The 71,509-nt window shown below is 41.5% G+C and overlaps 19 non-coding genes across 19 annotated transcripts; all 19 read right to left on the reverse strand.

Moving 5' to 3' along the window:
- Positions 1 to 9,512: 9,512 nt before the first annotated feature.
- On the reverse strand, positions 9,513 to 9,585 carry TRNAV-UAC (transfer RNA valine (anticodon UAC)). Its single transcript has one exon. It is a non-coding gene; the product is annotated as a tRNA-Val (tRNA).
- Positions 9,586 to 10,497: 912 nt separating this feature from the next.
- On the reverse strand, positions 10,498 to 10,570 carry TRNAV-UAC (transfer RNA valine (anticodon UAC)). The gene has a single exon. It is a non-coding gene; the product is annotated as a tRNA-Val (tRNA).
- Positions 10,571 to 12,227: 1,657 nt separating this feature from the next.
- On the reverse strand, positions 12,228 to 12,300 carry TRNAV-UAC (transfer RNA valine (anticodon UAC)). Its single transcript has one exon. It is a non-coding gene; the product is annotated as a tRNA-Val (tRNA).
- A 1,397-nt stretch (positions 12,301 to 13,697) lies between these two features.
- Positions 13,698 to 13,770, reverse strand: TRNAV-UAC (transfer RNA valine (anticodon UAC)). Its single transcript has one exon. It is a non-coding gene; the product is annotated as a tRNA-Val (tRNA).
- Positions 13,771 to 14,681: 911 nt separating this feature from the next.
- TRNAV-UAC (transfer RNA valine (anticodon UAC)) lies at positions 14,682 to 14,754 on the reverse strand. The gene has a single exon. It is a non-coding gene; the product is annotated as a tRNA-Val (tRNA).
- A 1,550-nt stretch (positions 14,755 to 16,304) lies between these two features.
- Positions 16,305 to 16,377, reverse strand: TRNAV-UAC (transfer RNA valine (anticodon UAC)). The gene has a single exon. It is a non-coding gene; the product is annotated as a tRNA-Val (tRNA).
- Positions 16,378 to 19,267: 2,890 nt separating this feature from the next.
- Positions 19,268 to 19,340, reverse strand: TRNAV-UAC (transfer RNA valine (anticodon UAC)). Its single transcript has one exon. It is a non-coding gene; the product is annotated as a tRNA-Val (tRNA).
- A 3,634-nt stretch (positions 19,341 to 22,974) lies between these two features.
- On the reverse strand, positions 22,975 to 23,047 carry TRNAV-AAC (transfer RNA valine (anticodon AAC)). The gene has a single exon. It is a non-coding gene; the product is annotated as a tRNA-Val (tRNA).
- A 557-nt stretch (positions 23,048 to 23,604) lies between these two features.
- Positions 23,605 to 23,677, reverse strand: TRNAV-UAC (transfer RNA valine (anticodon UAC)). Its single transcript has one exon. It is a non-coding gene; the product is annotated as a tRNA-Val (tRNA).
- A 2,537-nt stretch (positions 23,678 to 26,214) lies between these two features.
- Positions 26,215 to 26,287, reverse strand: TRNAV-UAC (transfer RNA valine (anticodon UAC)). The gene has a single exon. It is a non-coding gene; the product is annotated as a tRNA-Val (tRNA).
- Positions 26,288 to 28,822: 2,535 nt separating this feature from the next.
- On the reverse strand, positions 28,823 to 28,895 carry TRNAV-UAC (transfer RNA valine (anticodon UAC)). The gene has a single exon. It is a non-coding gene; the product is annotated as a tRNA-Val (tRNA).
- Positions 28,896 to 29,808: 913 nt separating this feature from the next.
- On the reverse strand, positions 29,809 to 29,881 carry TRNAV-UAC (transfer RNA valine (anticodon UAC)). The gene has a single exon. It is a non-coding gene; the product is annotated as a tRNA-Val (tRNA).
- Positions 29,882 to 31,535: 1,654 nt separating this feature from the next.
- Positions 31,536 to 31,608, reverse strand: TRNAV-UAC (transfer RNA valine (anticodon UAC)). The gene has a single exon. It is a non-coding gene; the product is annotated as a tRNA-Val (tRNA).
- A 6,555-nt stretch (positions 31,609 to 38,163) lies between these two features.
- On the reverse strand, positions 38,164 to 38,236 carry TRNAI-UAU (transfer RNA isoleucine (anticodon UAU)). Its single transcript has one exon. It is a non-coding gene; the product is annotated as a tRNA-Ile (tRNA).
- Positions 38,237 to 39,889: 1,653 nt separating this feature from the next.
- On the reverse strand, positions 39,890 to 39,962 carry TRNAV-UAC (transfer RNA valine (anticodon UAC)). Its single transcript has one exon. It is a non-coding gene; the product is annotated as a tRNA-Val (tRNA).
- Positions 39,963 to 40,879: 917 nt separating this feature from the next.
- Positions 40,880 to 40,952, reverse strand: TRNAV-AAC (transfer RNA valine (anticodon AAC)). The gene has a single exon. It is a non-coding gene; the product is annotated as a tRNA-Val (tRNA).
- Positions 40,953 to 46,868: 5,916 nt separating this feature from the next.
- Positions 46,869 to 46,941, reverse strand: TRNAV-CAC (transfer RNA valine (anticodon CAC)). The gene has a single exon. It is a non-coding gene; the product is annotated as a tRNA-Val (tRNA).
- An 8,576-nt stretch (positions 46,942 to 55,517) lies between these two features.
- On the reverse strand, positions 55,518 to 55,590 carry TRNAF-AAA (transfer RNA phenylalanine (anticodon AAA)). The gene has a single exon. It is a non-coding gene; the product is annotated as a tRNA-Phe (tRNA).
- Positions 55,591 to 56,256: 666 nt separating this feature from the next.
- On the reverse strand, positions 56,257 to 56,329 carry TRNAV-UAC (transfer RNA valine (anticodon UAC)). The gene has a single exon. It is a non-coding gene; the product is annotated as a tRNA-Val (tRNA).
- Positions 56,330 to 71,509: the final 15,180 nt, after the last annotated feature.

Consider the following 71,509-nt stretch of genomic DNA (forward strand, 5'->3'; position numbering starts at 1 on the left):
GACCGCCAGGGAAAAAAAAAAAAAATTCGTAGCTCTGTTGGGGATGGAAGCTAAAACATCCCATCATTCGGCAACAAAGCCAAGAACTTCATATATTGTAGTTTAATTGAGTATTATTTCAACACCAAGAACAGATTGGTTTTATTGGGGATTGAACGCAGGACCTTCTGCGTGTTAAGCAGACATGATGACCACTACTCTATGAAACCTGATGGAAAGTTACTGTGTATTGGCTAGCAGAGCAGAATTGTGACTGACGGGGCCTCTTTATTGCTGAAGGAAAGTATTTTTGGTTAATGAAACATTTACAATTATTATTACATATTTTACCAGTTTTATTCCTACAAAGGGATTTTGCTTAAATTGAAGTTTATATTGAATGTGTTACTTTTTTCTCCATAGTTTAGTCTTTTGCTTTTGTATTTATGGGAACTATATATTTTGAAACAAATAGGATTTTTATAATATGGGATTATGTTTTCTGCTAAAATGGTCAATAAAAAAGAAACCCAAAATCGTAGTTCTCTTTGTGATGGAAGCCACAATGTATTGTCATTTGGCAACGAAACCAAGAATTTCACATATTACAAGTCGATAGGAAATTACTTCAACACCAAAAACAGATTGGTTTCACTGGGGATTGAACCCAGGACTTTCTGCGTGTGAGGCAGACATGATGACCACTACACTATGAAACCTTTGAAATCCTGCAAAGTAATGGCAATTAGAGACGAGTTTTGACCGCCAGGGGAAAAAAAACAAATTCGTAGCTCTGTTGGTGATGGAAGCTAAAACATCCTGTTATTCAGCAACAAAGCCAAGAACTTTATATACTGCAGGTTGATAGGGGATAATTTCAACATCAAGAACACATGGGTTTCACTGGGGATTGAACCCAGGACCTTCTGCGTGTTAAGCAGACGTGATTTCCACTACACTATGAAACCTTTGAAACCATGCAAAGTAATGGCAATTAGAGACGAGTTTTGACCGCCAGGGAAAAAAAAAACAAATTCGTAGCTCTGTTGGGGATGGAAGCCAAAACATCCCATCATTCGGCAACAAAGCCAAGAACTTCATATATTGTAGTTTAATTGAGTATTGTTTCAATACCAAGAACAGATTGGTTTTACTGGGGATTGAACGCAGGACCTTCTGCGTGTTAAGCAGACGTGATGACCACTACTCTATGAAATCCGATGGAAAGTTATTGTGTATTGGCTAGCAGAGCAGAATTGTGACTGACGGGGCCTTTTTATTGCTGAAGGAAAGTATTTTTGGTTAATGAAACATTTACAATTTTTATTACATATTTAACCAGTTTTATTCCTACAAAGGGATTTTGCTTAAAAGGAAGCTTACATTGAATGTGTTACTTTTTTCCACATAGTTTAGTTGTTTGCTTTTGTATTTAAAGGAACTATATATTTTGAAACAAACAGGATTTTTATAATATGGGATTATGTTTTTTGCTAAAATGGTCAATAAAAAAGAAACCTAAAATCGTAGTTCTCTTGGTGAGGGAAGCCAAAATATATTATCAGTTGGCAACAAAACCAAGAATTTCATATATTACAGGTTGATAGCAAATTACTTCAACAGCGAAAACGGCTTGTTTTTCCTGGGGATTGAACCCAGAACCTTCTGCATGTGAAGTAGACGTGATGACTAGTGATGAGTGAGTACTAAAAAGCTCGGGTGCTCGAGGCTCGGGCCGAGCATCCCAAGATACTCGTGTACTCGGCCTGAGCAACGAGCCCAATGTTATCCTATGGGAGACCCGAGTATTTTTGTGAAATGACCCCCGGCAGCATGGAGAAACCCTAAAAATGTCACAAAAGTCTCAGAAGAGTGCTCAAATGACATGGCAACAGCATGGGGAAGACCCCTTGAAGCATTTATCACTCAAAAGTCACAGCTGTGAACAATTTTGTCCGCGTTTTACGCCATTTTTACGGACTCACCAGAAAACCTTCCAAAATGACCCCAAAATGATTTTTCATGGCGGAAATGTTCAGGGCACATACCCAATAGTGAGATAGAGCTGGTGTATGTTACTTTTTGAGATTAATACATGAAAGATTTTACGTAAAACATTGTGTGGCACTCCGATGTCCCTGAGAAGAGACGTACATGAAGGCCTCTTGAGTCTAATGTGCCCATTTTGAGGAAGTGAGTCTTTGTAGTATTTTCCTTTGGCAGGGCAGCCAAAAATTGGGAGGTTCACCAATGCCCCTGCATACAGACGTGCATGAGGGCCTGTAAACCTGAAGTGCCCATTGTAAGGAAGTGGGTCTATTGTAGTATAGCCCTTTGGCAGGGCAGCCAAAAATTGGGAGGCGCCACATTGTCCCTAGATAGAGACGTGCATGAGGGCCTGTAAACCTGAAGTGCCCATTGTAAGGAAGTGGGTCTATTGTAGTATAGCCCTTTGGCAGGGCAGCCAAAAATTGGGAGGCGCCACGTTGTCCCTAGATAGAGACGTGCATGAGGGCCTGTAAACCTGAAGTGCCCATTGTAAGGAAGTGGGTCTATTGTAGTATAGCCCTTTGGCAGGGCAGCCAAAAATTGGGAGGCGCCACATTGTCCCTAGATAGAGACGTGCATGAGGGCCTGTAAACCTGAAGTGCCCATTGTAAGGAAGTGGGTCTATTGTAGTATAGCCCTTTGGCAGGGCAGCCAAAAATTGGGAGGCTCCACGTTGTCCCTGGATAGAGACCTGTTAGGTTCTTAGTGCCTCCGTGCTTGCATTTAAAAACCGCACGTGTGTGCCTGTTGGTGGCAGCTTTCCCCTGCACTTGTGTGCGTTTTGCAAAAACTTGGATATAACGCACAAGTCTAGTGAATACACATCAGCACAGCATTGCAAAATGCGCAAGGGCGTTGGCAACGAACAAGGAAGTGGACATGATGGTGGTGCAGGCAGAGACCGAGGTCGTGTGCAAGCTCTAATTTTGCCACAACAAAGGGCCACATCTACTCGCTCGCACGTCCTGTCCCAAATTCTTGGGGACCGCAGCAGTACACCGCTCTTGAACCAAGACCAGTGTCAACAGGTTGTTAGTTGGATAGCGGATAATGCTTCCAGTCAGATTGGCACCACCACAAACACTCTGTCTTCCACACGGTCAAGTGTCAGTAGCCGTGATACTGCACCGCACATTTTCGAACCTGATCCTCCTTCCTACCACCAGGCCGAGTACACGTCCACGGACATTACTGATCCCACACTTGGACACTCGGAAGAGCTGTTCGTTCACGTTTCCATTCACACATTCTGGCCTCTCGCCAGCTCCTGTTGAAGTGGGCCATGACGAGATTGTATGTACAGATGCCCAAATATTTGAGCAGCCATTTTCTCACGAAGTTGGCAACGTGTCTCAACAAGGGGTGGACGATGATGAGACACAATTGTCAGGAAGTCAGGAGGAGCAGGGTGTGGAAGAGGAAGACGACGTGGTGGATGATCCAGTAACTGACCCAACCTGGCAGGAGGATATGCAGAGCGAGGACAGCAGTGCACAGGGGGAGGGAGGCGTAGCATCCCAACAGGCAGTAAGAAGCAGGGTGGTGGCCCCAGGCAGACGTCAGGCAACTGTTCCCCGGAACAACACGACACAAGGTGCCTGTACAAATGTTAGGTCTTCCCGAGTCTGGCAGTTTTTTAAGTTGGCTCCAGATGATTCTAAAAAGGCCATTTGCAACACCTGCCGTGCCAGCATCAGCAGGGGTACCAAAACTAGCAGCCTGACCACCACCAGAATGATCAGGCACATGTCAGCCAAGCACCCGACTTTGTGGGATGTACAACGGAGTCGAGGAGCAGTGCTTGCTGATGTCACTGCTACATCTTCGCTTGTTGCGCATGCGAGCCAATCCCCTGTCCATGCTGCCCGCGAACAAGCCTCCTCCGGCCCTGCACCTGCAGTTGCCCACGCAGAAATAACACCATCATCAAGCACGTCCTTGTCCCAGCGCAGCGTTCAGTTATCCATTCAGCAAACCTTTGAACGCAGGCGCAAATACACTGCCAACGCCCCACATGCCACACTTCTAAATGCTAACATTTCGCGACTGCTTGCGCTGGAAATGTTGCCTTTTAGGCTGGTTGAGACAGAAGCATTCCGCGACCTGATGGTGGCAGCTGTCCCACGTTACTCGGTCCCCAGCCGCCACTATTTCTCCCGGTGTGCCGTCCCCGCATTGCATAACCACGTGTCACAAAACATCACACGTGCCCTGAACAACGCTGTTTCACCCAAAGTCCACCTAACCACAGGCACGTGGACAAGTGCATGTGGGCAAGGCCGCTACATCTCGTTGACGTCACACTGGGTTAATATTGTGGAAGCTGGGACCCAGTCTGAGCGAGGGACTGAACACGTCCTTCACACACCAAGTTTTGCAGGCCCTACCTCAGTCAGGGTTTCACCCACACTCTACAGCTCCGGAATGTCATGCTCCTCAGCCTCCTCCTCCTCCTGCGCATCCTCATCCACTTTACCCTCCACACCAGTCCCAAGCTGTAAGTGTCGCGGGCGGAAGAGGGGACGCTGCGCTCTCCCACTGCTCAGGTCCGGCTGCCGCTGCTCTACGGCTGCTGCTGCTCGGTGGCTCGAGCGATGGCCGGATCCCGGTGGCTCGAGCGGCGCTCCTCGCCCGTGATTGAAAAGGGGTGGTTTGGGTTTTGGGGATATTGTCCGTGACGCCACCCACGGTTGTGGTGATTGTGTGGACACCACCGCTGCTCTGGACGTGGATCCCGGGAGCCTGTGACAGGGAGCAGCTTTGTTGTTATTTCTCCCCTCCGTGGGTAGGGGGGTTGGTTGTCCCGGGGCCCGGTGATGGGGTAGAGATAAATGACAGGCGGGTTGCGGGGCCTGATGAGGTGAAGGGTCGCAGGGGCAGCGCTGTGCCGCACGGCACGGAGGTACTCACTCAGCCCAATGATGATGACACAGTTCACGGTAAAACAAATGGCTGGATGGACGGGTCCCTCGGACGGCTGCGGTTGTTCCTCCCTGCAGGTTAGTGATGACTGTCTCTCCCTGCACCTAAGTTCAGTGTTGGTAGTGATGGTTTCCCACCGGTAACCCGCTCCCCGACCTGGATATGGGCTGGAGGAGCCCCTTTTGCCCACAGGCGCTGGCCCTGGGAGACGGTTGCCCTTGGTGGTGGCGGTGTCTCCCCTTCACGGTTGGACGGTTGCCTTCTATCGTGACTTGGCTGTTTGGAAACCCTGAGGTCCCCTTCACTAACGGATTTGGCAAATTCACGGCGACACCAAGCCTTGCCGGGATCCGAAAGGCCCCTGCCAATGGTGCTGTCTTCTCTTTGTATACCGGTCCGGTACGGCCGGGTCACCACCCATCCACGGTCCTTACGGCAGACTCCAATCGGCCTCCACTGCAGACGGTCACCACATCCTGCCAACCTTGCTGTCCTGTCCGGGCCACACACCCGGACCAACTTCAGGCTCTTTGCTGTCACTTTTCTCCTCTCTACTACTTTCCTCCTTCCACTTCCTTAGCTTAACTCTCACTGCCTGTGTTTTCCCTCCTCCTTGGTGGGTGGAGACCAACCGCTTGGCTCCACCCCCTGGTGTGGACAACAGCCCCTGGGGAAGGCAACAAGGATTTGGTGTTTTGACTATGATATGCCTGCAGGGAGTGTGGGGTGTGTAAGTGTTGTGCTCTGTGGCCCCTGGCTTGTCCAGGGCGACACAGAAGCACTGCAGCACTGCCTCGGCGAAGCGGCAACAGGCTGTGCTGAAGCTAATCTGCATAGGTGACAAACCCCACAATGCAGAAGAGGTGTGGACAGCTCTGAAACAGCAGGAAAATCACTGGCTCACACCTCTGAACCTAAAGCCAGGAAAGGTTGTGTGTGACAATGGCCGGAACCTGGTGGCGGCTTTGAGGCGAGGCCAGCTGACACATGTTCCATGCGTGGCCCATGTGCTCAACCTCGTGGTTCAGCGGTTTCTAAAGTCATACCCAGAGCTGTCTGATCTGCTGGTAAACGTTCGCCGCCTGTCTGCACATTTTCGAAAGTCACCTACTGCTTCAGCCGGCCTTGCCGGCTTTCAGCGCCATTTGCATCTTCCGGCTCACAGACTGGTGTGTGATGTCCCCACATGTTGGAATTCAACTCTGCACATGTTGGTCATGATATGTGAGCAGAAGAGGGCAGTTGTTGAGTACCTGCATCACCTAAGCCGTCGGGAAATGGGTCAAACTCCACACATAACACCTGAGGAGTGGAGATGGATGTCCGACCTATGTACCATCCGCCAAAAGTTTGAGGACTCCACCAAGATGGTGAGCGGCGATGATGACATTATTAGCGTCACCATACCGCTTCTCTGCCTTCTAAAATGGTCTCTGCTCAAAAAACAACCATGATGCATTGCAGGCGGAGCGCGATGAGTTTGAGCAAGAAACAGTAGTGGGTGTGGGTGATAACACACAGCCCAGCCTCGTCTCATCACAACGTGCAGTGGAGGACTATGACGAGGAGGAGGATGAAGACATGGAGCAACTCTCTGGCCAAATTGAGGATATGACATGCAGTCATATCCTCGGTTCAGCGTGGCTGGCCAGAGGACAGGGTAGATGAGGAGGAGGAGGAGGAGGACAGCATGTTCAGTCATCGTGTTGGTCAGGATACTGAAGTGATGGCTGTTAAGAGTCTGGCACACATGGCTGACTTTATGGTAAGCTGCCTGTCTCGTGACCCTCGTGTTAAGAACATCTTTGCCGACAATCATTACTGGTTGGTAACACTGTTAGACCCACGCTAAAATGAGAACTTTATGTCTCTTATTCCCGAGGCGAAGAGGTCTGGCAAAATGCAGCAGTTCCAGAAGGCCATAGTCACGGAAGTAGGCAAAGCATTACCCTCACAAAACGCTAGCAGCATAGGTCAGGAATCAGTGGACAACCAAGCCGTACAGCCGAGAGGGGCACAAGTCCAATCCGCCAGAGGTAGGGGAACAGTCTTTAAGATGTGGGACAGTTTTCTCAGGCCCTCACATACCACTGCCCCTGAGGTGCGGGGTAGTGCCACAAAAAATCCTAAGTTTGCCCAGATGCTCAAGGAGTACCTTGCAGATCAAACAACTGTACTCCGACATTCCTCTGTGCCTTACAATTAATGGGTATCCAAGCTGGACACGTGGCATGAGTTGGCTCTCTACGCCTTGGAAGTCCTGGCCTGCCCTGCCGCTAGCGTTTTGTCAGAGCTTGTTTTTAGTGCCGCAGGTGGAATCATTACAGATAAACGCACCTGCCTGTCAACTGTAAATGCTGACAGGCTGACTCTGATCAAGATGAACAAGGGTTGGATTGGGCCAGACTTCACCACACCACCAGCAAATGACAGCGAAATTTAAAGTTTGTAACGGGAATTTGCCATGTACCTCCACTCACCCATGGTAACACACTTCTGGACTTTGGCTAATCGCTGGACTGCTCCTCCTTCTCCTCATGCGCCATCATGATGACCGTTACAATAGTTAGGCCGTTGTTTCTGGTATACCCCCAGTGGTAAATTTTTTCGACCATTCTTTCAAAATGGGCATTACAACGACAGGAAACCCGCTCCTTTGCAATGGGAACAATGTTTTGAGGCCCTTATGCACATCTCTATCCAGGGACAATGTGGAGCCTCCAAATTTTTGGCTGCCCTGCCTAAGGGCTATACTACAATAGACCCACTGCCTTACAATGGGCACTTCAGGTTTACAGGCCATCATGCACGTCTCTATCCAGGGACAATATGGAGCCTGACACTTCCACCTACTGCCACACACGTGCGGTTTTTAAATGCAAGCACGGACGCACTAAGAACCTAACAGGTTTTTAGGAGCGACAATTACTGAGAAGTCTGACACTATCAGCCACTGCTGACTGACGTGTATTATTCACTAGACTTGTGCGTTATATAATAGTTTGTGCAAAACGTGCACCTGTACGCTGCCACCGACAGACACATATACTGAGAAGTCTGACACTATCTGGACTGTTTTAGACTGTGTACACCAGCCCCAGATATGATGAAGGCTGGTATACGGTCACCACTAAGAATGGCTATATACCCTGCCTGCCTGCCTGCCTGTATACTGCTACAATAGTCCTGACAAGGACTCTTCTGGTCACTAGCCTGTATTCCGACCTGGCTATACCCTTCCTGTATATAGCAACAATAGTCCTGAGAAGGACTCTGCTACTGTACTCCGACCTGGCTATACCCTGCCTGCCTGTATACAACTAGAATAGTCCTGAGAAGGACTTCTGGTCACACTGTTTGCAGCCCTGCTCCGGAACTAACTATAAAGGGCCGCAAACCTTTCCCTGAAGCAGCGACACGCTCCCTGCACTGACTGTCTGGATAGCTGTGAGCAGAGCACAGCGCGCCGGCCGGTACAAAGGCTCGGTCACGCTGTGCAGGCCGGCCAATCACTGCAATTCCACAACTAACAGGGCTGTGGCATTGCAGTGGTCTGCCAGCTAATCCCTGCATGAGGGCTGGCTCTCAAAAGAGCGCCAACATGCAGGGATGAAGACCACGAGTACAGCACGAGTATCGCGAGATTACTCGGTCCCCGCCGAGCAGCCCGAGTACAGTGATACTCGTGCGAGTACCGAGTAGTAACAAGCATGCTCGCTCATAAATAGTGATGACCACTCCACTATGAAACCTGTGAAATCCTGCAAAGTAATGGCATTTAGAGATGAGTTTTGACCGCCAGGGGAAAAAAATAAAATAATTTGTAGTTCTGTTTGTGATGGAAGCCAAAACATACCATCATCCGGCAACAACGCCGAGAACTTCATATAGTGTAGTTGGATAGCGTATTATTCCAACACTAAGAACAGATAGGTTTCACTAGGGATTGAACTTAGGACCTTCTGCGTGTTAAGCAGACGTGATGACCACTACACTATGAAACCTGACGAAAAGTTACAGTGTATTGGCTAACAGAGCAGAATTGTGACTGACGAGGCCTTTTTATTGCTGAAGGAAAGTATTTTTGGTTAATGAAACATTTACAATTATTATTACATATTTTACCAGTTTTATTCCTACAAAGGGATTTTGCTTAAATTGAAGTTTATATTGAATGTGTTACTTTTTTCTCCATAGTTTGGTCTTTTGCTTTTGTATTTATGGGAACTATATATTTTGAAACAAATAGGATTTTTATAATATGGGATTATGTTTTTAACCAAAAAAGTATTTTTGGTTAATGAAACATTTACAATTATTATTACATATTTTACCAGTTTTATTCCTACAAAGGGATTTAGCTTAAATCCACTACACTATGAAACCTTTGAAATCCTGCAAAGTAATGGCAATTAGAGACGAGTTTTGACCGCCAGGGGAAAAAAAACAAATTCGTAGCTCTGTTGGTGATGGAAGCTAAAACATCCCGTTATTCGGCAATAAAGCCAAGAACTTTATATACTGCAGGTTGATAGGGGATTATTTCAACACCAAGAACACATGGGTTTCACTGGGGATTGAACCCAGGACCTTCTGCGTGTAAAGCAGACATGATTTCCACTACACTATGAAACCTTAGAAAGCCTGCAAAGTAATGGCAATTAGAGACGAGTTTTGACTGCCAGGGAAAAAAAAATAATTTGTAGTTTTGTTTGTGATGGAAGCCAAAACATCCAGTCATTCGGCAACAAAGCCGAGAACTTCAAATATTGTAGTTGGATAGCGTATTATTTCAACACTAAGAACAGATTTGTTTCACTGGGGATTGAACTCAGGACCTTCTGCGTGTTAAGCAGACGTGTGACCACTACACTATGAAACCTGACAAAAAGTTACTGTGTATTGGCTAGCAGAGCAGAATTGTGACTGACGGGGCCGTTTTATTGCTGAAGGAAAGTATTTTTAGTTAATGAAACATTTACAATTATTATTACATATTTTACCAGTTTTATTGCTACAAAGGGATTTTGCTTAAATTGAAGTTTATATTGAATGTGTTACTTTTTTCTCCATAGTTTGGTCTTTTGCTTTTGTATATATGGGAACTATATAATTTGAAACAAGTAGGATTTTTTATAATATGGGATTATGTTTTCTGCTAAAATGGTCAAAAAAAAAGAAACCCAAAATCGTAGTTCTCTTTGTGAAGGAAGCCAAAATGTATTGTCATTTGGCAACGAAACCAAGAATTTCACATATTACAAGTCGATAGGAAATTACTTCAACACCAAAAACCGATTGGTTACACTGGGGATTGAACACAGGACCTTCTGCGTGTGAAGCAGACGTGATGACCACTCCACTATGAAACCTTTGAAATCCTGCAAAGTAATGGCAATTAGAGACGAGTTTTGACCGCCAGGGGAAAAAAACAAATTCGTAGCTCTGTTGGTGATGGAAGCTAAAACATCCCGTTATTCGGCAACAAAGCCAAGAACTTTATATACTGCAGGTTGATAGGGGATTATTTCAACACCAAGAACACATGGGTTTCACTGGGGCTTGAACCCAGGACCTTCTGCGTGTAAAGCAGACGTGATTTCCACTACACTATGAAACCTTAGAAAACCTGCAAAGTAATGGCAATTAGAGACGAGTTTTGACTGCCAGGGAAAAAAAAAAACAAATTCGTAGCTCTGTTGGGGATGGAAGCCAAAACATCCCATCATTCGGCAACAAAGCCAAGAACTTCATATATTGTAGTTTAATTGAGTATTATTTCAACACCAAGAACAGTTTGGTTTTACTGGGGATTGAATGGAGGACCTTCTGCGTGTTAAGCAGACGTGATGACCACTACTCTATGAAACCTGATGGAAAGTTACTGTGTATTGGCTAGCAGAGCAGAATTGTGACTGACGGGGCCTTTTTATTGCTGAAGGAAAGTATTTTTGGTTAATGAAACATTTACAATTTTTATTACATATTTTACCAGTTTTATTCCTACAAAGGGATTTTGCTTAAAAGGAAGTTTACATTGAATGTGTTACTTTTTTCCACATAGTTTAGTTGTTTGCTTTTGTATTTAAAGGAACTATATATTTTGAAATAAACAGGATTTTTATAATATGGGATTATGTTTTCTGCTAAAATGGTCAATAAAAAAGAAACCCAAAATCGTAGTTCTCTTGGTGAGGGAAGCCAAAATAAATTATCAGTTGGCAACAAAACCAAGCATTTCATATACTACAGGTTGATAGCAAATTACTTCAACAGCGAAAACAGCTTGTTTTTCCTGGGGATTGAACCCAGGACCTTCTGCGTGTGAAGTAGACGTGATGACCACTCCACTAAGAAACCTGTGAAATCCTGCAAAGTAATGGCAGTTAGAGATGAGTTTTGACCGCCAGTGGAAAAAAAAAAAATAATTTGTAGTTCTGTTTGTGATGGAAGCCAAAACATACCATCATTCGGCAACAATGCCAAGAACTTCATATATTGTAGTTGGATAGCAAATTATTTCAACACAAAGAACAGATTGGTTTCACTGGGGATTGAACCCAGGACTTTCTGCGTGTTAAGCAGACGTGATGACCACTACATTATGGAACCTGACGAAAAGTTACTGTGTATTTACTAGCAGAGCAGAATTGTGACTGACGGGGCCTTTTTATTGCTGAAGGAAAGTATTGTTGGTTAATGAAACATTTACAATTATTATTACATATTTTACCAGTTTTATTCCTACAAAGGGATTTTGCTTAAATTGAAGTTTATATTGAATGTGTTACTTTTTTCTCCATAGTTTGGTCTTTTGCTTTTGTATTTATGGGAACTATATAATTCGAAACAAATAGGATTTTTATAATATGGGATTATGTTTTCTGCTAAAATGGTCAATAAAAAAGAAACCCAAAATCGTAGTTCTCTTTGTGATGGAAGCCAAAATGTATTGTCATTTGGCAACGAAACCAAGAATTTCACATATTTCAAGTCGACAGGAAATTACTTCAACACCAAAAACAGATTGGTTTCACTGGGGATTGAACCCAGGACCTTCTGCGTGTGAAGCAGACGTGATGACCACTACACTATGGAACCTTTGAAATACTGCAAAGTAATGGCAATTAGAGACGAGTTTTGACCGCCACGGGAAAAAAAACAAATTCGTAGCTCTGTTGGTGATGGAAGCTAAAACATCCCGTTATTCGGCAACAAAGCCAAGAACTTTATATACGGCAGGTTGATAGGGGATTATTTCAACACCAAGAACACATGGGTTTCACTGGGGATTGAACCCAGGACCTTCTGCGTGTAAAGCAGACGTGATTTCCACTACACTATGAAACCTTTGAAAGCCTGAAAAGTAATGGCAATTAGAGACGAGTTTTGACCGCCAGGGAAAAAAAAAACAAATTCGTAGCTCTGTTGGGGATGGAAGCCAAAACATCCCATCATTCGGCAACAAAGCCAAGAACTTCATATATTGTAGTTTTATTGAGTATTATTTCAACACCAAGAACAGATTGGTTTTACTGGGGATTGAACGCAGGACCTTCTGCGTGTTAAGCAGACGTGATGACCACTACTCTATGAAACCTGATGGAAAGTTACTGTGTATTGGCTAGCAGAGCAGAATTGTGACTGACGGGGCCTTTTTATTGCTGAAGGAAAGTATTTTTGGTTAATGAAACATTTACAATTTTTATTACATATTTTACCAGTTTTATTCCTACAAAGGGATTTTGCTTAAAAGGAAGTTTACATTGAATGTGTTACTTTTTTCAACATAGATTAGTTGTTTGCTTTTGTATTTAAAGGAACTATATATTTTGAAACAAACAGGATTTTTTTAATATGGGATTATGTTTTCTGTTAAAATGGTCAATAAAAAAGAAACCCAAAATTGTAGTTCTCTTGGTGAGGGAAGCCAAAATATATTATCAGTTGGCAACAAAACAAAAAATTTCATATAATACAGGTTGATAGCAAATTACTTCAACAGCGAAAACGGCTTGTTTTTACTGGAGATTGAACCCAGGACCTTCTGCGTGTGAAGTAGACGTGATGACCACTCCACTATGAAACCTATGAAATCCTGCAAAGTAATGGCACATAGAGACGAGTTTTGACCGCCAGGGGAAAAAAACAAATTCGTAGCTCTGTTGGTGATGGAAGCTATGAAACCTGACGAAAAGTTACAGTGTATTGGCTAGCAGAGCAGAATTGTGACTGACGAGGCCTTTTTATTGCTGAAGGAAAGTATTTTTGGTTAATGAAACATTTACAATTATTATTACATATTTTACCAGTTTTATTCCTACAAAGGGATTTTGCTTAAATTGAAGTTTATATTGAATGTGTTACTTTTTTCTCCATAGTTTGGTCTTTTGCTTTTGTATTTATGGGAACTATATATTTTGAAACAAATAGGATTTTTATAATATGGGATTATGTTTTTAACCAAAAAAGTATTTTTGGTTAATGAAACATTTACAATTATTATTACATATTTTACCAGTTTTATTCCTACAAAGGGATTTAGCTTAAATCCACTACACTATGAAACCTTTGAAATCCTGCAAAGTAATGGCAATTAGAGACGAGTTTTGACCGCCAGGGGAAAAAAAAACAAATTCGTAGCTCTGTTGGTGATGGAAGCTAAAACATCCCGTTATTCGGCAATAAAGCCAAGAACTTTATATATTGCAGGTTGATAGGGGATTATTTCAACACCAAGAACACATGGGTTTCACTGGGGATTGAACCCAGGACCTTCTGCGTGTAAAGCAGACATGATTTCCACTACACTATGAAACCTTAGAAAGCCTGCAAAGTAATGGCAATTAGAGACGAGTTTTGACTGCCAGGGAAAAAAAAATAATTTGTAGTTTTGTTTGTGATGGAAGCCAAAACATCCAGTCATTCGGCAACAAAGCCGAGAACTTCAAATATTGTAGTTGGATAGCGTATTATTTCAACACTAAGAACAGATTTGTTTCACTGGGGATTGAACTCAGGACCTTCTGCGTGTTAAGCAGACGTGTGACCACTACACTATGAAACCTGACAAAAAGTTACTGTGTATTGGCTAGCAGAGCAGAATTGTGACTGACGGGGCCATTTTATTGCTGAAGGAAAGTATTTTTAGTTAATGAAACATTTACAATTATTATTACATATTTTACCAGTTTTATTGCTACAAAGGGATTTTGCTTAAATTGAAGTTTATATTGAATGTGTTACTTTTTTCTCCATAGTTTGGTCTTTTGCTTTTGTATATATGGGAACTATATAATTTGAAACAAGTAGGATTTTTATAATATGGGATTATGTTTTCTGCTAAAATGGTCAAAAAAAAAGAAACCCAAAATCGTAGTTCTCTTTGTGAAGGAAGCCAAAATGTATTGTCATTTGGCAACGAAACCAAGAATTTCACATATTACAAGTCGATAGGAAATTACTTCAACACCAAAAACCGATTGGTTACACTGGGGATTGAACACAGGACCTTCTGCGTGTGAAGCAGACGTGATGACCACTCCACTATGAAACCTTTGAAATCCTGCAAAGTAATGGCAATTAGAGACGAGTTTTGACCGCCAGGGGAAAAAAACAAATTCGTAGCTCTGTTGGTGATGGAAGCTAAAACATCCCGTTATTCGGCAACAAAGCCAAGAACTTTATATACTGCAGGTTGATAGGGGATTATTTCAACACCAAGAACACATGGGTTTCACTGGGGCTTGAACCCAGGACCTTCTGCGTGTAAAGCAGACATGATTTCCACTACACTATGAAACCTTAGAAAACCTGCAAAGTAATGGCAATTAGAGACGAGTTTTGACTGCCAGGGAAAAAAAAAAACAAATTCGTAGCTCTGTTGGGGATGGAAGCCAAAACATCCCATCATTCGGCAACAAAGCCAAGAACTTCATATATTGTAGTTTAATTGAGTATTATTTCAACACCAAGAACAGTTTGGTTTTACTGGGGATTGAACGGAGGACCTTCTGCGTGTTAAGCAGACGTGATGACCACTACTCTATGAAACCTGATGGAAAGTTACTGTGTATTGGCTAGCAGAGCAGAATTGTGACTGACGGGGCCTTTTTATTGCTGAAGGAAAGTATTTTTGGTTAATGAAACATTTACAATTTTTATTACATATTTTACCAGTTTTATTCCTACAAAGGGATTTTGCTTAAAAGGAAGTTTACATTGAATGTGTTACTTTTTTCCACATAGTTTAGTTGTTTGCTTTTGTATTTAAAGGAACTATATATTTGGAAACAAACAGGATTTTTATAATATGGGATTATGTTTTCTGCTAAAATGGTCAATAAAAAAGAAACCCAAAATCGTAGTTCTCTTGGTGAGGGAAGCCAAAATATATTATCAGTTGGCAACAAAACCAAGAATTTCATATATTACAGGTTGATAGCAAATTAATTCAACAGCGAAAACAGCTTGTTTTTCCTGGGGATTGAACCCAGGACCTTCTGCGTGTGAAGTAGACGTGATGACCACTCCACTATGAAACCTGTGAAATCCTGCAAAGTAATGGCATTTAGAGATGAGTTTTGACCGCCAGGGGAAAAAAATAAAATAATTTGTAGTTCTGTTTGTGATGGAAGCCAAAACATACCATCATTCGGCAACAATGCCGAGAACTTCATATAGTGTAGTTGGATAGCGTTTTATTCCAACACTAAGAACAGATAGGTTTCACTGGGGATTGAACTTAGGACCTTCTGCGTGTTAAGCAGACGTGATGACCACTACACTATGAAACCTGACGAAAAGTTACAGTGTATTGGCTAACAGAGCAGAATTGTGACTGACGAGGCCTTTTTATTGCTGAAGGAAAGTATTTTTGGTTAATGAAACATTTACAATTATTATTACATATTTTACCAGTTTTATTCCTACAAAGGGATTTTGCTTAAATTGAAGTTTATATTGAATGTGTTACTTTTTTCTCCATAGTTTGGTCTTTTGCTTTTGTATTTATGGGAACTATATATTTTGAAACAAATAGGATTTTTATAATATGGGATTATGTTTTTAACCAAAAAAGTATTTTTGGTTAATGAAACATTTACAATTATTATTACATATTTTACCAGTTTTATTCCTACAAAGGGATTTAGCTTAAATCCACTACACTATGAAACCTTTGAAATCCTGCAAAGTAATGGCAATTAGAGACGAGTTTTGACCGCCAGGGGAAAAAAAACAAATTCGTAGCTCTGTTGGTGATGGAAGCTAAAACATCCCGTTATTCGGCAATAAAGCCAAGAACTTAATATACCGCAGGTTGATAGGGGATTATTTCAACACCAAGAACACATGGGTTTCACTGGGGATTGAACCCAGGACCTTCTGCGTGTAAAGCAGACATGATTTCCACTACACTATGAAACCTTAGAAAGTCTGCAAAGTAATGGCAATTAGAGACGAGTTTTGACTGCCAGGGAAAAAAAAATAATTTGTAGTTCTGTTTGTGATGGAAGCCAAAACATACCATCATTCGGCAACAATGCCAAGAACTTCATATATTGTAGTTGGATAGCAAATTATTTCAACACAAAGAACAGATTGGTTTCACTGGGGATTGAACCCAGGACTTTCTGCGTGTTAAGCAGACGTGATGACCACTACATTATGGAACCTGACGAAAAGTTACTGTGTATTTAATAGCAGAGCAGAATTGTGACTGACGGGGCCTTTTTATTGCTGAAGGAAAGTATTGTTGGTTAATGAAACATTTACAATTATTATGACATATTTTACCAGTTTTATTCCTACAAAGGGATTTTGCTTAAATTGAAGTTTATATTGAATGTGTTACTTTTTTCTCCCTGTGCCACAAAAAATCCTAAGTTTGCCCAGATGCTCAAGGAGTACCTTGCAGATCAAACAACTGTACTCCGACATTCCTCTGTGCCTTACAATTAATGGGTATCCAAGCTGGACACGTGGCATGAGTTGGCTCTCTACGCCTTGGAAGTCCTGGCCTGCCCTGCCGCTAGCGTTTTGTCAGAGCTTGTTTTTAGTGCCGCAGGTGGAATCATTACAGATAAACGCACCTGCCTGTCAACTGTAAATGCTGACAGGCTGACTCTGATCAAGATGAACAAGGGTTGGATTGGGCCAGACTTCACCACACCACCAGCAAATGACAGCGAAATTTAAAGTTTGTAACGGGAATTTGCCATGTACCTCCACTCACCCATGGTAACACACTTCTGGACTTTGGCTAATCGCTGGACTGCTCCTCCTTCTCCTCATGCGCCATCATGATGACCGTTACAATAGTTAGGCCGTTGTTTCTGGTATACCCCCAGTGGTAAATTTTTTCGACCATTCTTTCAAAATGGGCATTACAACGACAGGAAACCCGCTCCTTTGCAATGGGAACAATGTTTTGAGGCCCTTATGCACATCTCTATCCAGGGACAATGTGGAGCCTCCAAATTTTTGGCTGCCCTGCCTAAGGGCTATACTACAATAGACCCACTGCCTTACAATGGGCACTTCAGGTTTACAGGCCATCATGCACGTCTCTATCCAGGGACAATATGGAGCCTGACACTTCCACCTACTGCCACACACGTGCGGTTTTTAAATGCAAGCACGGACGCACTAAGAACCTAACAGGTTTTTAGGAGCGACAATTACTGAGAAGTCTGACACTATCAGCCACTGCTGACTGACGTGTATTATTCACTAGACTTGTGCGTTATATAATAGTTTGTGCAAAACGTGCACCTGTACGCTGCCACCGACAGACACATATACTGAGAAGTCTGACACTATCTGGACTGTTTTAGACTGTGTACACCAGCCCCAGATATGATGAAGGCTGGTATACGGTCACCACTAAGAATGGCTATATACCCTGCCTGCCTGCCTGCCTGTATACTGCTACAATAGTCCTGACAAGGACTCTTCTGGTCACTAGCCTGTATTCCGACCTGGCTATACCCTTCCTGTATATAGCAACAATAGTCCTGAGAAGGACTCTGCTACTGTACTCCGACCTGGCTATACCCTGCCTGCCTGTATACAACTAGAATAGTCCTGAGAAGGACTTCTGGTCACACTGTTTGCAGCCCTGCTCCGGAACTAACTATAAAGGGCCGCAAACCTTTCCCTGAAGCAGCGACACGCTCCCTGCACTGACTGTCTGGATAGCTGTGAGCAGAGCACAGCGCGCCGGCCGGTACAAAGGCTCGGTCACGCTGTGCAGGCCGGCCAATCACTGCAATTCCACAACTAACAGGGCTGTGGCATTGCAGTGGTCTGCCAGCTAATCCCTGCATGAGGGCTGGCTCTCAAAAGAGCGCCAACATGCAGGGATGAAGACCACGAGTACAGCACGAGTATCGCGAGATTACTCGGTCCCCGCCGAGCAGCCCGAGTACAGTGATACTCGTGCGAGTACCGAGTAGTAACAAGCATGCTCGCTCATAAATAGTGATGACCACTCCACTATGAAACCTGTGAAATCCTGCAAAGTAATGGCATTTAGAGATGAGTTTTGACCGCCAGGGGAAAAAAATAAAATAATTTGTAGTTCTGTTTGTGATGGAAGCCAAAACATACCATCATCCGGCAACAATGCCGAGAACTTCATATAGTGTAGTTGGATAGCGTATTATTCCAACACTAAGAACAGATAGGTTTCACTAGGGATTGAACTTAGGACCTTCTGCGTGTTAAGCAGACGTGATGACCACTACACTATGAAACCTGACGAAAAGTTACAGTGTATTGGCTAACAGAGCAGAATTGTGACTGACGAGGCCTTTTTATTGCTGAAGGAAAGTATTTTTGGTTAATGAAACATTTACAATTATTATTACATATTTTACCAGTTTTATTCCTACAAAGGGATTTTGCTTAAATTGAAGTTTATATTGAATGTGTTACTTTTTTCTCCATAGTTTGGTCTTTTGCTTTTGTATTTATGGGAACTATATATTTTGAAACAAATAGGATTTTTATAATATGGGATTATGTTTTTAACCAAAAAAGTATTTTTGGTTAATGAAACATTTACAATTATTATTACATATTTTACCAGTTTTATTCCTACAAAGGGATTTAGCTTAAATCCACTACACTATGAAACCTTTGAAATCCTGCAAAGTAATGGCAATTAGAGACGAGTTTTGACCGCCAGGGGAAAAAAAACAAATTCGTAGCTCTGTTGGTGATGGAAGCTAAAACATCCCGTTATTCGGCAATAAAGCCAAGAACTTTATATACTGCAGGTTGATAGGGGATTATTTCAACACCAAGAACACATGGGTTTCACTGGGGATTGAACCCAGGACCTTCTGCGTGTAAAGCAGACATGATTTCCACTACACTATGAAACCTTAGAAAGCCTGCAAAGTAATGGCAATTAGAGACGAGTTTTGACTGCCAGGGAAAAAATAATAATTTGTAGTTTTGTTTGTGATGGAAGCCAAAACATCCAGTCATTCGGCAACAAAGCCGAGAACTTCAAATATTGTAGTTGGATAGCGTATTATTTCAACACTAAGAACAGATTTGTTTCACTGGGGATTGAACTCAGGACCTTCTGCGTGTTAAGCAGACGTGTGACCACTACACTATGAAACCTGACAAAAAGTTACTGTGTATTGGCTAGCAGAGCAGAATTGTGACTGACGGGGCCGTTTTATTGCTGAAGGAAAGTATTTTTAGTTAATGAAACATTTACAATTATTATTACATATTTTACCAGTTTTATTGCTACAAAGGGATTTTGCTTAAATTGAAGTTTATATTGAATGTGTTACTTTTTTTCTCCATAGTTTGGTCTTTTGCTTTTGTATATATGGGAACTATATAATTTGAAACAAGTAGGATTTTTATAATATGGGATTATGTTTTCTGCTAAAATGGTCAAAAAAAAAGAAACCCAAAATCGTAGTTCTCTTTGTGAAGGAAGCCAAAATGTATTGTCATTTGGCAACGAAACCAAGAATTTCACATATTACAAGTCGATAGGAAATTACTTCAACACCAAAAACCGATTGGTTACACTGGGGATTGAACACAGGACCTTCTGCGTGTGAAGCAGACGTGATGACCACTCCACTATGAAACCTTTGAAATCCTGCAAAGTAATGGCAATTAGAGACGAGTTTTGACCGCCAGGGGAAAAAAACAAATTCGTAGCTCTGTTGGTGATGGAAGCTAAAACATCCCGTTATTCGGCAACAAAGCCAAGAACTTTATATACTGCAGGTTGATAGGGGATTATTTCAACACCAAGAACACATGGGTTTCACTGGGGCTTGAACCCCGGACCTTCTGCGTGTAAAGCAGACGTGATTTCCACTACACTATGAAACCTTAGAAAACCTGCAAAGTAATGGCAATTAGAGACGAGTTTTGACTGCCAGGGAAAAAAAAAAACAAATTCGTAGCTCTGTTGGGGATGGAAGCCAAAACATCCCATCATTCGGCAACAAAGCCAAGAACTTCATATATTGTAGTTTAATTGAGTATTATTTCAACACCAAGAACAGTTTGGTTTTACTGGGGATTGAACGGAGGACCTTCTGCGTGTTAAGCAGACGTGATGACCACTACTCTATGAAACCTGATGGAAAGTTACTGTGTATTGGCTAGCAGAGCAGAATTGTGACTGACGGGGCCTTTTTATTGCTGAAGGAAAGTATTTTTGGTTAATGAAACATTTACAATTTTTATTACATATTTTACCAGTTTTATTCCTACAAAGGGATTTTGCTTAAAAGGAAGTTTACATTGAATGTGTTACTTTTTTCCACATAGTTTAGTTGTTTGCTTTTGTATTTAAAGGAACTATATATTTTGAAATAAACAGGATTTTTATAATATGGGATTATGTTTTCTGCTAAAATGGTCAATAAAAAAGAAACCCAAAATCGTAGTTCTCTTGGTGAGGGAAGCCAAAATAAATTATCAGTTGGCAACAAAACCAAGCATTTCATATACTACAGGTTGATAGCAAATTACTTCAACAGCGAAAACAGCTTGTTTTTCCTGGGGATTGAACCCAGGACCTTCTGCGTGTGAAGTAGACGTGATGACCACTCCACTATGAAACCTGTGAAATCCTGCAAAGTAATGGCAGTTAGAGATGAGTTTTGACCGCCAGTGGAAAAAAAAAAAATAATTTGTAGTTCTGTTTGTGATGGAAGCCAAAACATACCATCATTCGGCAACAATGCCAAGAACTTCATATATTGTAGTTGGATAGCAAATTATTTCAACACAAAGAACAGATTGGTTTCACTGGGGATTGAACCCAGGACTTTCTGCGTGTTAAGCAGACGTGATGACCACTACATTATGGAACCTGACGAAAAGTTACTGTGTATTTACTAGCAGAGCAGAATTGTGACTGACGGGGCCTTTTTATTGCTGAAGGAAAGTATTGTTGGTTAATGAAACATTTACAATTATTATTACATATTTTACCAGTTTTATTCCTACAAAGGGATTTTGCTTAAATTGAAGTTTATATTGAATGTGTTACTTTTTTCTCCATAGTTTGGTCTTTTGCTTTTGTATTTATGGGAACTATATAATTCGAAACAAATAGGATTTTTATAATATGGGATTATGTTTTCTGCTAAAATGGTCAATAAAAAAGAAACCCAAAATCGTAGTTCTCTTTGTGATGGAAGCCAAAATGTATTGTCATTTGGCAACGAAACCAAGAATTTCACATATTACAAGTCGATAGGAAATTACTTCAACACCAAAAACAGATTGGTTTCACTAGGGATTGAACCCAGGACCTTCAGCGTGTGAAGCAGACGTTATGACCACTACACTATGAAACCTTTGCAATCCTGCAATGTAATGGCAATTAGAGACGAGTTTTGACCGCCAGGGGAAAAAAACCAAATTCGTAGCTCTGTTGGTGATGGACGCTAAAACATCCCGTTATTCGGAAACAAAGCCAAGAACTTTATATACTGCAGGTTGATAGGGGATTATTTCAACACCAAGAACACATGGGTTTCACTGGGGATTGAACCCAGGACCTTCTGCGTGTTAAGCAGACGTGATTTCCACTACACTATGAAACCTTTGAAAGCCTGCAAAGTAATGGCAATTAGAGACGAGTTTTGACCTCCAGGGAAAAAAAAAACAAATTCGTAGCTCTGTTGGGGATGGAAGCCAAAACATCCCATCATTCGGCAACAAAGCCAAGAACTTCATATATTGTAGTTTTATTGAGTATTATTACAACACCAAGAACAGATTGGGTTTACTGGGGATTGAACGCAGGACCTTCTGCGAGTTAAGCAGACGTGATGACCACTACTCTATGAAACCTGATGGAAAGTTACTGTGTATTGGCTAGCAGAGCAGAATTGTGACTGACGGGGCCTTTTTATTGCTGAAGGAAAGTATTTTTGGTTAATGAAACATTTACAATTTTTATTACATATTTTACCAGTTTTATTCCTACAAAGGGATTTTGCTTAAAAGGAAGTTTACATTGAATGTGTTACTTTTTTCCACATAGATTAGTTGTTTGCTTTTGTATTTAAAGGAACTATATATTTTGAAACAAACAGGATTTTTTTAATATGGGATTATGTTTTCTGCTAAAATGGTCAATAAAAAAGAAACCCAAAATCGTAGTTCTCTTGGTGAGGGAAGCCAAAATATATTATCAGTTGGCAACAAAACAAAAAATTTCATATAATACAGGTTGATAGCAAATTACTTCAACAGCGAAAACGGCTTGTTTTTACTGGAGATTGAACCTAGGACCTTCTGCGTGTGAAGTAGACGTGATGACCACTCCACTATGAAACCTATGAAATCCTGCAAAGTAATGGCACATAGAGACGAGTTTTGACCGACAGGGGAAAAAAAATAAAATAATTTGTAGTTCTTTTTGTGATGGAAGCCAAAACATACCATCATTCGGCAACAATGCCGAGAACTTCATATAGTGTAGTTGGATAGCGTATTATTTCAACACTAAGAACAGATTGGTTTCACTGGGGATTGAACCCAGGACCTTCTGCGTGTTAAGCAGACGTGATGACCACTACACTATGAAACCTGACGAAAAGTTACTGTGTATTGGCTAACAGAGCAGAATTGTGACTGACGAGGCCTTTTTATTGCTGAAGGAAAGTATTTTTGTTAATGAAACATTTACAATTATTATTACATATTTTACCAGTTTTATTCCTACAAAGGGATTTTGCTTAAATTGAAGTTTATATTGAATGTGTTACTTTTTTCTCCATAGTTTGGTCTTTTGCTTTTGTATTTATGGGAACTATATATTTTGAAACAAATAGGATTTTTATAATATGGGATTATGTTTTTAACCAAAAAAGTATTTTTGGTTAATGAAACATTTACAATTATTATTACATATTTTACCAGTTTTATTCCTACAAAGGGATTTAGCTTAAATCCACTACACTATGAAACCTTTGAAATCCTGCAAAGTAATGGCAATTAGAGACGAGTTTTGACCGCCAAGGGAAAAAAAACAAATTCGTAGCTCTGTTGGTGATGAAAGCTAAAACATCTGGTTATTCGGCAATAAAGCCAAGAACTTTATATACTGCAGGTTGATAGGGGATTATTTCAACACCAAGAACACATGGGTTTCACTGGGGATTGAACCCAGGACCTTCTGCGTGTAAAGCAGACGTGATTTCCACTACACTATGAAACCTTAGAAAGCCTGCAAAGTAATGGCAATTAGAGACGAGTTTTGACTGCCAGGGAAAAAAAAAAAATAATTTGTAGTTCTGTTTGTGATGGAAGCCAAAACATCCCGTCATTCGGCAACAAAGCCGAGAACTTCAAATATTGTAGTTGGATAGCGTATTATTTCAACACTAAGAACAGATTTGTTTCACTGGGGATTGAACTCAGGACCTTCTGCGTGTTAAGCAGACGTGTGACCACTACACTATGAAACCTGACAAAAAGTTACTGTGTATTGGCTAGCAGAGCAGAATTGTGACTGACGGGGCCTTTTTATTGCTGAAGGAAAGTATTTTTAGTTAATGAAACATTTACAATTATTATTACATATTTTACCAGTTTTATTGCTACAAAGGGATTTTGCTTAAATTGAAGTTTATATTGAATGTGTTACTTTTTTCTCCATAGTTTGGTCTTTTGCTTTTGTATTTATGGGAACTATATAATTTGAAACAAGTAGGATTTTTATAATATGGGATTATGTTTTCTGCTAAAATGGTCAATAAAAAAGAAACCCAAAATCGTAGTTCTCTTTGTGAAGGAAGCCAAAATGTATTGTCATTTGGCAACGAAACCAAGAATTTCACATATTACAAGTCGATAGGAAATTACTTCAACACCAAAAACAGATTGGATTCACTGGGGATTGAACCCAGGACCTTCTGCATGTGAAGCAGACGTGATGACCACTACACTATGAAACCTTTGAAGTCCTGCAAAGTAATGGCAATTAGAGACGAGTTTTGACCGCCAGTGGAAAAAAAACAAATTCGTAGCTCTGTTGGTGATGGAAGCTAAAACATCCCGTTATTCGGCAACAAAGCCAAGAACTTTATATACTGCAGGTTGATAGGGGATTATTTTAACACCAAGAACACATGGGTTTCACTGGGGCTTGAACCCAGGACCTTCTGCGTGTAAAGCAGACGTGGTTTCCACTACACTTTGAAACCTTAGAAAGCCTGCAAAGTAATGGCAATTAGAGACGAGTTTTGACTGCCAGGGAAAAAAAAAAAACAAATTCGTAGCTCTGTTGGGGATGGAAGCCAAAACATCCCATCATTCGGCAACAAAGCCAAGAATTTCATATATTGTAGTTTAATTGAGTATCATTTCAACACCAAGAACAGTTTGGTTTTACTGGGGATTGAACAGAGGACCTTCTGCGTGTTAAGCAAACGTGATGACCACTACTCTATGAAACCTGATGGAAAGTTACTGTGTATTTGCTAGCAGAGCAGAATTGTGACTGACAGGGCATTTTTATTGATGAAGGAAAGTATTTTTGGTTAATGAAACATTTACAATTTTTATTACATGTTTTACCAGTTTTATTCCTACAAAGGGATTTTGCTTAAATTGAAGTTTATATTGAATGTGTTACTTTTTTCCACATAGTTTAGTTGTTTGCTTTTGTATTTAAAGGAACTATATATTTTGAAACAAACAGGATTTTTATAATATGGGATTATGTTTTCTGCTAAAATTGTCAATAAAAAAGAAACCCAAAATCGTAGTTCTCTTGGTGATGGAAGCCAAAATATATTATCAGTTGGCAACAAAACAAAGAATTTCATATGTTACAGGTTGATAGCAAATTACTTCAACAACGAAAACGGCTTGTTTTTACTGGGGATTGAACCCAGGACCTTCTGCGTGTGAAGTAGCCGTGATGACGACTCCACTATGAAACCTGTGAAATACTGCAAAGTAATGGCATTTAGAGACGAGTTTTGACCGCCAGGGGAAAAAAAAAAATAATTTGTAGTTCTGTTTGTGATGGAAGCCAAAACATCCCGTCATTCGGCAACAAAGCTGAGAACTTCAAATATTGTAGTTGGATAGCGTATTTTTTCAACACTAAGAACAGATTGGGTTCACTGGGGATTGAACTCAGGACCTTCTGCGTGTTAAGCAGACGTGTGACCACTACACTATGAAACCTGATGAAAAGTTACTGTGTATTGGCTAGCAGAGCAGAATTGTGACTGACGGGGCCTTTTTATTGCTGAAGGAAAGTATTTTTAGTTAATGAAACATTTACAATTATTATTACATATTTTACCAGTTTTATTCCTACAAAGGGATTTTGCTTAAATTGAAGTTTATATTGAATGTGTTACTTTTTTCTCCATAGTTTGGTCTTTTGCTTTTGTATTTATGGGAACTATATATTTTGAAACAAATAGGATTTTTATAATATGGGATTATGTTTTTAACCAAAAAAGTATTTTTGGTTAATGAAACATTTACAATTATTATTACATATTTTACCAGTTTTATTCCTACAAAGGGATTTAGCTTAAATCCACTACACTATGAAACCTTTGAAATCCTGCAAAGTAATGGCAATTAGAGACGAGTTTTGACCGCCAGGGGAAAAAAAACAAATTCGTAGCTCTGTTGGTGATGGAAGCTAAAACATCCCGTTATTCGGCAATAAAGCCAAGAACTTTATATACTGCAGGTTAATAGGGGATTATTTCAACACCAAGAACACATGGGTTTCACTGGGGATTGAACCCAGGACCTTCTGCATGTAAAGCAGACGTGATTTCCACTACACTATGAAACCTTAGAAAGCCTGCAAAGTAATGGCAATTAGAGACGAGTTTTGACTGCCAGGGAAAAAAAAAATAATTTGTAGTTCTGTTTGTGATGGAAGCCAAAACATCCCGTCATTCGGCAACAAAGCCGAGAACTTCAAATATTGTAGTTGGATAGCATATTATTTCAACACTAAGAACAGATTTGTTTCACTGGGGATTGAACTCAGGACCTTCTGCGTGTTAAGCAGACGTGTGACCACTACACTATGAAACCTGACAAAAAGTTACTGTGTATTGGCTAGCAGAGCAGAATTGTGACTGACGGGGCCGTTTTATTGCTGAAGGAAAGTATTTTTAGTTAATGAAACATTTACAATTATTATTACATATTTTACCAGTTTTATTGCTACAAAGGGATTTTGCTTAAATTGAAGTTTATATTGAATGTGTTACTTTTTTCTCCATAGTTTGGTCTTTTGCTTTTGTATTTATGGGAACTCTATATTTTGAAACAAATAGGATTTTTATAATATGGGATTATGTTTTCTGCTAAAATGGTCAATAAAAAAGAAACCCAAAATCGTAGTCCTCTTTGTGAAGGAAGCCAAAATGTATTGTCATTTGGCAACGAAACCAAGAATTTCACATATTACAAGTCGATAGGAAATTACTTCAACACCAAAAACAGATTGGTTTCACTGGGGATTGAACCCAGGACCTTCTGCGTGTGAAGCAGACGTGATGACCACTCCACTATGAAACCTTTGAAATCCTGCAAAGTAATGGCAATTAGAGACGAGTTTTGACCGCCAGTGGAAAAAAAACAAATTCGTAGCTCTGTTGGTGATGGAAGCTAAAACATCCCGTTATTCGGCAACAAAGCCAAGAACTTTATATACTGCAGGTTGATAGGGGATTATTTTAACACCAAGAACACATGGGTTTCACTGGGGCTTGAACCCAGGACCTTCTGCGTGTAAAGCAGACGTGGTTTCCACTACACTTTGAAACCTTAGAAAGCCTGCAAAGTAATGGCAATTAGAGACGAGTTTTGACTGCCAGGGAAAAAAAAAAAACAAATTCGTAGCTCTGTTGGGGATGGAAGCCAAAACATCCCATCATTCGGCAACAAAGCCAAGAACTTCATATATTGTAGTTTAATTGAGTATCATTTCAACACCAAGAACAGTTTGGTTTTACTGGGGATTGAACAGAGGACCTTCTGCGTGTTAAGCAAACGTGATGACCACTACTCTATGAAACCTGATGGAAAGTAACTGTGTATTTGCTAGCAGAGCAGAATTGTGACTGACAGGGCATTTTTATTGATGAAGGAAAGTATTTTTGGTTAATGAAACATTTACAATTTTTATTACATATTTTACCAGTTTTATTCCTACAAAGGGATTTTGCTTAAATTGAAGTTTATATTGAATTTGTTACTTTTTTCCACATAGTTTAGTTGTTTGCTTTTGTATTTAAAGGAACTATATATTTTGAAACAAACAGGATTTTTATAATATGGGATTATGTTTTCTGCTAAAATTGTCAATAAAAAAGAAACCCAAAATCGTAGTTCTCTTGGTGATGGAAGCCAAAATATATTATCAGTTGGCAACAAAACAAAGAATTTCATATGTTACAGGTTGATAGCAAATTACTTCAACAACGAAAACGGCTTGTTTTTACTGGGGATTGAACCCAGGACCTTCTGCGTGTGAAGTAGCCGTGATGACGACTCCACTATGAAACCTGTGAAATCCTGCAAAGTAATGGCATTTAGAGACGAGTTTTGACCGCCAGGGGAAAAAAAAAAATAATTTGTAGTTCTGTTTGTGATAGAAGCCAAAACATCCCGTCATTCGGCAACAAAGCTGAGAACTTCAAATATTGTAGTTGGATAGCGTATTTTTTCAACACTAAGAACAGATTGGGTTCACTGGGGATTGAACTCAGGACCTTCTGCGTGTTAAGCAGACGTGTGACCACTACACTATGAAACCTGATGAAAAGTTACTGTGTATTGGCTAGCAGAGCAGAATTGTGACTGACGGGGCCTTTTTATTGCTGAAGGAAAGTATTTTTAGTTAATGAAACATTTACAATTATTATTACATATTTTACCAGTTTTATTCCTACAAAGGGATTTTGCTTAAATTGAAGTTTATATTGAATGTGTTACTTTTTTCTCCATAGTTTGGTCTTTTGCTTTTGTATTTATGGGAACTATATATTTTGAAACAAATAGGATTTTTATAATATGGGATTATGTTTTTAACCAAAAAAGTATTTTTGGTTAATGAAACATTTACAATTATTATTACATATTTTACCAGTTTTATTCCTACAAAGGGATTTAGCTTAAATCCACTACACTATGAAACCTTTGAAATCCTGCAAAGTAATGGCAATTAGAGACGAGTTTTGACCGCCAGGGGAAAAAAAACAAATTCGTAGCTCTGTTGGTGATGGAAGCTAAAACATCCCGTTATTCGGCAATAAAGCCAAGAACTTTATATACTGCAGGTTAATAGGGGATTATTTCAACACCAAGAACACATGGGTTTCACTGGGGATTGAACCCAGGACCTTCTGCATGTAAAGCAGACGTGATTTCCACTACACTATGAAACCTTAGAAAGCCTGCAAAGTAATGGCAATTAGAGACGATTTTTGACTGCCATGGAAAAAAAAAATAATTTGTAGTTCTGTTTGTGATGGAAGCCAAAACATCCTGTCATTCGGCAACAAAGCCGAGAACTTCAAATATTGTAGTTGGATAGCATATTATTTCAACACTAAGAACAGATTTGTTTCACTGGGGATTGAACTCAGGACCTTCTGCGTGTTAAGCAGACGTGTGACCACTACACTATGAAACCTGACAAAAAGTTACTGTGTATTGGCTAGCAGAGCAGAATTGTGACTGACGGGGCCGTTTTATTGCTGAAGGAAAGTATTTTTAGTTAATGAAACATTTACAATTATTATTACATATTTTACCAGTTTTATTGCTACAAAGGGATTTTGCTTAAATTGAAGTTTATATTGAATGTGTTACTTTTTTCTCCATAGTTTGGTCTTTTGCTTTTGTATTTATGGGAACTCTATATTTTGAAACAAATAGGATTTTTATAATATGGGATTATGTTTTCTGCTAAAATGGTCAATAAAAAAGAAACCCAAAATCGTAGTTCTCTTTGTGAAGGAAGCCAAAATGTATTGTCATTTGGCAACGAAACCAAGAATTTCACATATTACAAGTCGATAGGAAATTACTTCAACACCAAAAACAGATTGGTTTCACTGGGGATTGAACCCAGGACCTTCTGCGTGTGAAGCAGACGTGATGACCACTCCACTATGAAACCTTTGAAATCCTGCAAAGTAATGGCAATTAGAGACGAGTTTTGACCGCCAGGGGAAAAAAAACCAATTCGTAGCTCTGTTGGTGATGGAAGCTAAAACATCCCGTTATTCGACAACAAAGCCAAGAACTTTATATACTGCAGGTTGATAGGGGATTATTTCAAGACCAAGAACACATGGGTTTCACTGGGGCTTGAACCCAGGACCTTCTGCGTGTAAAGCAGACGTGATTTCCACTACACTATGAAACCTTAGAAAGCCTGCAAAGTAATGGCAATTAGAGACGAGTTTTGACTGCCAGGGAAAAAAAAAACAAATTCGTAGCTCTGTTGGGGATAGAAGCCAAAACATCCCATCATTCGGCAACAAAGCCAAGAACTTCATATATTGTAGTTTAATTGAGTATCATTTCAACACCAAGAACAGTTTGGTTTTACTGGGGATTGAACGGAGGACCTTCTGCGTGTTAAGCAGACGTGATGACCACTACTCTATGAAACCTAATGGAAAGTTACTGTCTATTGGCTAGCAGAGCAGAATTGTGACTGACGGGGCCTTTTTATTGCTGAAGGAAAGTATTTTTGGTTAATGAAACATTTACAATTTTTATTACATATTTTACCAGTTTTATTCCTACAAAGGGATTTTGCTTAAAAGGAAGTTTACATTGAATGTGTTACTTTTTTCCACATAGTTTAGTTGTTTGCTTTTGTATTTAAAGGAACTATATATTGTGAAACAAACAGGATTTTTATAATATGGGATTATGTTTTCTGCTAAAATGGTCAATAAAAAAGAAACCCAAAATCGTAGTTCTCTTGGTGAGGGAAGCCAAAATAAATTATCAGATGGCAACAAAACCAAGCATTTCATATACTACAGGTTGATAGCAAATTACTTCAACAGCGAAAACAGCTTGTTTTTTCTGGGGATTGAACACAGGACCTTCTGCGTGTGAAGTAGACGTGATGACCACTCCACTATGAAACCTGTGAAATCCTGCAAAGTAATGGCATTTAGAGATGAGTTTTGACTGCCAGGGGAAAAAAAAAAAATAATTTGTAGTTCTCTTTGTGATGGAAGCCAAAACATACCATCATTCGGCAACAATGCCAAGAACTTCATATATTGTAGTTGGATAGCGTATTATTTCAACACTAAGAACAGATTGGTTTCACTGGGGATTGAACTCAGGACCTTCTGCGTGTTAAACAGGCGTGTGACCACTACACTATGAAACCTGACAAAAAGTTACTGTGTATTGGCTAGCAGAGCAGAATTGTGACTGACGGGGCCTTTTTATTGCTGAAGGAAAGTATTTTTAGTAATGAAACATTTACAATTATTATTACATATTTTACCAGTTTTATTCCTACAAAGGGATTTTGCTTAAATTGAAGTTTATATTGAATGTGTTACTTTTTTCTCCATAGTTTGGTCCTTTGCTTTTGTATTTATGGGAACTATATATTTTGAAACAAATAGGATTTTTATAATCTGGGATTATGTTTTCTGCTAAAATGGTCAATAAAAAAGAAACCCAAAATCGTAGTTCTCTTTGTGATGGAAGCCAAAATGTATTGTCATTTGGCAACGAAACCAAGAATTTCACATATTACAAGTCGATAGGAAATTACTTCAACACCAAAAACAGATTGGTTTCACTGGGGATTGAACCCAGGACCTTCTGCGTGTGAAGCAGACGTGATTTCCACTACACTATGAAACCTTTGAAATCCTGCAAAGTAATGGCAATTAGAGACGAGTTTTGACCGCCAGGGGAAAAAAAACAAATTCGTAGCTCTGTTGGTGATGGAAGCTAAAACATCCCGTTATTCGGCAACAAAGCCAAGAACTTTATATATTGCAGGTTGATAGGGGATTATTTCAACACCAAGAACACATGGGTTTCACTGGGGATTGAACCCAGGACCTTCTGCGTGTAAAGCAGACATGATTTCCACTACACTATGAAACCTTTGAAAGCCTGCAAAGTAATGGCAATTAGAGACGAGTTTTGACCGCCAGGGAAAAAACAAACAAATTCGTAGCTCTGTTGGGGATGGAAGCGAAAACATCCCATCATTCGGCAACAAAGCCAAGAACTTCATATATTGTAGTTTAATTGAGTATTATTTCAACACCAAGAACAGATTGGTTTTACTGGGGATTGAACACAGGACCTTCTGCGTGTTAAGCAGTCGTGATGACTAGAGATGAGCGAACTGGTCCCGGTTCGGCTCGAGGCGGTTCGCCGAACGGAGGTCCCGTTCGAGTTCAGTTCGTCGAACGTTCGACGAACCGAACTCGAACGTATAGGCTATAATGGGAGGCAATCACAAACATATAAAAATGCATGATAAATGTACACAAAAAGTTAATAAACATTGCCATAACACTTACCGGTCCTCGCGATCCCTTCTGCACTCTGTCTCCTGCCGCTATTCCATCCGATGATCGCTGAATCCTCCCCGTGACCAGCACTGCCAGCAGAGATGCAGGACCTACGTCAAAATAGCCATGTGACCAGTCACGTGGCTATTATCTCATTGGCTACAGACTGGTCACATGACTATGACACGTCATGTAGGACCTGCGAGTGCATCTCTCCGGTACACGGTGCACATATGTGTATCGCCGTGTACCGGCGACATGCTCTAGCACACGGTCGACTCCCCGTTCCGTTAGGGACCGGCTGACACAGCCGGTCATTAACGGAGATCACCGTTGCCATAGCAACGCAGTTAGCGGTGACGTCACCGCTAACCGCGGCTCCGAGAGCACCGTTGCTATGGTAACGCGTCTGTCAGCGTTACCGCTGTTACCGCTGACAGCCAGCACTGATCACTCACGGAGTGAAGGCTGCACGATTGTAGTGAGCATTGTAGTGAGGATGAGGTTCCCCAGCCCCAAGTGATGAGCTGGTGAACCTCATCCTTCCTCACTACAATCGTCACTACTACTACACTAGAAAGAAGACAGAAGAGCAGGATCGTGGAGGGCTGACAGGGGGTAATAAAGATGGAGTCTCTAATGTGTCTGTGTATTTATTTCTATTAAAGTATTTTTTCTCTGTGTGGTGTCTTTTTTTTAACCCTTTATTGGAGATTCTTAATGGCCGGGTCAAACGTGCCTGACATTGAGAATCTCTGGCTTAATACTGGCTAGTAAAACAAAGCCAGTATTAACTCATGATTACCCAACAAGCCACCCGGCTCCAGGGCTGTTGGAAGAGTTGGATACAGCGCCAGATGATGGCGCTTCTATGAGAGCGCCATTTTCTGGGACGGCTGCGGACTGAAATCCGCAGCAGAGGCACCCAGAAACCTCGGGCTAACCTGTGCTGCGGATTCCAATCCCCAGCTGCCTAGTTGTACCCGGCTGGACACAAAAATGGGGCGAAGCCCACGTCATTTGTTTTTTAATTATTTCATGAAATAAGTGAAATAATTAAAAAAAAACGGGCTTCCCTATATTTTTGGTTCCCAGCCGGGTACAAATAGGCAACTGGGGGTTGGAGGCAGCCCGTGGCTGCCTGCTGTACCTGGCTAGCATACAAAAATATGGCGAAGCCCACGTCATTTTTTTGGTGGGCAAAAAAATTCTGCATACAGTCCTGGATGGAGTATGCTGAGCCTTCTAGTTCTGCAGCTGCTCTCTGCTCTTCTCCATACAGACAGACAGCAGCTGCAGAACTACAAGGATCAGCATACTCCATCCAGGACTGTATGCAGAAGTTTTTTGCCCCCTGAAAAAATTATGTGGGCTTCGCCATATTTTTGTATGCTAGCCAGGTACAGGAGGCAGGTACGGCTGCCCCCAACCCCCAGTTGCCTATTTGTACCCGGCTGGGAACCAAAAATAAAGGGAAGCCCTTTTTTATTATTTCATGAATTTCATGAAATAATTAGAAAACAAATGACGTAGGCTTCGCCCCATTTTTGTGTCCAGCCAGGTACAACTAGGCAGCTGGGGATTGGAATCCGCAGCACAGGTTGGCCTGAGCTTTCTGGGCCCCACTGCTGCGAATTGCAGTCTGCAGCCGCCTCAGAAAATGGCATTTTCATAGAAGCGCCATCTTCTGGCGCTGTATCCAACTCTTCCAGCACCTGCCTGCTATACCTGGCTAGCATACAAAAATATGGCGAAGCTCACGTCCTTTTTTTGTAGTTTTTTGGCAAAAAAAATAAAAAATGCTTCCCTGGATTTTCCATTGCCAGTGAAGGTAACACCAAGCAGTGGGGGTTAGCAGCCAGTAGCTGCTTGGATTACCCTTAGCTAGCAATACAAAAAATGCAGCGGGAGCCCATATATATTTTTTTTAATTATTTATTTAAATAACTAAAAATAAAATGGGCTTCCCTGTATTTTGATTGCTGGACATCACAGTGCTGTAAAAATAAATCTTTAAAAAAATGACGTAGCGCTCCGCGGTATTTTTGATTCTCAGCGCAGATAAAGCAGACAGCTATGGGTTGCCACCCCCATCTGCCTGCCGTTACCTTGGTTGGCAATCAAAATACAGGGAAGCCCATTAATTTTTTCTATTTAAAAAATAGTTAAAAAAAAAAATGACGTTGGGTCCCCCCATTTTTGATAGCCAGCTAGGGTAAAGCAGACGGCTGTAGCCTGAAAACCACAGCTGGCAGCTTTAGCGTGGTTGGGGATCCAATGTGGAGGTCCCCTCAGGCTCTTTTTTATAATTATTTTATAAATATTAATAATTACACAATAAAAGTAGGGTCCCCCCCAAATTGGATCACCAGCCAAGGTAAAGCGGACAGCTGTGGTCTGGGATTCTCAGGGTGGGAAGGTCCATAGTTATTGGGCCTTCACAGCCTAAAAATAGCAGGCCGCAGGCACCCCAGACGTGGCGCATCCACTAGATGCGCCAATCCTGGCGCTTCACCCCAGCTCATCCCGTGCCCTGGTGCAGTGGCAAACAGGGTAATAAATCGGGAAAAAGTGGAGAATAAGAGGAGAAAAAGTGGAGAAAAAAATGGAGAAAAAGTGGTGAAAAAGTGGAGAAAAAGTGGAGAAAAAAATGTAGAAAAAGTGGAGAAAAAATGTAGAAAAAGTGGAGAAAAAGTGGAGAATAAGTGGAGAAAAAGTGGAGAAAAAAGTTGAGAAAAAAATAGAGAAAAAGTGGAGAAAAAGTAGAGAAAAAGTGGAGAAAAAGTGGAGAAAAAGTGGAGAAAAAAGTGGAGAAAAAAATAGAGAAAAAGTGGAGAAAAAGTGGAGAAAAAGTGGAGAAAAAAGTGGAGAAAAAAATAGAGAAAAAGTGGAGAAAAAGTGGAGAAAAAGTGGAGAAAAAAGTGGAGAAAAAAATAGAGAAAAAGTGGAGAAAAAGTGGAGAAAAAGTGGAGAAAAAAATGGAGAAAAAGTGGAGAAAAAGTGGAGAAAAAGTGGAGAAAAAAATGGAGAAAAAGTGGAGAATAAGTGGAGAAAAAGTTAAGAATAAGTGGAGAAAAAAATGGAGAAAAAGTGGAGAAAAAGTAGAGAAAAAGTGGAGAATAAGTGGAGAATAAGTGGAGAAAAAATGTAGAAAAAGTGGAGAAAAAATGGAGAATAAGTGGAGAAAAAGTGGAGAATAAGTGGAGAATAAGTGGAGAAAAAGTGGAGAATAAGTGGAGAAAAAAATGGAGAAAAAGTGGAGAAAAAATGTTGAAAAAGTGGAGAAAAAATGGAGAAAAAGTGGAGCACCCTTTGGTGCCTTTCATGTGGCACTAAGGGGTGCTTAGCTTTTTATTTAGCCAAAAAAATGAAAAAAAAAATGACGTAGGGTTCCCCCTAGTTTTGTAGCCAGCTGGGGTAAAGCAGACGGCTGCAGCCTGCAGACCACAGCTGGCAACCTCACCTTGGCTGGTAATCCAAAACTGAGGGCACCCCACGCTGTTATTTTAAATTAAATAAATAATTAAAAAAAAAACACGTAGGGGTCCCCCAAAATTGGATCACCAGCCAAGGTAAAGCAGACAGCTGGGGCCTGATATTCTCAGACTAGGGAGGTCCATGGTTATTGGACTCTCCCCAGCCTAAAAATAGCAGGCCGCAGCCGCCCCAGAAGTGGCGCATCCATTAGATGCGCCAATCCTGGTGCTTCGCCCCAGCTCATCCCGCGCCCTAGTTCGGTGGCAAACGGGGTAATATATGGGGTTAATACCAGATGTGTAATGTCACCTGGCATTAAGCCCTGGGGTTGGTGAGGTCAGGCGTCTATCAGATACCCGACATCACCAACCCAGTCAGTAATAAAAAAAAATAGACGACAAACACATTTTTATTTGAAAAAACACTCCCCAAAACATTCCCTCTTTAACCAATTTATTAGAATGAAAAATAAATCCAGGTCTGGTGTAATCCAAGGGGTTGCCATGACGATCCACACTGTCCCAGTCAATGAAGAACAGAATGTTCCCCATTGGCTGGGAGAGCAGTGCAGTGACCTGAGCTAACATCAATGGGTCAGCCCAGGTCACTGCAGGGCATGACAAGTGCTGCTGTCAGCGAGGTACATTACCTGCGCTGATCTCCAGCACTGCCGACAACCCCTGTCACTGAGTTCAATGACCGGAGCCTTCACACCAAGTCTCGCGAGAGGCCCGTGACGTCACCGCTAGTCAGTCTCGGGTCGGAAGCGAGAGGTGACGTGACAAGCGGCGGCCATGGAGGACAGTGACAGCGCTGAGGTCGGGATGGCAGGACTTCATCACCGCAGGTAAGCCGAGCGGGAATGTGTGTGTGAGTGTGTGTGTGAGTGTATGTGTACATGCCGCGGGCAGGAGGGGGAGGAGCGAGCTGAGCGGGGAAGTGTGGGCTTCCTGCACGTAACTAGGATAAACATCGGGTTACTAACCAAAGCGCTTTGGTTGGATACCCGATGTTTTTCTTGGTTACCAGCTTGTGGCAGGCTGCCAGTGATGGCTCCTGCACACTGTAGCCGTAAAAAGCCCTGCTTTTTACTGCTAGAACCGTTCTCGAACATTTCTAGAACTATCGAGCTTTTGCAAAAAAGCTCGAGTTCTAGTTCGATCTAGAACAGCCCCAAAAATCACTCGAGCCCCGAACTGGAGAACCTCGAACCGCGAACCGCGCTCAACTCTAGTGATGACCACTACTCTATGAAACCTGATGGAAAGCTACTGTGTATTGGCCAGCAGAGCAGAATTGTGACTGACAGGGCCTTTTTATTGCTGAAGGAAAGTATTTTTGGTTAATGAAACATTTACAATTTTTATTACATATTTTACCAGTTTTATTCCTACAAAGGGATTTTGCTTAAAAGGAAGTTTACATTGAATGTGTTACTTTTTTCCACATAGTTTAGTTGTTTGCTTTTGTATTTAAAGGAACTATATATTTTGAAACAAACAGGATTTTTATAATATGGGATTATGTTTTCTGCTAAAATGGTCAATAAAAAAGAAACCCAAAATCGTAGTTCTCTTGGTGATAAAAGCCAAAATATATTATCAGTTGGCAACAAAACAAAGAATTTCATATGTTACAGGTTGATAGCAAATTACTTCAACAGAGAAAACCGCTTGTTTTTACTGGGGATTGAACCCAGGACCTTCTGCGTGTGAAGTAGACGTGATGACGACTCCACTATGAAACCTGTGAAATCCTGCAAAGTAATGGCATTTAGAGACGAGTTTTGACCGCCAGGGGAAAAAAAAACAAATTCGTAGCTCTGTTGGTGCTGGAAGCTAAAACATCCCGTTATTCGGCAACAAAGCCAAGAACTTCATAGATTGTAGATTAATTGAGTATTATTTCAACACCAAGAACAGATTGGTTTTACTGGGGATTGAACGCAGGACCGTCTGCGTGTTAAGCAGACGTGATGACCACTACTCTATGAAACTTGATGGAAAGTTACTGTGTATTGGCTAGCAGAGCAGAATTGTAACTGACGGGGCCTTTTTATTGCTGAAGGAAAGTATTTTTTGTTAATGAAACATTTACAATTATTATTAAATATTTTACCAGTTTTATTCCTACAAAGGGATTTTGCTTAAATTGAAGTTTATATTGAATGTGTTACTTTTTTCTCCATAGTTAGGTCTTTTGCTTTTGTATTTATGGGAACTATATATTTTGAAACAAATAGGATTTTTATAATATGGGATTATGTTTTCTGCTAAAATGGTCAATAAAAAAGAAATCCAAAATCGTAGTTCTCTTTGTGATGGAAGCCAAAATGTATTGTCATTTGGCAACGAAACCAAGAATTTCACATATTACAAGTCGATAGGAAATTACTTCAACACCAAAAACAGATTGGTTTCACTGGGGATTGAACCCAGGACCTTCAGCGTGTGAAGCAGACGTGATGACCACTACACTATGAAACCTTTGCAATCCTGCAATGTAATGGCAATTAGAGACGAGTTTTGACCGCCAGGGGAAAAAAAACAAATTCGTAGCTCTGTTGGTGATGGAAGCTAAAACATCCCGTTATTCGGAAACAAAGCCAAGAACTTTATATACTGCAGGTTGATAGGGGATTATTTCAACACCAAGAACACATGGGTTTCACTGGGGATTGAACCCAGGACCTCCTGCGTATAAAGCAGACGTGATTTCCACTACGCTATGAAACCTTTGAAAGCCTGCAAAGTAATGGCAATTAGAGATGAGTTTTGACCGCCATGAAAAAAAAACCAAATTCGTAGCTCTGTTGGGGATGGAAGCCAAAACATCCCATCATTCGGCAACAAAGCCAAGAACTTCATATATTGTAGTTTAATTGAGTTTTATTTCAACACCAAGAACAGATTGGTTTTACTGGGGATTGAACGCAGGACCTCCTGCGTGTTAAGCAGACATGATGACCACTACTCTATGAAACCTAATGGAAAGTTACTGTGTATTGGCCAGCAGAGCAGAATTGTGACTGACGGGGCCTTTTTATTGCTGAAGGAAAGTATTTTTGGTTAATGAATCATTTACAATTTTTATTACATATTTTACCAGTTTTGTTCCTACAAAGGGATTTTGCTTAAAAGGAAGTTTACATTGAATGTGTTACTTTTTTACACATTGTTTACTTGTTTGCTTTTGTATTTAAAGGAACTATATATTTGGAAACAAACAGGATTTTTATAATATGGGATATGTTTTCTGCTAAAATGGTCAATAAAAAAGAAACCCAAAATCGTAGTTCTCTTGGTGAGGGAAGCCAAAATATATTATCAGTTGGCAACAAAACCAAGAATTTCATATATTACAGGTTGATAGCAAATTACTTCAACAGCGAAAACGGCTTGCTTTTACTGGGGATTGAACCCAAGACCTTCTGCGTGTGAAGTAGACGTGATGACGACTCCACTATGAAACCTGCGAAATCCTGCAAAGTAATGGCATTTAGAGACGAGTTTTGACCGCCAGGGGAAAAAAAAATAAAAATTTTTAGTTCTGTTTGTGATGGAAGCCAAAACATACCGTCATTCGGCAACAATGCCGAGAACTTCATATATTGTAGTTGGATAGCGTATTATTTCAACACTAAGAACAGATTGGTTTCTCTGGGGATTGAACCCAGGACCTTCTGCGTGTTACGCAGACGTGATGACCACTACACTATGAAACCTGACGAAAAGTTACTGTGTATTCGCTAGCAGAACAGAATTGTGACTGACGGGGCCTTTTTATTGCTGAAGGAAAGTATTTTTGGTTAATGAAACATTTACAATTATTATTACATATTTTACCAGTTTTATTCCTACAAAAGGATTTTGCTTAAATTGAAGTTTTTATTGAATGTGTTACTTTTTTCTCCATAGTTTGGTCTTTTGCTTTTGTATTTATGGGAACTATATATTTTGAAACAAATAGGATTTTTATAATATGGGATTATGTTTTCTGCTAAAATGGTCAATAAAAAAGAAACCCAAAATCGTAGTTCTCTTTGTGATGGAAGCCAAAATGTATTGTCATTTGGCAACGAAACCAAGAATTTCACATATTACAAGTCGATAGGAAATTACTTCAACACCAAAAACAGATTGGTTTCACTGGGGATTGAACCCAGGACCTTCTGCGTGGAAGCAGATGTGATGACCACTACACTATGAAACCTTTGAAATCCTGCAAAGTAATGGCAATTACAGACGAGTTTTGACCGCCAGTGGAAAAAAAACAAATTCGTAGCTCTGTTGGTGATGGAAGCTAAAACATCCCGTTATTCAGCAACAAAGCCAAGAACTTTATATACTGCAGGTTGATAGGAGATTATTTCAAGACCAAGAACACATGGGTTTCACTGGGGATTGAACCCAGGTCCTTCTGCGTGTAAAGCAGACGTGATTTCCACTACACTATGAAACCTTTGAAAGCCTGCAAAGTAATGGCAATTAGAGACGAGTTTTGACCGCCAGGGAAAAAAAAAACAAATTCGTAGCTCTGTTGGGGATGGAAGCCAAAACATCCCATCATTCGGCAACAAAGCCAAGAACTTCATATATTGTAGTTTAATTGAGTATTATTTCAACACCAAGAACAGATTGGTTTTACTGGGGATTGAACGCAGGACCTTCTGCGTGTTAAGCAGACGTGATGACCACTACTCTATGAAACCTGATGGAAAGTTACTGTGTATTGGCTAGCAGAGCAGAATTGTGACTGACGGGGCCTTTTTATTGCTGAAGGAAAGTATTTTTGGTTAATGAAACATTTACAATTTTTATTACATATTTTACCAGTTTTATTCCTACAAAGGGATTTTGCTTAAAAGGAAGTTTACATTGAATGTGTTACTTTTTTCCACATAGTTTAGTTGTTTGCTTTTGTATTTAAAGGAACTATATTTTTGGAAACAAACAGGATTTTTATAATATGGGATTATGTTTTCTGCTAAAATGGTCAATAAAAAAGAAACCCAAAATCGTAGTTCTCTTGGTGAGGGAAGCCAAAATATATTATCAGTTGGCAACAAAACCAAGAATTTCATATATTACAGGTTGTTAGCAAATTACTTGAACAGCGAAAACTGCTTGTTTTTACTGGGGATTGAACCCAGGACCTTCTGCGTGTGAAGTAGACGTGATGACGACTCCACTATGAAACCTTTGAAATCCTGCAAAGTAATGGCATTTAGAGACGAGTTTTGACCGCCAGGGGAAAAAAAAAAATAATTTGTAGTTCTGTTTGTGATGGAAGCCAAAACATCCCGTCATTCGGCAACAAAGCCGAGAACTTCATATATTGTAGTTGGATAGCATATTATTTCAACACTAAGAACAGATTGGTTTCACTGGGGATTGAACCCAGGACCTTCTGCGTGTTAAGCAGACGTGATGACCACTACACTATGAAACCTGACGAAAAGTTACTGTGTATTGGCTAGCAGAGCAGAATTGTGACTGACGTGGCCTTTTTATTGCTGAAGGAAAGTATTTTTGGTTAATGAAACATTTACAATTATTATTACATATTTTACCAGTTTTATTCCTACAAAGGGATTTTGCTTAAATTGAAGTTTATATTGAATGTGTTACTTTTTTCTCCATAGTTTGGTCTTTTGCTTTTGTATTTATGGGAACTATATATTTTGAAACAAATAGGATTTTTATAATATGGGATTATGTTTTCTGCTAAAATGGTCAATAAAAAAGAAACCCAAAATCATAGTTCTCTTGGTGATGGAAGCCAAAATATATTATCAGTTGGCAACAAAACAAAGAATTTCATATGTTACAGGTTGATAGCAAATTACTTCAACAGCGAAAATGGCTTGTTTTTACTGGGGATTGAACCCAGGAACTTCTGCGTGTGAAGTAGACGTGATGACGACTCCACTATGAAACCTGTGAAATCCTGCGAAGTAATGGCATTTAGAGACGAGTTTTGACCGCCAGGGGAAAAAAAAAAATAATTTGTAGTTCTGTTTGTGATGGAAGCCAAAACATCCCGTCATTCGGCAACAAAGCCGAGAACTTCATATATTGGAGTTGGATAGCGTATTATTTCAACACTAAGAACAGATTGGTTTCACTGGGAATTGAACCCAGGACTAGAGATGAGCGAACCGGTCGCGGTTCGGCTCGAGTCGGTTCGCCGAACGGGGGTCCCGTTCGAGTTCGGTTCGTCGAACGTTCGACGAACCGAACTCGAACCAATAGGCTATAATGGGAGGCAATCACAAACACATAAAAATGCATTATAAATGTACACAAACAGTTAATAAACATTGCCATAACACTTACCAGTCCCCGCGATCCCTCCTGTACTCTGTCTCCTGCCGCTATTCCATCCGATGATCGCTGAATCCTCCCCGTGACCAGCACTGCCAGCTGAGATGCAGGACCTATCATGACGTCAAAATAGCCATGTGACCAGTCACGTGGCTATTATCTCATTGGCTACAGACTGGTCACATGACTATGACGCATCATGTAGGACCTGCGAGTGCATCTCTCCGGTACATGGTGCACATATGTGTATCGCCGTGTACCGGCGACATGCTCTCCCACACGGTCGACTACCCGTTCCGTTAGGGACCGGCTGACACAGCCGTTCATTAACGGAGATCACCGTTGCCATAGCAACGCAGTTAGCGGTGACGTCACCGCTAACCGCGGCTCCGAGAGCACCGTTGCTATGGTAACGCGTCTGTCAGCGTTACTGCTGTTACCGCTGACAGCCAGCACTGATCACTCACGGAGTGAAGGCTGCACGCTGCTTCCCGATTGTAGTGAGGATTGTAGTGAGGATGAGGTTCCTCAGCCCCAAGTGATGAGCTGGGTAAACTCATCCTCACTACAATCGTCACTACTACTACACTAGTGAGGATTGTAGTGAGGATGAGGTTCCTCAGCCCCAAGTGATGAGCTGGGTAAACTCATCCTCACTACAATCGTCACTACTACTACACTAGTGATGATTGTAGTGAGGATGAGGTTCCTCAGCCCCAAGTGATGAGCTGGGTAAACTCATCCTCACTACAATCGTCACTACTACTACACTAGTGATGATTGTAGTGAGGATGAGGTTCCTCAGCCCCAAGTGATGAGCTGGGTAAACTCATCCTCACTACAATCATCACTACTACTACACTAGTGATGATTGTAGTGAGGATGAGGTTCCTCAGCCCCAAGTGATGAGCTGGGTAAACTCATCCTCACTACAATCGTCACTACTACTACACTAGTGAGGATTGTAGTGAGGATGAGGTTCCTCAGCCCCAAGTGATGAGCTGGGTAAACTCATCCTCACTAAAATCATCACTACTACTACACTAGTGAGGATTGTAGTGAGGATGAGGTTCCTCAGCCCCAAGTGATGAGTTGGTGAACCTCATCCTCACTACAATCATCACTACTACTACACTAGAAAGAAAGAAGACAGAAGAGCAGGATCGTGGAGGGCTGACAGGGGGTAATAAAGATGGAGTCTCTAATGTGTCTGTGTATTTATTTCTATTAAAGTATTTTTTTCTCTGTGTGGTGTTTTTTTTTAACCCTTTATTGGAGATTCTTAATGGCCGGGTCAAACGTGCCTGACATTAAGAATCTCTGGCTTAATACTGGCTAGTAAAACAACGCCAGTATTAACGCATGATTACCCAACAAGCCACCCGGCTTCAGGGCTGTTGGAAGAGTTGGATACAGCGCCAGATGATGGCGCTTCTATGAGAGCGCCATTTTCTGGGACGGATGCGGACTGAAATTCGCAGCAGAGGCGACCAGAAACCTCGGGCTAACCTGTGCTGCGGATTCCAATCCCCAGCTGCCTAGTTGTACCCGGCTGGACACAAAAAATGGGGCGAAGCCCACGTCATTTGTTTTTTAATTATTTCATGAAATAAGTGAAATAATTAAAAAAAACGGGCTTCCCTATATTTTTGGTTCCCAGCCGGGTACAAATAGGCAACTGGGGGTTGGAGGCAGCCCGTGGCTGCCTGCTGTACCTGGCTAGCATACAAAAATATGGCGAAGCCCACGTCATTTTTTTGGTGGGCAAAAAAATTCTGCATACAGTCCTGGATGGAGTATGCTGAGCCTTGTAGTTCTGCAGCTGCTGTCTGCTCTTCTCCATACAGACACACAGCAGCTGCAGAACTACAAGGCTCAGCATACTCCATCCAGGACTGTATGCAGAAGTTTTTTGCCCCCTGAAAAAATTATGTGGGCTTCGCCATATTTTTGTATGCTAGCCAGGTACAGCAGGCAGGTACGGCTGCCCCCAACCCCCAGTTGCCTATTTGTACCCGGCTGGGAACCAAAAATAAAGGGAAGCCCTTTTTCTATTATTTCATGAATTTCATTAAATAATTAGAAAACAAATGACGTAGGCTTCGCCCCATTTTTGTGTCCAGCCAGGTACAACTAGGCAGCTGGGGATTGGAATCCGCAGCACAGGTTGGCCTGAGCTTTCTGGGCCCCACTGCTGAGAATTGCAGTCTTTAGCTGCCTCAGAAAATGGCATTTTCAAAGAAGCGCCATCTTCTGGCGCTGTATCCAACTCTTCCAGCACCTGCCTGCTATACCTGGCTAGCATACAAAAATATGGCGAAGCTCACGTCCTTTTTTTGTAGTTTTTTGGCAAAAAAAATAAAAAATGCTTCCCTGGATTTTCCATTGCCAGTGAAGGTAACACCAAGCAGTGGGGGTTAGCAGCCAGTAGCTGCTTGGATTACCCTTACCTAGCAATACAAAAAATGCAGCGGGAGCCCATATATATTTTTTTTTAATTATTTATTTAAATAACTAAAAACAAATTGGGCTTCCCTGTATTTTGATTGCTGGACATCACAGTGCTGTAAAAATAAATCTTTAAAAAAATGACCTAGCGCTCCGCGGTATTTTTGATTCTCAGTGCAGATAAAGCAGACAGCTATGGGTTGCCACCCCAGTCTGCCTGCCGTTACCTTGGTTGGCAATCAAAATACAGGGAAGCCCATTAATTTTTTCTATTTAAAAAATAGTTAAAAAAAAAAATGACGTTGGGTCCCCCCATTTTTGATAGCCAGCTAAGGTAAAGCAGACGGCTGTAGCCTGAAAACCACAGCTGGCAGTTTTACCGTGGTTGGGGATCCAATGTGGAGGTCCCCTCAGGCTCTTTTTTATAATTATTTTATAAATATTAATAATTACACAATAAAAGTAGGGTCCCCCCCAAATTGGATCACCAGCCAAGGTAAAGCGGACAGCTGTGGTCTGGTATTCTCAAGGTGGGAAGGTACATAGTTATTGGGCCTTCACAGCCTAAAAATAGCAGGCCGCAGGCACCCCAGACGTGGCGCATCCACTAAATGCGCCAATCCTGGTGCTTCACCCCAGCTCATCCCGTGCCCTGGTGCAGTGGCAAACGGGGTAATAAATCGGGTTGATACTAGCTGTAAAGTCACCTGAGATCAAGCCCAGCAGTTTGTGATGTTATGGCGTCTATTAGATACCCAACATCATAAACTGTCAGTACTAACAAAAAAAAAAAAATCGACAAAAGAAATTTATTTGAAAAAACAGTCCCCAAAACATTTCCTCTTTCACCAATTTATTGTAAGAAAAAAAATAAAGGGGTCCCACGACGACTCTGGACCGTCTAGAATATGGGGGGGAGACACTCAGGGAACGTATCCCCCATTTTCTAGGAGTGCGGACCCTTCATGTGAGGAGTGTGGGTGCAATGAATCTGCACTCACTCTCCCTGGGTCCACAGCAGCAGAGTCCATGTCGTAATGGTTGCTACCAAAGCTGCAATGCCCTGCTCATGAGGTAAGGGCATGCCTAATCAGGGGAACTACTGTAGAGGAAGCTCTGCTCACTGGTATATAGGTGCTCAGAGGTAATAATAGATAAAATTAGAGAGTAGCCTCGGCACTCTAAATCTCCCAGACTAAGTCAGTAAGTCACAACGGATAGTAATGCAAAATCACTCTTTATTGGTCCGTATTAAGAAAAAAAAATTTTTCATAAGCATATATGTTTTTGTCCAAAACAAGTTACAAATGACGTTTCGGCCTGAGCCTTCGTCAGATTGGACTTATCTGCATGTAATCATGAAAAATGACAATAATCAGTATCACATAAGAGTGAGAGAACAATAATATAAACTCGAACAATGTAGAGGTACAATTGGGATGCAGCAAAAAAATTGCAACACAGCAAGAAATGAAACACATGATACAAATGTCATAATACAGTACAAGGACAATATAGTAATGACAAATATGGGGTCAGAGTAGGCTTAGACAGCTCTGGTACGAAAAAGATGTCAATCATAAAGTAACATGTGCAGTAGGTGTAGAGCTACAGTATGCATGGCAGAGCTAATGGGTAGACCGACTAATACATAAAGAACGGAGAAAAAGTGGAGAAAAAATGGAGAAAAAGTAGAGAAAAAGTGGAGAAAAAAATGGAGAAAAAGTGGAGAAAAAAATGGAGAAAAAGTGGAGAAAAAAATGGATAAAAAGTGGAGAAAAAGTGGAGAAAAAGTGGAGAAGTGGAGAAAAAGTGGAGAATAAGTGGAGCACCCTTTGGTGCCTTTCATGTGGCACTAAGGGGTGCTTAGCTTTGTATTTAGCCAAAACAATGAAAACAAAATGACGTAGGGTTCCCCCTAGTTTTGTAGCCAACTAAGTAATGGCATTTAGAGACGAGTTTTGACTGCCAGGGGAAAAAAAAATAATAATTTGTAGTTCTGTTTGTGATGGAAGCAAAAACATACCGTCATTCGGCAACAATGCCGATAACTTCATATATTGTAGTTGGATAGCGTATTATTTTTTCAACACTAAGCACAGATTGGTTTCCCTGGGGATTGAACCCAGGACCTTCTGCGTGTTAAGCAGACGTGATGACCACTACATTATGAAACGTGACGATAAGTTACTGTGTATTGGCTAGCAGAGCAGAATTGTGACTGACGGGGCCTTTTTATTGCTGAAGGAAAGTATTTTTGGTTAATGAAACATTTACAATTATTATTACATATTTTACCAGTTTTATTCCTACAAAGGGATTTTGCTTAAATTGAAGTTTATATTGAATGTGTTACGTTTTTCTCCATAGTTTGGTCTTTTGCTTTTGTATTTATGGGAACTATATATTTTGAAACAAATAGGATTTTTATAATATGGGATTATGATTTCTGCTAAAATGGTCAATAATAAAGAAACCCAAAATCGTAGTTCTCTTTGTGATGGAAGCCAAAATGTATTGTCATTTGGCAACGAAACCAAGAATTTCACATATTACATGTCGATAGGAAATTACTTCAACACCAAAAACAGATTGGTTTCACTGGGGATTGAACCCAGGACCTTCTGCGTGTGAAGCAGACGTGATGACCACTACACTACGAAACCTTTGAAACTCTGCAAAGTAATGGCAATTAGAGACGAGTTTTGACCGCCAGGGAAAAAAAAACAAATTCGTAGCTCTGTTGGTGATGGAAGCTAAAACATCCCGTTATTCGGCAACAAAGCCAAGAACTTAATATACTGCAGGTTGATAGGGGATTAATTCAACACCAAGAACACATGGGTTTCACTAGGGATTGAACCCAGGACCGTCTGCGTGTAAAGCAGACATGATTTCCACTACACTATGAAACCTTTGTAATCCTGCAAAGTAATGGCAATTAGAGACGAGTTTTGACCGCCAGGGAAAAAAAAACAAATTCGTAGCTCTGTAGGGGATGGAAGCCAAAACATCCCATCATTCGGCAACAAAGCCAAGAACTTCATATATTGTAGATTAATTGAGTATTATTTCAACATCAAGAACAGATTGGTTTTACTGGGGATTGAACGCAGGACCTTCTGCGTGTTAAGCAGACGTGATGACCACTACTCTATAAAACCTGATGGAAAGTTACTGTGTATTGGCTATCAGAGCAGAATTGTGACTGACGGGGCCTTTTTATTGCTGAAGGAAAGTATTTTTGGTTAATGAAACATTTACAATTTTTATTACATATTTTACCAGTTTTATTCCTACAAAGGGATTTTGCTTAAAAGGAAGTTTACATTGAATGTGTTACTTTTTTCCACATAGTTTAGTTATTTGCTTTTGTATTTAAAGGAACTATATATTTTGAAACAAACAGAATTTTTATAATATGGGATTATGTTTTCTACTAAAATGGTCAATAAAAAAGAAACCCAAAATCGTAGTTCTCTTGGTGATGGAAGCCAAAATATATTATCAGTTGGCAACAAAACAAAGAATTTCATATGTTACAGGTTGATAGCAAATTACTTCAACAGTGAAAACGGCTTGATTTTACTGGGGATTGAACCCAGGACCTTCTGCGTGTGAAGTAGACGTGATGACGACTCCATTATGAAACCTGTGAAATCCTGCGAAGTAATGGCATTTAGAGACGAGTTTTGACCTCCAGGGGAAAAAAAAAATAATAATTTGTAGTTCTGTTTGTGATGGAAGCCAAAACATCCCGTCAATCGGCAACAAAGCCGAGAACTTCATATATTGTAGTTGGATAGCGTATTATTTCAACACTAAGAACAGATTGGTTTCACTGGGGAATGAACCCAGGACCTTCTGCGTGTTAAGCAGACGTGATGACCACTACACTATGAAACCTGACGAAAAGTTACTGTGTATTGGCTAGCAGAGCAGAATTGTGACTGACGGAGCCATTTTTTTGCTGAAGGAAAGTATTTTTGGTTAATGAAACATTTACAATTATTATTACATATTTTACCAGTTTTATTCCTACAAAGGGATTTTGCTTAAATTGAAGTTTATATTGAATGTGTTACTTTTTTCTCCATAGTTTGGTCTTTTGCTTTTCTATTTATGGGAACTATATATTTTGAAACAAATAGGATTTTTATAATATGGGATTATGTTTTCTGCTAAAATGGTCAATAAAAAAGAAACCCAAAATCGTAGTTCTCTTTGTGATGGAAGCCAAAATGTATTGTCATTTGGCAACAAAACCAAGAATTTCACATATTACAAGTCGATAGGAAATTACTTCAACACCAAAAACAGATTGGTTTCACTGGGGATTGAACCCAGGAACTTTTGCGTGTGAAGCAGACATGATGACCACTACACTATGAAACTTTTGAAATCCTGCAAAGTAATGGCAATTAGAGACGAGTTTTGACCGCCAGGGGAAAAAAAACAAATTCGTAGCTCTGTTGGTGATGGAAGCTAAAACATCCCGTTATTCGGCAACAAAGCCAAGAAATTTATATACTGCAGGTTGATAGGGGATTATTTCAACACCAAGAACACATGGGTTTCACTGGGGATTGAACCCAGGACCTTCTGTGTGTATAGCACACGTGATTTCCACTACACTATGAAACCTTTGAAAGCTTGCAAAGTAATGGCAATTAGAGATGAGTTTTGACCGCCAGGGAAAAAAAAACCAAATTCGTAGCTCTGTTGGGGATGGAAGCCAAAACATCCCATCATTCGGCAACAAAGCCAAGAACTTCATATATAGTAGTTTAATTGAGTATTATTTCAACACCAAGAACAGATTGGTTTTACTGGGGATTGAACGCAGGACCTTCTGCGTGTTAAGCAGACGTGATGACCACTACTCTTTGAAACCTGATGGAAAGTTACTGTGTATTGGCTAGCAGAGCAGAATTGTGACTGACGGGGCCTTTTTATTGCTGAAGGAAAGTATTTTTGGTTAATGAAACATTTACAATTTTTATTACATATTTTACCAGTTTTATTCCTACAAAGGGATTTTGCTTAAAAGGAAGTTTACATTGAATGTGTTACTTTTTTCCACATAGTTTAGTTATTTGCTTTTGTATTTAAAGGAACTATATATTTTGAAACAAACAGGATTTTTATAATATGGGATTATGTTTTCTGCTAAAATGGTCAATAAAAAAGAAACCCAAAATCGTAGTTCTCTTTGTGATGGAAGCCAAAATGTATTGTCATTTGGCAACGAAAGTAAGAATTTCACATATTACAAGTCGATAGGAAATTACTTCAACACCAAAAACAGTTTGGTTTCACTGTGGATTGAACCCAGGACCTTCTGCGTGTAAAGCAGATGTGATTTCCACTACACTATGAAACCTTTGAAAACCTGCAAAGTAATGGCAATTAGAGACGAGTTTTGACCGCCAGGGAAAAAAAAAACAAATTCGTAGCTCTTTTGGGGATGGAAGCCAAAACATCCCATCATTCGGCAACAAAGCCAAGAACTTCATATATTGTAGTTTAATTGAGTATTATTTCAAAACCAAGAACAGATTGGTTTTACTGGGGATTGAACCCAGGACCTACTGCGTGTAAAGCAGACGTAATTTCCACTACACTATGAAACCTTTGAAATCTTGCAAAGTAATGGCAATTAGAGTCGAGTTTTGACCGCCAGGGGAAAAAAAACAAATTCGTAGCTCTGTTGGTGATGGAAGCTAAAACATCCCGTTATTCGGCAACAAAGCCAAGAACTTTATATACTGCAGGTTGATAGGGGATTATTTCAACACCAAGAACACATGGGTTTCACTGGGGATTGAACCCAGGACCGTCTGCGTGTAAAGCAGATGTGATTTCTACTACACTATGAAACCTTTGAAAGCCTGCAAAGTAACGGCAATTAGAGACGAGTTTTGACCGCCAGGGGAAAAAAAACAAATTTGTAGCTCTGTTGGTGATGTAAGCTAAAACATCCGGTCATTCGGCAACAAAGCCAAGAACATCATATACTGCAGGTTGATAGGGTTTTATTTCAACACCATGAACAGATAGGTTTTACTAAGGATTCAACCTAGGACCTTCTGCGTGTTAAGCAGACGTTATGAGCACTACACTTTGAAACCTGATGGTAAGTTACTGTGTATTGGCTAGCAGAGCAGAATTGTGACTGACGGGCCTTTTTTATTTCTGAAGGAAAATATTTTTGGTTAATGAAACATTTACAATTTTTATTACATATTTTACCAGTTTTATTCCTACAAAGGGATTTTGCTTAAATGGAAGTTTACATTGAATGTGTTACTATTTTCTACATAGTTTAGTCGTTTGCTTTTGTATTTAAAGGAACTATATATTTTGAAACAAACAGGATTTTTATAATATGGGATTATGTTTTCTGCTAAAATGGTCAATAAAAAAGAAACCCAAAATCGTAGTTCTTTTGGTGATGGAAGCCAAAATATATTATCAGTTGGCAACAAAACCAAGAATTTCATATATTACAGGTGTATAGCATATTAATTCAACAGCGAAAACGGCTTGTTTTTACTGGGGATTGAACCCAGTGGCCTTCTGCGTGTGAAGCAGACGTGATGAAAACTACACTATGAAACCTTTGAAATCCTGCAAAGTAACGGCAATTACAGACGAGTTTTGACCGCCAGGGAAAAAAAAACAAATTTGTAGCTCTGTTGGTGATAGAAGCTAAAACATCCCGTTATTCAGCAACAAAGCCAACAACTTTATAGATTGCAGGTTGATAGGATATTATTTCAACACCAAGAACACATGGATTTCACTGGGGATTGAACCCAGGGCCTTCTGCGTGTAAAGCAAACGTGATTTCCACTACACTATGAAACCTTTGAAAGCCTGCAAAGTAATGGCAATTAGAGACGAGTTTTGACCGCCAGGGAAAAAAAAAAACAAATTCGTAGCTCTGTTGGTGATGGAAGCCAAAACATCCCATCATTCGGCAACAAAGCCAAGACCTTCATATATTGTAGTTCAATTGGGTATTATTTCAACACCAAGAACAGATTGGTTTCACTGGGGATTGAACGCAGGACCTTCTGCGTGTTAAGCAGACATGATGACCACTACTCTATGAAACCTGATGGAAAGTTACTGTGTATTGGCTAGCAGAGCAGAATTGTAACTGACGGGGCCTTTTTATTGCTGAAGGAAAGTATTTTTGGTTAATGAAACATTTACAATTGTTATTACATATTTTACCAGTTTTATTCCTACTAAGGAATTTTGCTTAAATGGAAGTTTACAATGAATGTGTTACTTTTTTCTACATAGTTTAGTCGTTTGCTTTTGTATTTAAAGGAACTATATATTTTGAAACAAACAGGATTTTTATAATATGGGATTATGTTTTCTGCTAAAATGGTCAATAAAAAAGAAACCCAAAATCGTAGTTCTCTTGGTGATGGAAGCCAAAATATAATATCAGTTGGCAACAAAACCAAGAATTTCATATATTACAGGTTGATAGCAAATTACTTCAACAGCGATAACGGTTTGTTTTTAATGGGGATTGAACCCAGAAACTTCTGCATGTGAAGCAGACGTGATGACCACTACACTATGAAACCTTTGGAATTCTGCAAAGAAATGGCAATTAGAGACGAGTTTTGACCGCCAGGGGAAAAAAAACAAATTTGTAGCTCTGTTGGTGATGGAAGCCAAAACATCCCGTCATTCGGCAACAAAGCCAAGAACATCATATACTGCGGGTTGATAGGGTTTTATTTCAACACCATGAACAGATTTGTTTTCCTGGGGATTCAACCTAGGACCTTCTGCGTGTTAAGCAGACGTGATGAGCACTACACTATGAAACCTGATGGAAAGTTACTGTGTATTGGATAGCAGAGCAGAATTGTGACTGATGGGGCCTTTTTATTGCTGAAGGAAAGTATTTTTGGTTAATGAAACATTTACAATTTTTATTATATATTTTACCAGTTTTATTCCTACAAAGGGATTTTGCTTAAATTGAAGTTTACATTGAATGTGTTACTTTTTTCTACATAGTTTAGTCGTTTGCTTTTGTATTTATGGGAACTATATATTTTAAAACAAATAGGATTTTTATAATACGGGATTATGTTTTCTGCTAAAATGGTCAATAAAAAAGAAACCCAAAATTGAAGTTCTCTTGGTGATGGAAGCCAAAATGTATTGTCATTTGGCAACGAAACCAAGAATTTCACATATTACAAGTCAATAGGAAATTACATCAACACCAAAAACAGATTTGTTTCATTGGGGATTGAACCCAGGACCTTCTGCGTGTGAAGCAGACGTGATGAACACTACACTATGAAACCTTTGAAATCCTGCAAAGTAATGGCAATTAGAGACGAGTTTTGACCGCCAGGTGGAAAAAAAACAAATTCGTAGCTCTGTTGGTGATGGAAGCTAAAACATCCCATTATTCGGCAACAAAGCCAAGAACTTTATATATTGCAGGTTGATATGGAATTATTACAACACCATGAACACATGGGTTTCACTGGGGATTGAACCCAAGACCTTCTGCGTGTGAAGCAGACGTGATGACCACTACACTATGAAACCTTTGAAATCCTGCAAAGTAATGGCAATTAGAGACGAGTTTTGACCGCCAGGGGAAAAAAAACAAATTTGTAGCTCTGTTGGTGATGTAAGCTAAAACATCCGGTCATTCGGCAACAAAGCCAAGAACATCATATACTGCAGGTTGATAGGGTTTTATTTCAACACCATGAACAGATAGGTTTTACTGGGGATTCAACCTAGGACCTTCTGCGTGTTTAGCAGACGTTATGAGCACTACACTTTGAAACCTGATGGTAAGTTACTGTGTTTTGGCTAGCAGAGCAGAATTGTGACTGACGGGGCCTTTTAATTGCTGAAGGAAAGTATTTTTGGTTAATGAAACATTTACAATTATTATTACATATTTTACCAGTTTTATTCCTACAAAGGGATTTTGCTTAAATTGAAGTTTACATTGCATGTGTTATTTTTTCTACATAGTTTAGTCGTTTGCTTTTGTATTTATGTGAACTATATATTTTAAAACAAATAGGATTTTTATAATTTGGGATTATGTTTTCTGCTAAAATGGTCAATAAAAAAGAAACCCAAAATCGTAGTTCTCTTTGTGATGGAAGCCAAAATGTATTGTCATTTGGCAACGAAACCAAGAATTTCACATATTACAAGTCGATAGGAAATTACTTCAACACCAAAACAGATTGGTTTCACTGGGGATTAAACCCAGGACCTTCTGCGTGTGAAGCAGACGTGATAAAAACTACACTATGAAACCTTTGAAATCCTGCAAAGTAATGGCAGTTAGAGACGAGTTTTGACCGACAGGGGAAAAAAGAAACAAATTCGTAGCTCTGTTGGTGATGGAAGCCAAAACATCCCATCATTCGGCAACAAAGCCAAGAACTTCATATATTGTAGTTTAATTGGGTATTATTTCAACACCAAGAACAGATTGGTTTTACTGGGGATTGAACACAGGACCTTCAGCGTGTTAAGCAGACGTGATGACCACTACTCTATGAAACCTGATGTAAAGTTACTGTGTATTGGCTAGCAGAGCAGAATTGTGACTGACGGGCCTTTTTTTTGCTGAAGGAAAGTATTTTTGGTTAATGAAACATTTACAATTTTTATTACATATTTTACCAGTTTTATTCCTACAAAGGGATTTTGCTTAAATGGAAGTTTACATTGAATGTGTTACTTTTTTCTACATAGTTTAGTCGTTTGCTTTTGTATTTAAAGGAACTATATATTTTGAAACAAACAGGATTTTTATAATATAAGATTATGTTTTCTGCTAAAATGGTCAATAAAAATGAAACCCAAAATCGTAGTTCTTTTGGTGATGGAAGCCAAAATATATTATCAGTTGGCAACAAAACCAAGAATTTCATATATTACAGGTGTATAGCATATTAATTCAACAGCGAAAACGGCTTTTTTTTACTGGGGATTGAACCCAGTGGCCTTCTGCGTGTGAAGCAGACGTGATGAAAACTACACTATGAAACCTTTGAAAACCTGCAAAGTAATGGCAATTACAGACGAGTTTTGACCGCCAGGGTAAAAAAAACAAATTTGTAGCTCTGTTGGTGATGGAAGCTAAAACATCCCGTGTTTCGGCAACAAAGCCAAGAACTTTATAGATTGCAGGTTGATAGGATATTATTTCAACACCAAGAACACATGGGTTTCACTGGGGATTGAACCCAGGGGCTTCTGCGTGTAAAGCAAACGTGATTTCCACTACACTATGAAACCTTTGAAAGCCTGCAAAGTAATGGCAATTAGAGACGAGTTTTGACCGCCAGGGAAAAAAAAAAAACAAATTCGTAGCTCTGTTGGTGATGGAAGCTAAAACATCCCGTTATTCGGCAACAAAGCCAAGAACATCATATATTGTAGTTTAATTGAGTATTATTTCAACACCAAGAACAGATTGGTTTTACTGGGGATTGAACGCAGGACCTTCTGCATGTTAAGCAGACGGGATGACCACTACTCTATGAAACCTGATGGAAAGTTACTGTGTATTGGCTAGCAGAGCAGAATTGTGACTGACGGGGCCTTTTTATTGCTGAAGGAAAGTATTTTTGGTTAATGAAACATTTACAATTTTTATTACATATTTTACCAGTTTTATTCCTACAAAGGGATTTTGCTTAAAAGGAAGTTTACATTGAATGTGTTACTTTTTTCCACATAGTTTAGTTGTTTGCTTTGGTATTAAAAGGAACTATATATTTTGAAACAAACAGGATTTTTATAATATGGGATTATGTTTTCTGCTAAAATGGTCAATAAAAAAGAAACCCAAAATCGTAGTTCTCTTGGTGATGGAAGCCAAAATATATTATCAGTTGGCAATAAAACAAAGAATTTCATATGTTACAGGTTGATAGCAAATTACTTCAACAGCGAAAACAGCTTGTTTTTACTGGGGATTGAACCCAAGACCTCCTGCGTGTGAAGTAGACGTGATGACGACTCCACTATGAAACCTGTGAAATCCTGCAAAGTAATGGCATTTAGAGACGAGTTTTGACCGCTAGGGGAAAAAAAAAAATAATTTGTAGTTCTGTTTGTGATGGAAGCCAAAACATCCCGTCATTCGGCAACAAAGCCGAGAACGTCATATATTGTAGCTGGATAGCGTATTATTTCAACACTACGAACAGATTGGTTTCACTGGGGATTGAACCCAGGACCTTCTGCATTTTAAGCAGACGTGATGGCCACTACACTATGAAACCTGACAAAAATTTACTGTGTATTGGCTAGCAGAGCAGAATTGTGACTGACGGGGCCTTTTTATTGCTGAAGGAAAGTATTTTTGGTTAATGAAACATTTACAATTATTATTACATATTTTACCAGTTTTATTCCTACAAAGGGATTTTGCTTAAATTGAAGTTTATATTGAATGTGTTACTTTTTTCTCCATAGTTTGGTCTTTTGCTTTTGTTTTTATGGGAACTATATATTTTGAAACAAATAGGATTTTTATAATATGGGATTATGTTTTCTACTAAAATTGTCAATAAAAAAGAAACCCAAAATCGTAGTTCTCTTTGTGATGGAAGCCAAAATGTATTGTCATTTGGCAACAAAACCAAGAATTTTACATATTACAAGTCGATAGGAAATTACTTCAACACCAAAAACAGATTGGTTTCACTGGGGATTGAACTCAGGATCTTCTGCGTGTGAAGCAGACGTGATGACCACTACACTATGAAACCTTTGAAATCCTGCAAAGTAATGGCAATTAGAGATGAGTTTTGACTGCCAGGGGAAAAAAAAAAAAATTCGTAGCTCTGTTGGTGATGGAAGCTAAAACATCCCGTTATTCGGCAACAAAGCCAAGAGCTTTATATACTGCAGATTGATAGGGGATTATTTCAACACCAAAAACACATGGGTTTCACTGGGGATTGAACCCAGGACCTTCTGCGTGTAAAGCAGACGTGATTTCCACTACACTATGAAACCTTTGAAAGCCTGCAAAGTAATGGCAATTAGAGACGAGTTTTAACCGCCAGGGAAAAAAAAAAACAAATTCGTAGCTCTGTTGGGGATGGAAGCCAAAACATCCCATCATTCGGCAACAAAGCCAAGAACTTCATATATTGTAGTTTAATTGAGTATTATTTCAACACCAAGAACAGATTGGTTTTACTGGGGATTGAACGCGGGACCTTCTGCATGTTAAGCAGACATGATGACCACTACTCTATGAAACCTGATGGAAAGTTACTGTGTATTGGCTAGCAGAGAAGAATTGTGACTGACGGGGCCTTTTTATTGCTGAAGGAAAGTATTTTTGGTTAATGAAACATTTACAATTTTTATTACATATTTTACCAGTTTTATTCCTACAAAGGGATTTTGCTTAAAAGGAAGTTTACATTGAATGTGTTACTTTTTTCCACATAGTTTAGTTGTTTGCTTTGGTATTGAAAGGAACTATATATTTTGAAACAAACAGGATTTTTATAATATGGGATTATGTTTTCTGCTAAAATGGTCAATAAAAAAGAAACCCAAAATCGTAGTTCTCTTGGTGATGGAAGCCAAAATATATTATCAGTTGGCAATAAAAAAAAGAATTTCATATGTTACAGGTTGATAGCAAATTACTTCAACAGCGAAAACAGCTTGTTTTTACTGGGGATTGAACCCAAGAGCTTCTGCGTGTGAAGTAGACGTGATGACGACTCCACTATGAAACCTGTGAAATCCTGCAAAGTAATGGCATTTAGAGACGAGTTTTGACCGCTAGGGGAAAAAAAAAAATAATTTGTAGTTCTGTTTGTGATGGAAGCCAAAACATCCCGTCATTCGGCAACAAAGCCGAGAACTTCATATATTGTAGTTGGATAGCGTATTATTTCAACACTAAGAACAGATTGGTTTCACTGGGGATTAGAGATGAGCGAACCGGTCCCGGTTCGGCTCGAGTTCGGTTCGCCGAACGGAGCTCCCGTTCGAGTTCGGCTCGTCGAACGTTCGACGAACCGAACTCGAGCCAATAGGAAACAATGGGAGGCAATCACAAACACAGAAAAACACCTAGAAAACACCCTCAAAGGTGTCCAAAAGGTCACAAACAACTCACAACACATGGGAAAGTGACAAGGACATATACTCATGTGAAAACAAATGAGCTGGACAAGGAAAAAGAGGAGGACACACAGATATATGAGTATATGCAAGGAAACATCGATTCCATTATTGTGCAACTTGAGCCCTGCTCATTTTAGGCTTCCAATCTTGATAAATTGCCTGAGCTCGCCACGTACGTCTTGGGGATCTTGTCGTGTCCTGCAGCCAGCGTTCTCTCGGAACCTGTCTTCAGTGCTGCTGGGGGTCTGCTGGCAGATAAGCACACGTGTCTGTCCACTGACAATGTGGACATGGCTCTCAGAGGACTTTTCTTCCCCTGGGTCAGCCAGGGGACGGGAAAGGCACGTGTATTTTTGAGAGTGCTTCATGCAAAGCATCTTTTTCTTTTTCAAAAGGGGGCTCAACTGATGTCAGTCAAGTGGGGTGTGTGTGGCCCAGTTAGTGGAAACGAGGGAGACTGTGGTTGGAGTCCCCTCGCTGTGTTTCTAAAAGACCCAAAATGAACAAATCATGGCTATCAGAGGACTTTTCTTCCCCTGGGTCAGCCAGGGGACGGGAAAGGCACGTGTATTTTTGAGAGTGCTTCATGCAAAGCATCTTTTTCTTTTTCAAAAGGGGGGGTCAACCGATGCCAGTCAAGTGGGGTGTGTGTGGCCCAGTTAGTGGCAATGAGGGAGACTGTGGTTGGAGTCCCCTCGCTGTGTTTCTAAAAGAACCAAGATGAACAAGTCATGGCTCTCAGAGGACTTTTCTTCCCCTGGGTCAGCCAGGGGACGGGAAAGGCACGCGTATTTTTGAGAGTGCTTCATGCAAAGCATCTTTTTCTTTTTCAAAAGGGGGGGTCAACCGATGCCAGTCAAGTGGGGTGTGTGTGGCCCAGTTAGTGGCAACGAGGGAGACTGTGGTTGGAGTCCCCTCGCTGTGTTTCTAAAAGAACCAAGATGAACAAGTCATGGCTCTCAGAGGACTTTTCTTTCCCTGGGTCAGCCAGGGGACGGGAAAGGCACGTGTATTTTTGAGAGTGCTTCATGCAAAGCATCTTTTTCTTTTTCAAAAGGGGGCTCAACTGATGTCAGTCAAGTGGGGTGTATGTGGCCCAGTTAGTGGAAACGAGGGAGACTGTGGTTGGAGTCCCCTCGCTGTGTTTCTAAAAGACCCAAAATGAACAAATCATGGCTCTCAGAGGACTTTTCTTCCCCTGGGTCAGCCAGGGGACGGGAAAGGCACGTGTATTTTTGAGAGTGCTTCATGCAAAGCATCTTTTTCTTTTTCAAAAGGGGGGGTCAACCGATGCCAGTCAAGTGGGGTGTGTGTGGCCCAGTTAGTGGCAACGAGGGAGACTGTGGTTGGAGTCCCCTCGCTGTGTTTCTAAAAGAACCAAGATGAACAAGTCATGGCTCTCAGAGGACTTTTCTTCCCCTGGGTCAGCCAGGGGACGGGAAAGGCACGTGTATTTTTGAGAGTGCTTCATGCAAAGCATCTTTTTCTTTTTCAAAAGGGGGGGTCAACCGATGCCAGTCAAGTGGGGTGTATGTGGCCCAGTTAGTGGCAACGAGGGAGACTGTGGTTGGAGTCCCCTCGCTGTGTTTCTAAAAGAACCAAGATGAACAAGTCATGGCTCTCAGAGGACTTTTCTTCCCCTGGGTCAGCCAGGGGACGGGAAAGGCACGTGTATTTTTGAGAGTGCTTCATGCAAAGCATCTTTTTCTTTTTCAAAAGGGGGCTCAACTGATGTCAGTCAAGTGGGGTGTGTGTGGCCCAGTTAGTGGAAACGAGGGAGACTGTGGTTGGAGTCCCCTCGCTGTGTTTCTAAAAGACCCAAAATGAACAAATCATGGCTCTCAGAGGACTTTTCTTCCCCTGGGTCAGCCAGGGGATGGGAAAGGCACGTGTATTTTTGAGAGTGCTTCATGCAAAGCATCTTTTTCTTTTTCAAAAGGGGGGGTCAACCGATGCCAATCAAGTGGGGTGTGTGTGGCCCAGTTAGTGGCAACGAGGGAGACTGTGGTTGGAGTCCCCTCGCTGTGTTTCTAAAAGAACCAAGATGAACAAGTCATGGCTCTCAGAGGACTTTTCTTCCCCTGGGTCAGCCAGGGGACGGGAAAGGCACGTGTATTTTTGAGAGTGCTTCATGCAAAGCATCTTTTTCTTTTTCAAAAGGGGGCTCAACTGATGTCAGTCAAGTGGGGTGTGTGTGGCCCAGTTAGTGGAAACGAGGGAGACTGTGGTTGGAGTCCCCTCGCTGTGTTTCTAAAAGAACCAAGATGAACAAGTCATGGCTCTCAGAGGACTTTTCTTCCCCTGGGTCAGCCAGGGGACGGGAAAGGCACGTGTATTTTTGAGAGTGCTTCATGCAAAGCATCTTTTTCTTTTTCAAAAGGGGGCTCAACTGATGTCAGTCAAGTGGGGTGTGTGTGGCCCAGTTAGTGGAAACGAGGGAGACTGTGGTTGGAGTCCCCTCGCTGTGTTTCTAAAAGACCCAAAATGAACAAATCATGGCTCTCAGAGGACTTTTCTTCCCCTGGGTCAGCCAGGGGACGGGAAAGGCACGCGTATTTTTGAGAGTGCTTCATGCAAAGCATCTTTTTCTTTTTCAAAAGGGGGGGTCAACCGATGCCAGTCAAGTGGGGTGTGTGTGGCCCAGTTAGTGGAAACGAGGGAGACTGTGGTTGGAGTCCCCTCGCTGTGTTTCTAAAAGAACCAAGAAGAACAAGTCATGGCTCTCAGAGGACTTTTCTTCCCCTGGGTCAGCCATGGGACGGGAAAGGCACGTGTATTTTTGAGAGTGCTTCATGCAAAGCATCTTTTTCTTTTTCAAAAGGGGGCTCAACTGATGTCAGTCAAGTGGGGTGTGTGTGGCCCAGTTAGTGGAAACGAGGGAGACTGTGGTTGGAGTCCCCTCGCTGTGTTTCTAAAAGACCCAAAATGAACAAATCATGGCTCTCAGAGGACTTTTCTTCCCCTGGGTCAGCCAGGGGACGGGAAAGGCACGCGTATTTTTGAGAGTGCTTCATGCAAAGCATCTTTTTCTTTTTCAAAAGGGGGGGTCAACCGATGCCAGTCAAGTGGGGTGTGTGTGGCCCAGTTAGTGGCAACGGGGGAGACTGTGGTTGGAGTCCCCTCGCTGTGTTTGTAAAAGAACCAAGATGAACAAGTCATGGCTCTCAGAGGACTTTTCTTCCCCTGGGTCAGCCAGGGGACGGGAAAGGCACGTGTATTTTTGAGAGTGCTTCATGCAAAGCATCTTTTTCTTTTTCAAAAGGGGGCTCAATTGATGTCAGTCAAGTGGGGTGTGTGTGGCCCAGTTAGTGGAAACGAGGGAGACTGTGGTTGGAGTTCCCTCGCTGTGTTTTACATGCTTTTAAAAGGGCATGACATGGCTTGGAGGTTGACTTTCATCATCTGCAAACTGTTGGCTACCAAAATGCTGCCTTTCCAACAACTGTGGTTATAGACAATGAGGAACATACTGATGAAGATGAGACTCAGATACCCGATTGGGATGACAACTTAAATATTCGGTCAGGGCAAGAAGAGGCTCGGTCTGAGGGGGAGGGGAGTGCAAACACAACAATTGATGATGAAGTCCTAGATCCCACCTACTGTCAACCCACAGTCAGACACTCGAGGAGGTCAACAGAGGCGGTGGAGGAGGATGCAACCGACGTCGAAGTAACCTTGCGCCTTCCTGGACACAGTCGGAGCACTGGTAGCACGTCTACAACTGCATCCTCAGCCACCACTCTGCCTCTGAGCATTATTCGGGGTGGATCAACAGGTCGCATGGCCTCTAAGCCTTGCCTAGCCTGGTCCTTTTTTGACATAAAAAAAGATCGCCCAAATTATGTGATCTGTAACATTTGGCATGGTTATCTTACTAGAGGTCAAAACCTCAGCAGTTTGACAACTTCTTCCATGAATCGTCACATAAATAAATATCATATGGCCTGGTGGGAAGCTCACCGTGCTGCAATGCGGCCTAGCGGAGCCAACCATCCACCGCCTGCCCCTTCCAGTGCATCCGCGCGCTCGTCATCTTCTAGGACTGTGGGGACAGCTGTCACACCTGTTTTTCCACCCACAACTTCCACCACTGTAACCGCAACAGGCAGTTTGCTTGGTAGGTCGTCAGTTGGTTTGGAAGGGGAAACAAGTGATTGTGTACAGCTCTCTCAAACATCGATAGCACCAACGTTGGATGAAGGCAACATCATGTCTCCGCCTGCACTTTCCTCACAAACCTGCATTTTTCAAGGGACACCCTACTCAACACCGTCTACACACAGCAGCCAGATCTCTGTCCCTCAGATGTGGTCAAATAAAAGGCCACTTCCTGCGACCCATGACAAAGCTAAGAGGTTGACTCTATCCCTCTGTAAGCTGTTGGCTACCGAAATGCTGCCTTTCCGCCTAGTGGACACACAGGATTTTAGAGACCTTATGTCTGTCGCTGTGCCCCAGTACCAGATGCCTAGTCGCCACTACTTCTCTAAGAAAGGTGTGCCCGCGCTACACCAGCATGTCACACACAACATCACCGCTTCCTTGAGAAACTGGGTGTGTGAACGGGTGCATTTCACCACCGATACTTGGACCAGTAAGCATGGACAGGGATGTTACATGTCGCTGACTGGCCACTGGGTAACTATGGTGATAGATGGTGAAGGGTCTGCTGCACAAGTCTTGCCGTCCCCACGACTTGTGTGTCAATCCTCTGTCTGTCCAAGTTCCGCCACTGCTTCTGCATCCTCCACCTCATCTGGGTCCTCCACCTCCGCCCCAAGCCTGCCTGGTCAGGCCACCAGCGTTCTCACTGCGCAGAAGGAATCACGCAACCCTCATTACTATGCTGGCAGCAGAGCGCAACGGCATCAGGCGGTCTTTAGCTTGACATGTCTTGGGAATAAGAGTCACACAGCTGAGGAGTTGTGGTCAGCTCTGCGGTCCGAGTTTAATAAATGGTTGTCTCCACTCAACCTGCAGCCTGGTAAGGCCGTGTGCGACAATGCTGCAAACCTGGGTGCGGCCCTTCGCCTGGGCAAGGTGACACACGTACCTTGTATGGCTCACGTGTTGAACCTTGTCGTCCAGCAATTTTTAACACACTATCCCGGCCTAGATGGCCTTCTGAACAGGGCACGAAAACTGTCTGCTCACTTCCGCCGTTCAAGCGCCGCAGCTGAGGGACTTGCATCGCTCCAGAAGTCTTTCGGCCTGCCGGTTCATCGCCTGAAATGCGATGTGGCGACACGCTGGAATTCAACTCTCCACATGTTACAGCGACTGTGGCAGCACCGCAGAGCCATGGTGCAATACGTCATGACGTATAGCCTGGGCCAACGAGATGCAGAGGTGGGGCAGATCACCCTGATGGAGTGATCTCAGATCAAGGACCTATGCACCCTTCTGCACAGTTTCGACATGGCGACGAATATGTTTAGCGCTGACAATGCCATTATCATCATGACGATTCCAGTCATTTACATGCTGGAGCACACGCTAAACACTATTCGGAGTCAGGGGGTGGGACAACAGGAAGGGGAGGAACTACAGGAGGATTCATATGCGCAAGACACAACAACATCACCAAGGTCCAGACGTTCATCATCACCAACGCGGCAGGCATGGGACCATGGGGGACAGGGATCAACAAGGGCGCATGGAAGCAGGCGAGATGTTGAGGAAGGTGCAGGAGGACATGAAGATATGGAGGAGGAACTGTCCATGGACATGGAAGACTCAGCAGATGTGGGGGAGCTTGGTCAAATTTCAGTTGAAAGAGGTTGGGTGGAGATGTCAGAGGAAGAAAGAACGGTTAGCACCTCTATGCCACAAACACAGCGTGGACTTGGTCCGCATGGCTGCGCAAGACACATGAGTGCCTTCTTGTTGCACTACCTCCAACATGACCCTCGTATTGTCAAAATTAGAAGTGATGATGACTACTAGCTTGCCACACTATTAGATCCCCGGTACAAGTCCAAATTTTGTGACATAATTCCACCCATAGAAAGGGACGCACGTATGCAGGAGTATCAGCAGAAGCTGTTACTCGATCTTAGCTCGGCTTTTCCACCAAACAACCGTGCAGGTGAAGGGCATGATTCTTCCAGTTGTAACTTGACAAACATGGGACGGCCTCGTCATCTTCAACAGTCTACCCGTACCAGTAGGACCGGATCTGTTGCTGGTAACAGCATTTTTATGGAATCTTTTAATAATTTTTTTAGACCTTCCTTTGCAAGGCCACCAGAGACAACAAGTCTGACACATAGTCAACGGATGGAGAGGATGATACAGGAGTATCTCCAAATGAACATCGATGCAATGACTTTTCAAATGGAGCCTTGCTCCTTTTGGGCTTCAAATCTAGAAAAATGTCCAGAGCTCTTCAGTTACGCCTTGAAGATTTTGTCGTGTCCAGCTGCCAGCGTTGTCTCTGAACGTGTCTTCAGTGCTGCTGGGTGTGTGCTGACAGATAAGCGCACGCGTCTGTCCAGTGACAATGTGGACAGACTGACGTTCATCAAAATGAACAAGTCATGGATCCACAAGGAATTTACTACCCCTGTGTCATCCTGGGGAGAGTAAATGCTTGTGGATTTGGAATGTGCTTGATGCAAATCAAAACATCCTGTTTGCAACTAGGTCACAAGTGCTGCCACTGAATGGGTGGGTGTGTGTGGGGCACAATTTTTGGAAAAAAGGGAGGCTCCGCTTGGAGTAACCCTTGCTTGCTGTGTTTTTTAAAAATGATACAAGATGAACAGATCTGAAGGCAAGATGAAGGCAACATCATGTCTCCGCCTGCACTTTCCTCACAAACCTGCATTTTTCAAGGGACACCCTACTCAACACCGTCTACAGACAGCAGCCAGATCTCTGTCCCTCAGATGTGGACAAATAAAAGGCCATTTCCTGCGACCCATGACAAAGCTAAGAGGTTTACTTTATCCCTCTGTAAGCTCTTGGCTACGGAAATGCTGCCTTTCCGCATGGTGGACACACAGGATTTTAGAGACCTTATGTCTGTCACTGTGCCCCAGTACCAAATGCCCAGTCGCCACTACTTCTCTAAGAAAGGTGTGCCTGCGCTACACCAGCATGTCGCACACAACATCACCGCTTCCTTGAGAAACTCTGTGTGTGAACAGGTGCATTTCACCACCGATACTTGGACCAGTAAGCAAGGATAGGGTTACATGTCGCTGACTGGGCACTGGCAAACTATGGTGAGAGATGGAGAAGGGTCTGCTGTACAAGTCTTGCCGTCCCCACGAGTTGTTTCAATCCTTGTTCTGTATGTAGAAGTTAATACACTGCTTCTGCCTCTTCAACCTCGTGTGAGTCCTCCACCTTGGCGCAAACCCTGTGTAGTCAGGCCACCCTTCCAAGCAACTGCGCACAAGGACTACCACACACCTCCTTACTATGCTGGCAGCAGAGCTCAATGCCATCAGGCGGTCAAAGTTTTACTTTGAAATGTATGGGAAATGTGAGTCACACCGCTATTCCAGAGAATAGGAGTCAGGCAGGGTCAAAACATTAATTGAGGAACAGGAACAGAATGGGACGGCCAGGACTTAATCAGAAAACAAGCAGAGGTGAAATGCGGATCGGCCAACAAGGTACATAAACAGCAAGCAGGAAAAGTAGTCAGGTAACAAGCACACAAAATCATAAAACTGAACTGGGGGTAAAATTAACCAGAGGTTCATAGCTATGTCTGGCAGTGGTCTGCAGACAGGATGGGCATAAAAAAGGGTGTGGTGTCTTCCCATTGGTTGTAGCTGAATGATGGTATTTCATCTGTGAGATACCCACCAGCTACATTCAGCCAGAGATTCTGCATCTGTCAAGGTAATGCAGCCCAGTGGGTGAGCATAACCTGCGTCCACCTGCGCCGCTGGCATCGACTCCTCTCCCATCATCAGCACTATTCATGAAAGGAACACGTTGTAACCTGGCGACCGTAGTACAAATTGACGGAGCGGACTCCGTTGGTGACTTAACAGCCGTGTGCGGCAATGATGCAAACCTGGCTGCGGGCCATCGTCAGGGCAATGTGACACACGTGCCTTGTATGGCTCACGTGTTGAACCTAATTCTCCAGCAATTTTTAAAACACCATCACGGCCTACATGGCCTTGTGCAGCGTGCACGCTCGCTATCTGCTCACTTCCATCGTGCGTACACAGCAGCTCAACAACTTTCGTCACTACAGAAGTCTTTAGGTCTGGTGGTTAAACGCCTGAAATGCGATGTGCCCACACGCAGGAATTTGAATCTGCACATGTTGCAGCGTGTGTGGCAGCACCGCAGAGCCCTGCTGAAATACGGTATGACATATAGCCTGGGATAACTTGATCAAGAGGTGGTGCAGATCACGCTGCTGGAGTGGTGTCAGATCAAGGACCTATGCACCCTGCTACACAGTTCACAAATGTCGACGAAGATGTTTAGCACTGGCAATGTCATTCTCAGCGTGACAATTCTGGTCATCTACATGATGGAGCACACTGTAATTATTATTCGGAGTCAGGTGTTGGGACAAGAGGAAGGGGAGGAAGTACAGGAGGAGTCATATGCGGAAGGGATAACAAGATCTACGAGGTCCAGATGGTCAGCGGCACCTAGGCGGCAGTCATGGTGAGGGAGAGGGATTAACAAGGGCGCATAGTATCAGCAAAAAGTGTTGATGAAAGTGCAGGAGCCCATGAAGAAATGGAGGACGAACTGGCGATCGGCATGGAAGACTCAGCAGATGAGTGAGAGCTTGCTCACATTTCGGTTGTGCGAGGTTGTGGGTAGAGGGCAGAGGAAGGATGCACGATTCTCACCTCTCTGCCACCAACACACCAAGGACTTGGTCCTCCTGGATGCACAAGACACATGAGCGCCTTCTTGCTGCACTACCTACATAACCCTCGGATTGTATGAATTTGAAGTAATCCTGAATACTGGGTTGCCACACTGTTAGATCCCTGGTACAAGACAAAATTTGGCGAACTAATTCCTGCCATAGAAATAGACGCACGTATACAGGAGTATCTGCAGAATGTGGTACGCAATCTTAGATCTACTTTTCCACTAAACACCAGTGCTGCACAGAGTGAATCTCAACGCTTTGTCATGGATAGGAGGAAATGGTCTTTTACTTGTCCACATCGGAGGGACCGAGGGATGGCTGCTGTGCTGAGATGGCGTTGAGTACGGTGTCCCTGCACAGTTGCACTTTTGGTCATATCCCAAAATGAGTTGAAAAAGGACAGATGCTGTTGGAAAGGGGAACAGGTGTGTTGGAAAGGGGAAAAAAGTTTTGGTCCGTGGATTTGGTGGTTAAGCAACTGTAACATTTGCTGAAGAAACAACATCTGTTACAGTGGGACTGGCAGATTTGGATAAAGTGGTATATAATCTGTGACCGCTATATAACGAAAATTAATAAGAAAAGAAAGACAAAGGTATATATCCCCATCAGCAGTCAGTGTCCACCGTGCTCCCAGTTGGAAAAGGAGAGGTTGGCAACTTGAAGTTTTGGTGGAGGATACAGAGCTGTGTGGCTATGAAACTAATAGTAGCCTGAACCGAGTTAGACGCCATTCGGATCTGGAAACTGGGAGCCCTGTTAGCGTCACAGGGTCCACATGCCCACCCAGCCCAGGAACTCCCTGTTAACAACACAGGGGCCATTGAGTACGCTGACCGTGTGCGTAGGGGCCACACCTGTGGACAGCAGGTGCATCAGCAGCAGCAGGCCTGTTAATGCCACTGGGCTGCACAAGCAGGACTGTTAGGACAGGAGCTGGTCTTAACCGTTCTGCGTTACCAACTGTGGTGGTGGCCTGCATCCACCACCCTATCCCTGCCTACCTCTGGCCTAAAGTCGCAATGGGTTCAACACATGGAGGTGTGCTCTTTCGGAGCATAATAGAAGACTGCGCACCTCCTTGTTGGCTCCAGCCCCTTTTATAACCTGGGTCCGCCCCAAACCAGGGTGAACCACAATGCACCTCCTGGAGACAAAAGTAGAGTGACACGTCATGAGTGGCATAACTAGCTTCCTATTTGGAAACGCAACTTCAATGATGACCTCATGGCTGCCATGACCCAAACACCTCACCAGTCATCGTCTGACCATCAATAATGCGGTGACAAGTCATAGGTGTGGGCCTCTGCAAGCCATTTGGGAGGACACCTGATGCCCTGTGGTCTATATGGGACCCCCACATCAGTGCCAGGGCCAAAGAGTTCATTACCGGACCTAGTCTCTGATGCAGGGAGTGCCTGAGCATGCTCAGTAGCATGAAATACAGTCTCTGAAAAAAGACTATCAGCTTTAGCATGGTGTCTAGGCACAAAACAGGACTTAGACCCGGCACGGAATGCAAGCACCTGTGCAAAGAGGCTTTTCACACTTAGTGTGGGAGCATGCGCTGTATCCCGAAAAGAAGACTTAGCGTCAGGAATAACACAGTCAGGCTGAGCATACTCACTACGCGAAACACTGTAATTAGGCTGCAGCTGGGGTACATCGGCACACGCTTGCGCACTCGCTGCCTCTCCACACTTAGACGTGGAGGGGAAATTTGTCTTGGAGATGCTGTCTATGAACAGAAGGAAAAGCTAAAGGAAGCCTGACATTCTATCCCTCCGAATTATGAAATGCAGCAATGAATTCCATGAGTTTGCTATAACATTAGCGTAGCAAAATGTGCATGAGGGTGTGATGTAGAGGTGCTAGAAATAGCTTGTCACAAGTGGGGCACTAATGGAATACAACAGCCAGTTTTATGATGCCACTAAATGGCAGTATTTTGTGCTATCATTATAGCTTATTAAAAACAGAGCAGGAGGTTGTCATGCAGAGGTGCTGCACATAGATTTGCAGTAGTGTGAATAGACAAAAGTACAATAGCCACGTTTAGGATACAACTAGGTACACTGAGTGTTTGCTAGTATAATGGCTGAGTTTAAAAAAGTTAGAGTGTGCAATGCAGGCAGACGTGCTGCAAATATCGTTCCAATACTGTGAATTGACAAAAGTACAATAGCCACGTTTAGGATACAACTAGGTACAGTGAGTGTTTGCTAGTATAATGGCTGAGTTTAAAAAAGTTTGAGTGTGCAATGCAGGCAGATGTGCTGCAAATAACGTTCCAATACTGTGAATTGACAAAAGTACAATAGCCACGTTTAGGATACAACTAGGTACACTGAGTGTTTGCTAGTATAATGGCTGAGTTTAAAAAAGTTAGAGTGTGCAATGCAGGCAGACGTGCTGCAAATATCGTTCCAATACTGTGAATAGACAAAAGTACAATAGCCACGTTTAGGATACAACTAGGTACACTGAGTGTTTGCTAGTATAATGGCTGAGTTTAAAAAAGTTTGAGTGTGCAATGCAGGCAGATGTGCTGCAAATAACGTTCCAATACTGTGAATTGACAAAAGTACAATAGCCACGTTTAGGATACAACTAGGTACACTGAGTGTTTGCTAGTATAATGGCTGAGTTTAAAAAAGTTAGAGAGTGCAATGCAGGCAGACGTGCTGCAAATATCGTTCCAATACTGTGAATAGACAAAAGTACAATAGCCACGTTTAGGATACAACTAGGTACACTGAGTGTTTGCTAGTATAATGGCTGAGTTTAAAAAAGTTTGAGTGTGCAATGCAGGCAGATGTGCTGCAAATAACGTTCCAATACTGTGAATTGACAAAAGTACAATAGCCACGTTTAGGATACAACTAGGTATAGTGAGTGTTTGCTAGTATAATGGCTGAGTTTAAAAAAGTTTGAGTGTGCAATGCAGGCAGATGTGCTGCAAATAACGTTCCAATACTGTGAATTGACAAAAGTACAATAGCCACGTTTAGGATACAACTAGGTACACTGAGTGTTTGCTAGTATAATGGCTGAGTTTAAAAAAGTTAGAGTGTGCAATGCAGGCAGACGTGCTGCAAATACCGTTCCAATACTGTGAATTGACAAAAGTACAATAGCCACGTTTAGAATACAACTAGGTACACTGAGTGTTTGCTAGTATAATGGCTGAGTTTAAAAAAGTTAGAGTGTGCAATGCAGGCAGACGTGCTGCAAATATCGTTCCAATACTGTGAATAGACAAAAGTACAATAGCCACGTTTAGGATACAACTAGGTACACTGAGTGTTTGCTAGTATAATGGCTGAGTTTAAAAAAGTTTGAGTGTGCAATGCAGGCAGACGTGCTGCAAATAACGTTCCAATACTGTGAATAGACAAAAGTACAATAGCCACGTTTAGGATACAACTAGGTACACTGAGTGTTTGCTAGTATAATGGCTGAGTTTAAAAAAGTTTGAGTGTGCAATGCAGGCAGATGTGCTGCAAATAACGTTCCAATACTGTGAATTGACAAAAGTACAATAGGTCACGTTTAGGATACAACTAGATACACTGAGTGTTTGCTAGTATAATGGCTGAGTTTAAAAAAGTTTGAGTGTGCAATGCAGGCAGATGTGCTGCAAATAACGTTCCAATACTGTGAATTGACAAAAGTACAATAGCCACGTTTAGGATACAACTAGGTACACTGAGTGTTTGCTAGTATAATGGCTGAGTTTAAAAAAGTTAGAGTGTGCAATGCAGGCAGACGTGCTGCAAATATCGTTCCAATACTGTGAATAGACAAAAGTACAATAGCCACGTTTAGGATACAACTAGGTACACTGAGTGTTTGCTAGTATAATGGCTGAGTTTAAAAAAGTTTGAGTGTGCAATGCAGGCAGATGTGCTGCAAATAACGTTCCAATACTGTGAATTGACAAAAGTACAATAGCCACGTTTAGGATACAACTAGGTACACTGAGTGTTTGCTAGTATAATGGCTGAGTTTAAAAAAGTTTGAGTGTGCAATGCAGGCAGATGTGCTGCAAATAACGTTCCAATACTGTGAATAGACAAAAGTACAATAGCCACGTTTAGGATACAACTAGGTACACTGAGTGTTTGCTAGTATAATGGCTGAGTTTAAAAAAGTTTGAGTGTGCAATGCAGGCAGATGTGCTGCAAATAACGTTCCAATACTGTGAATTGACAAAAGTACAATAGCCACGTTTAGGATACAACTAGGTACACTGAGTGTTTGCTAGTATAATGGCTGAGTTTAAAAAGGTTAGAGTGTGCAATGCAGGCAGACGTGCTGCAAATATCGTTCCAATACTGTGAATAGACAAAAGTACAATAGCCACGTTTAGGATACAACTAGGTACACTGAGTGTTTGCTAGTATAATGGCTGAGTTTAAAAAAGTTTAAGTGTGCAATGCAGGCAGATGTGCTGCAAATAACGTTCCAATACTGTGAATTGACAAAAGTACAATAGCCACGTTTAGGATACAACTAGGTACACTGAGTGTTTGCTAGTAAAATGGCTGAGTTTAAAAAAGTTAGAGTGTGCAATGCAGGCAGACGTGCTGCAAATATCGTTTTAATACTGTGAATAGACAAAAGTACAATAGCCACGTTTAGGATACAACTAGGTACACTGAGTGTTTGCTAGTATAATGGCTGAGTTTAAAAAAGTTTGAGTGTGCAATGCAGGCAGACGTGCTGCAAATAACGTTCCAATACTGTGAATAGACAAAAGTACAATAGCCACGAATAGGATAAAACTAGGTACACTGAGTGTTTGCTAGTATAATGGCTGAGTTTAAAAAAGTTTGAGTGTGCAATGCAGGCAGACGTGCTGCAAATAACGTTCCAATACTGTGAATAGACAAAAGTACAATAGCCACGTTTAGGATACAACTAGGTACACTGAGTGTTTGCTAGTATAATGGCTGAGTTTAAAAAAGTTTGAGTGTGCAATGCAGGCAGATGTGCTGCAAATAACGTTCCAATACTGTGAATAGACAAAAGTACAATAGCCACGTTTAGGATACAACTAGGTACACTGAGTGTTTGCTAGTATAATGGCTGAGTTTAAAAAAGTTTGAGTGTGCAATGCAGGCAGATGTGCTGCAAATAACGTTCCAATACTGTGAATTGACAAAAGTACAATA

The sequence above is a fragment of the Anomaloglossus baeobatrachus genome, chromosome 2 (genome assembly GCF_048569485.1).
Source record: "Anomaloglossus baeobatrachus isolate aAnoBae1 chromosome 2, aAnoBae1.hap1, whole genome shotgun sequence".
NCBI classification, from domain to species: domain Eukaryota; kingdom Metazoa; phylum Chordata; class Amphibia; order Anura; family Aromobatidae; genus Anomaloglossus; species Anomaloglossus baeobatrachus.